This window comes from Hemibagrus wyckioides, linkage group LG20 (assembly GCF_019097595.1).
Source record: "Hemibagrus wyckioides isolate EC202008001 linkage group LG20, SWU_Hwy_1.0, whole genome shotgun sequence".
In the NCBI taxonomy this organism is placed as follows: domain Eukaryota; kingdom Metazoa; phylum Chordata; class Actinopteri; order Siluriformes; family Bagridae; genus Hemibagrus; species Hemibagrus wyckioides.
The window spans coordinates 11,566,738-11,619,180 of NC_080729.1; the positions used below are offsets into that span (position 1 = coordinate 11,566,738).

The 52,443-nt window shown below is 37.2% G+C and overlaps 3 protein-coding genes across 4 annotated transcripts; 2 read left to right on the plus strand and 1 right to left on the minus strand.

The window, feature by feature from the left end:
* Positions 1-10,487: 10,487 nt before the first annotated feature.
* On the minus strand, positions 10,488-21,551 carry LOC131342052 (guanylate-binding protein 1-like). Its single transcript, XM_058372773.1, has 11 exons — positions 21,417-21,551; positions 18,176-18,362; positions 16,544-16,671; positions 16,021-16,130; positions 15,739-15,932; positions 14,834-15,076; positions 14,443-14,720; positions 14,044-14,256; positions 13,838-13,940; positions 13,403-13,596; positions 10,488-11,624 (listed from the first exon to the last, which is right to left on the minus strand). The coding sequence occupies exons 2-11, from the start codon at positions 18,360-18,362 to the stop codon at positions 11,403-11,405; spliced, it is 1,872 nt and encodes a 623-aa protein (XP_058228756.1). The 5' UTR covers positions 21,417-21,551; the 3' UTR covers positions 10,488-11,402.
* An 18-nt stretch (positions 21,552-21,569) lies between these two features.
* Positions 21,570-29,817, plus strand: LOC131342051 (guanylate-binding protein 1-like). The gene is made up of 11 exons (XM_058372772.1): positions 21,570-21,900; positions 23,708-23,912; positions 24,793-24,920; positions 25,409-25,518; positions 25,637-25,860; positions 26,259-26,501; positions 26,624-26,772; positions 26,860-26,991; positions 27,831-28,043; positions 28,189-28,291; positions 28,576-29,817. Exons 2-11 carry the CDS (start codon positions 23,729-23,731, stop codon positions 28,989-28,991), a joined length of 1,902 nt encoding a protein of 633 aa, XP_058228755.1. The 5' UTR covers positions 21,570-21,900; positions 23,708-23,728; the 3' UTR covers positions 28,992-29,817.
* A 2,241-nt stretch (positions 29,818-32,058) lies between these two features.
* LOC131371126 (guanylate-binding protein 1-like) lies at positions 32,059-43,936 on the plus strand. Of its 2 annotated transcripts, XM_058418911.1 has the most exons (11): positions 32,059-32,307; positions 35,102-35,306; positions 35,515-35,642; positions 36,159-36,268; positions 37,109-37,320; positions 37,598-37,840; positions 37,961-38,109; positions 39,488-39,619; positions 40,084-40,296; positions 40,842-40,944; positions 43,182-43,936. In XM_058418911.1, exons 2-11 carry the CDS (start codon positions 35,123-35,125, stop codon positions 43,601-43,603), a joined length of 1,896 nt encoding a protein of 631 aa, XP_058274894.1. In that variant the 5' UTR covers positions 32,059-32,307; positions 35,102-35,122; the 3' UTR covers positions 43,604-43,936. The 2 variants fall into 2 exon arrangements, with proteins under 2 accessions (XP_058274894.1, XP_058274895.1); XM_058418912.1 differs by lacking the exon at positions 32,059-32,307 and having other exon boundaries at positions 34,995-35,306.
* The last annotated feature ends 8,507 nt before the right edge of the window (positions 43,937-52,443 follow it).

Sequence of the window (52,443 nt, forward strand, 5' to 3'; positions counted from 1 at the left end):
CATTAACACTGCAGCAGTGTTAAATAAAAACAAACCACATGCAACTGATCAAGCAGTTTATCAATGAAACCACATTAAATGTAGATATCATAGTGATCTATCTCCATAACTATATTGTATCTCCATAACTATATTGTTTTGTGATTTGTAAAACCAAGGAATGTCTCAGTGTATCAGTCTATGATGTTAATAAAGCCAGGTGGATGTGATATTCCATCACAACACCCTCTTTGGGGCTTTTCACACTTGAAATAGTTCTAAAAAACTGAGGAAAAGAAATTCTGTGTGTTGTGTAAACTACCGTTTACACAACACACAAGGTTTCTGTGACTGTACAAAGCGTGTGATATGGGGCACAGGCTGTTCAGTTTCTGATTTTGTGTCCATTGCTAAGCATCTAACCATAACATTGTAACGCTGCATCATTTCACACTATACATATTTGGCACCGCAATGTGGGTTTAACAGCACACAAGCCATGTTAAGACTGCTTCAGAGCGTAATCCTGTAAAAAATGGTGCTAACCTTACTTCTAAATTGCCAGTGAGAAATGTTCCTCTACTTGGGGTTAAAAGCAGGGTTTAGAATGCTAACAACCTGGGGTTAAGTGCAATATGAAAAGCCTTTTTGCAATCAGGCCACTATTGCTTTTTGTGAGAAGTGCTTCACAGGTGCTCTGAGTGATTGGACCGAACTGTTAGACCAAACGATTTACCTTGTTCTAGCTCTTCATGCTTTGAAATAACAATAATATGAGCAATAAGTACAGCCACACTCCAGGGTTTGGGAGGTGGAGGTGGTATATTTGGAGTGTATCATCCATATCAGTTAAGCTTACCTCAAAGTCAATGTCTATGGCTTGCTGTGTGACCTCAATGGGCCCCTGCCGCTTGATGAATAATTTAACATGCAGATGCAAAACCGTGCATCTAAGTGCTCCATTAATTTAGCTGAGAGTGAGGTTCCTGGGGCTGAACAAATTCTCCTCCATTAACTGTCAGTTTGTGGAGTTTTGAGGTTAGGTGCAGAATGTGTGATGGTCCATTCTCCCATAAATCTCATTCTAGATGCCCCAGGGCTACTGTCTACATGCTAATTCAATATTGTGGACACTTGTGGAACCTCTGATACTGTGAGATCTAGCCACCTGTCCCACTATGGAGTTTTTCAGAGGCATGTCTCGATTTCATGTGATTTTCCATATTAGTCCAGCTCAACCGTCTGACTGTCTTTTTGTGACCACGATGTGTCAAGCTAAATATTACGTAAAATTGTGTGTTATTAATTATTAATCTCATTCCATTAAAGTTACACAGTCATTAGAGGAGACAGTATCTTGTTTGAGAACATTGCTTAGTGAGTTTTTATAGACAAAATTATTAATTAAGTATAATTAATGCAAGATGAATACACTATACATCAAATACAGAATACATTATAAGCATAGAGGATGAATGCTTGGTCAGATTAGGCTTCAACCTGGCAGCACATTTTATTAGTTGTTGTTTTAAAAAAATTTTTTTTTTACAAATCGAAGCTGTATATTAAATAAATAGGGCATTAAAAATAGTTACGTTTATATCTCATTTTCAAATTATAATTCCATGAGTTTGATTTACTGTCTTAATTAGGTAGTTTGCATAATTATCAGCAGATGGTAGTTTTAAAAATACACTTAAAAATAATAAATAATGTAATTTATTTATTAAATAAGAAATAAAATCATTTATTTTAAATTTATTGCCAAATAATAAAAAGGGAAGGCATATTATTAAATAAAACAAACAAAAGATTATTACTGTAATCATTTACAACTAGGATTATACTAGCATTATGCTGCAATAAACTAAAATCCCATTAGATTTATTTCATCTTCACATTTTTATATCATTGTATTTCTCTTTTTATTTTTTTTACATTTATTTGCCCATTGCTTTGCTGTCTTTAATCTGCCCTTGTATCCCCCTTTTCAGGTTTAAAAGCAAGTGCTTTGTTGTGTTTAGTGGTCTTTATATGCTATTGAAAACACCTGTCTTCTCAAGATAATGAAACGTTCTTCTCAAGATAATTAACAAACAACAACAAACAAACAAAAAAACAAAAAAACGACTTATGACCAAGTGCCTAGTGGAAGTGAAAGTGTCTCTGATCAACACATTTTCTTGGATTTATTTCACCAACCATGAATATAGCCCTTTTGTGAAAAAAATAGTGATAATATTAAACCTTCTGACAACTGTGACAAAACCTGTCACCAGTTTGAGTATTCTACACTGAAATAGGAGGGTGGGATGCTGCAACTTCCCACTGTACTAAACAGACAAATATATGATAGAGACTATAGAGTCTGTGACTGAGATTTATAAGTTGTGCACCTAGGAATGAACATTTTGTTAACTCATTATTCACAGCATTTGAGCTGTGAATATGACACAAATACACGTGTAAATCACCTACTAAAATAGCAAATAACACATGGTGCCATTCTGCTTGTTAGGCCCTGTCACATCAGTGACCAGATCAGTTGGTGATGCAGATAGTGTTTGAAAAAAGTCAGCTTGAGTGGCTCTTTAAAGAGGAAAATGTGTTACAACAGACAGTAGAAATTGGATATTTTTGTAGTAGATCCTCTAAAATATTTTAGAAAGCCTGATGTTTTGTGATTTCTTAATAGTGTTGGGTTGATCACAGATACAAGCTTTGACATGCTGGAGCCAGAATCCTCAACTTTTTTATGGAGTTAGTTTAGTTTAAATAAGATTAGATTAGGTTAGATTAGATTCAACTTTAATGTCATTGTGCAAAGTACATGTACAAAGCCAATAAAAAATCATCTAATCAAAAGTGAATAGTGGTATACAGTATTTCCAATAAATTAAGAATAGATATACAGTTATGGCGGTGATATTTACAATTTATAATTGTAAAGATTTATGTACAGGGTTTAAGTAGTTATTATAAATAGGTTATAAAAGTCTAAAATAATTATGTCATAATAGTATAAAATAAAAGACTTTTTTTTTTTGTCTTTACATGATAGAGACTGAGGGCAATAGCAGAAGAAGTGACCTTTATATGGATGTTTCAGTAAACAAATGTGGCTTAATTTACTATAAGTTAGTAAATTGCCCATTGCTCCTGTACCACACAGTAGCACATAGAAGCATTTGGCATGAGTTACATAATTATGGCACTTTACAAGCTCCTGAAAGGTATGCAGGCAAATTTTATTTGCACCAGGAATGCTAAAAGGGTAGAATTAGGTAGATAGCATATTACTTTATTGTGCTTTAGAGTGAAAAACTATATTAATAGTTTTGGTTTTGGACTTTAGTTGGACTGGAGTTTAGGGTTACTCTTGGCTAGCACATTTCATTTTTATCATGAACAGTTTGTGACTGAATTCACCAATCATTCTAGCAAACAGATTAAACAGGCATCCAAATTCATCACCTGAAATAAGGTCAATATTATGTTCATAGTTTTGACCATAGTTTTGACCAAGTCCATATGAAAGGTGCATGAAGCCCTATGGAACATAGATCATTTTAGCCAAGTTGGTTTATTCCCAGAAACCCTCATAATTTGATATTCAGACCACATGACTTAAGGGTAGATCAGTAAAAGTGAAAGAATATAGCTATAGCCTGAATACATGACCATGTTCACTGCCATTACTTAGGCAAATATCAAGAAACAAATTCATTCAAAGCTACCATAATGATCCAAAGTGTTAATTAAGCAAATAACAACACAAAACAATCCTACAGTGTATGAACTGCATGTGTGGGTGTAATCCCTGCAATTTGTACAGAACATAATCTTATGCGTAAAAAAAAAACTCAGAAGAGACAACAAAAAACTAAAGGCTATTTTAATTTAGCTAGTAGTATTGAGTTATAGTTTTCTCTTTCTGTGAGTAGTATTGGAAACACTTATGCTTATAGGGCTGTATCTGACAAGACCTAAAGCTATGTCAATATTTACATACTGGAACAGTATTCAGATATTTGCTATGCAGATATTTATTTTCTGGGCATCATGCAATTGCCTTATATGGTTAGAGTTATGTCAAGAACAAATAGTTATATTATATATATATATATTATATATATATATATATATATATATATATATATATATCTGTCACAATGTCTATCAATGTTTTAGGCTACTTTATTTCAAGACATTCAATATGTGTATAGTTTATGAGCTATATAATCAATTGCCATGAACGCTGACACACTTACACACTAGATTTTTCTAATTATTCTTGTATTGTATGGTAAATGCAGAACAGTAGACTAAACTGAGCACACTCTTTAAAAATGACTAATAAGTAAAAAAGCACAACATTTTGAAATGCAAATTAATTGGTTAATTAAGTGGGTTTTTTTTCTCATTTGAACTAATTAAATAGCATGGTTCTGCCTATTAGCTGTGGACAATGAGGTAAGCAAGTGAAGTGTTTTACATAGTGACTGAAATTCACCTTACACAGCCACATCCATTGTCCAAACAAATTCATGCAAAATTGCTAATGATTCAGCATTCTCAGTTCAGCAGATAACACAATGTACTGCTTATAATTCTATAAATGATTCGCTTATACAAACTGACACTAAACATTTAAACAGCATTTCTGATGAACTATATATATTATTTAATTTGGAAAACCATTAAAGACAAAGTTTTTGATCATGTGTTTAATTTGTCATAACAACTGTTGTTGTTCACTTGCTACCAGACTGCTATGACTGTTCTTAAAATATATAAATTATATGGTAATTTTTCATAATTGCTGTATTTCTTATAACAAATAAGCAACAAGAAGAAAAAAGCAACTTCTGTGGGAATGTACAGCTCTCAGAATTCAGAAAACTACAAGAGAAGCACTTTCACTTGCAAATAAGTACTAATTAGCTGTGAAAGCAATCATAGAAAAAGGCAGGCTGTAAGTGCAGTGTGATTATAGTGCCGGCTACACAACAACATACTTATTCTAAGAACCAGAGAATACTCAAAATGAGTGCAAATATCAACAAACATGTTTTTTCACTACTACTTCTCTCAGGTACGTGCAGCTTCTTCCGTGTATTTGTATCCATATTGAATTTTTACACATTACATATCATTGTACAGAATGTGAGCTAGTAAAATCTATTTGTGGTTTTATTTAGTTTTACAAACTACAGGTTTGCTTGGCACAGCTCCTGATTTTGCTCGAGACTTCTTCTACGTTGACATTGATAAGACATGGCTAGAGGCTCAGAGCTACTGTAGAGAAAAGCATACTGACTTGGCTACCGTAGACGACATGGCAGGGATGAGGACACTGATTGACCAAGTGAATCCTTACTACTTAGGTGATGTGTGGATTGGACTGAGGAGGGGGGCAGAGACTCGTTGGGGTTGGTCTTATGGGTATGACACTATTCAGTACAGTATGCTTAACACCACGCCAAACACATTCTTTACAAATGGATCTTGTGGGGCAATCAATCAAGATGGATACTGGTATTCCCTTAGCTGCTTTTCTCTACAAAATTTTATCTGCTATGACGGTGAGTTAAAGTCAAAATATGTGGGTTGTTTTAAAAATGACTATAACTCTTGCAATATAAGTTTTGCATAACAAAGTTGAACAATATTAGGCAGGTGTTCATAATGTTATGTCTGAACAGTGTATACCAGCTTGTAATGCATGATAGGGTTTTTATATGCCTCAACAATTACTTATGACTTATGTAATGTAAATGTACAGTACACAAGATTTTGTTCGTTTTGACAAATAAATGTCAGTAAACATGTTTGTTTGTGTTGCAAAATATTCTTTTAAACCAAAAAATACTTGTGGTGTACATATGTGTGTGTATGAATATGAATTGAGTACAGATTGGAATTTTCATGATTATTTACTTAATGGTTTTTGCTGTTTGATTTGAATAATTGTGTGTGTGTGTGTGTGTGTGTGTGTGCAGCATACGATGGCACAATATATTCCATGTCTAACAAAATGATTTGGAAAGAGGCTCAGGATTACTGCAGATGGATGTACACTGACTTGGTAGACATCCAAAATGAAGCTGAACAGCAAACAGTTCTTAGCTACGTCTCCACAGACTACATGTGGATTGGGCTGTTTAGTGATGACTGGAAATGGTCAGACGAGGCCACTTCCTTTTTCCGATACTGGGGAGCAGGAAAACCACTTAGCCTGTTTAACATCTCAGATTGTGTTGTCATGCAGATGAAAGATGATGGGAAGTGGGATAATTCACTCTGTGATAGAAAGTTGCCATTTGTCTGTTACAAAGGTCAGTGGTGTGTTTTGTTGTTAGAAGTGTTTGTTAAGCTGAAGGTGAATTTTCTGTGTATTTGGATATAAATAAAATACTGAATTTAGCCGTCTATGGTCAGTATAAATTTTCGGCATGTACTAGTATCCAATATGATATAATCTAATACTTTACCTTAGTACTAATAATTCAGTATTTTCATGACTTTACAGTTACTACACCAAAGAAAAAACAAGTAGTGAAAATTAAAGTGAGATCCCAAGGAATCGGAAATTTGAACGACCCGTCCATGAAGGCAAAAATTTTAAAGAAGGTGAGGTTTTATATTTATTCTATTCTGGTTTCCTTGTCAATAATAATAAAAATTTAGCCTAAACAATGCAGTGCTGTAGTACAATGATTGAAGTTTGCAGTAAATGTCTTCAAACATGTGCAGGAGAATGATTTACAGTAAGATTTTACTAGTTTATACTGTAGTTTGTTCAAAGTTTTTGAGTTACCCAGCAGTTATTATGCAAATAAGTTTTTAAAAAGCTAGATGATGTTTCGTAATACATAAGACTTGATTGTATTTTCCTTTTAGATTGAAGAAATGCTGGCAAGTAAGAGAATGTTAAATTACACCATTAGCTGGAGAGAGAAGCATAGCATCGTCTTTCACCCAGAATCTGATAAAATACAGCAGAAGAACATGCCTGATGAGCTGTAGATTCTTCCAACCTGCTTCAGATTCGTTTTTTTTTTTTGACTAATGAAAGTCTTGCTTAAAATTATTATTTATTTTTCCTTCCTTGTTTATAGCTTAAAGTTTCCTGTCTGAGTGAATTAGTTTTGTGCTGAATTAACTGAAAAACATCAACCTTTTGGATGTCTAATCATTTTATTTGAATTATAGAATTAGTAGATTCTGTCCATTCTGTAGATAAGGGGATTTGTCTGAGCAAAGTAGAGTACACGAAATCTGTATTTGATGATTTTCTACTTTAATGTTTTTTGAAAATGACTCTCATTAACATCATTATTTCCTGGTAGACTGATTTATTTATTTAATATACTGCATATTGCTACATGCTAATGTACCTTTTTAGCTATGTCCTTTAAGCAAAAAGCTAAAAGTGCAAAGTGGTTTAGGTTAGTGGTTTATTTTATTTATTACACAATAATAAATTCATGAAAATGAAGTGTCTTGTGTGTGTGTAAATACTCCATTTAACAAAGTACACAGAAATATATGAAAATCTTATTAATATTAAGAGGAAAAACTATGAACATTCAAACCAGAACTTAAAAACAATCAAAAAAGGATCGTTTTGTAACTGGTATGAGTTATAAGTGATTTAACGATTTTATGAACCATGAGCCAAAGTAAACCAGACTTCTAGCAAACCAAAACAAATTGTTCATAAAAAATAAGGTATGTAAATGTATCAACAGCAGCAATTTGCCCTAATTTACCTGAACACCAGAGGAATGCTGTCCCTGTTTTACAACACACTACTGATTGGATCGAAGGAAAACTCCTGGTCATATCTTTCAGCATGGAAAGGATATCTCCAGGTGGAAATGTGGTAAAATAATAATAATAATCATCATAATCATAATCATAATAATAATTCAGTTTAAAGTGAGACTCTCCTAAAGCCAATCTATTTGACTCCAAATTACCAGATTGACCCGACTAGCTCAACCCCACACTTCAGTTTCAAAGCTCAGTCTCATATTTCTTATCACACATGATGACATCAGCTTAACTCCTCAAGTCGAAACGTTCCACCTATTTTTCTTTTGGGACTTTCCAAGACATTATTACATTCTAATTTTACATTTCCCATTCAGCTTTAACATAAAACATATATAAAATGGACGTCTAATCCCTATTATTATGTTTTGGTTTTTGGAGTGTGAAACATTTTCATGTTGGGAAGACATCATGGGTATGTCAGAATCACCATCCCTATTCCATGTTAATTATTCCGAGCTTATAGCTAATTTATGCATTTTGAATGATGTTTTAGCTTTAACCTGGGGTGAACTATTTTCTCCCAGACTTCAGCTGCAGGTGTCCCACGGAACTAACACTGCTCTGAGCAGTAACCTGACCTTGACTCTAACTTCAACTTTAGAGGAGTTACAATGAATGCTACTGTGCAGACTCCATCTGTTTCTGATAAGACCTGCAATACTAAGGATGTTGCTGTTAATTCATTAGCTACTATTCATGCTTTACAGACACATGTGTAGTGTGTCCTTCTTGCCTTGTTAAATTCTTAACAGAAACCAATAACAGAAACGGCGTTCAAAACTTCTCATGGGATGATCTCAGTCTTTTACAATGACACAAATTCATATACAGTAGGCCTAAAAAAATGATCATACACAATCACTGTGGAAGAATGGGAACATGCTTGTCTTTTGCTCAATTAGGTGTAGAATACTGCAATGCAAATGGATGCTTAGTGCATATATACTCCAGTTAATTTGCATAAGACTAATCCAAACATACCAGATAATTGCATAAAATGTAAAGAGGAAATTCTCTTTCACTGTATGTGGGAATGTAGAACGTTGCAGGCATCCTGGAAGGAGGTTCTTCAAGTGATCTGTGAAATGGCTTGAGGACATATTCCTTTGGATCCTAAATTGTGTCTATTGCATATATATTGTATATTCTGTAAGGCCTGCAAGCAAACAGAAGCTGATAGATTTCAGTTTAATACAAGCTAATCATGTTATTGCTTTAGCATGGAAAAGAATTCAAAGACCCGCTCTTTCACAATAGTTCAAAGAGATGTCTGATACACTATATTGCCAAAAGTATTCGCTCACCTGCCTTGACTCGCATATGAACTTAAGTGACATCCCATTCCTAATCCATAGGGTTCAATATGACGTCAGTCCACCCTTTGCAGCTATAACAGCTTCAATTCTTCTGGGAAGGCTGTCCACAAGGTTTAGGAGTGTGTTTATGGGAATTTTTGACCATTCTTCCAGAAGCGCATTTGTGAGGTCACACACTGATGTTGGACAAGAAGGCCTGGCTCTCAGTCTCCACTGTAATTCATCCCAAAGGTGTTCTATTGGGTTGAGGTCAGGACTCTGTGCAGGCCAGTCAAGTTCATCCACACCAGACTCTGTCATCCACGTCTTTATGAACCTTGCTTTGTGCACTGGTGCACAGTCATGTTGGAAGAGGAAGGGGCCAGCTCCAAACTGTTCCCACAAAGTTGGGAGCATGGAATTGTCCAAAATGTCTTGGTATGCTGAAGCATTCAGAGTTCCTTTCACTGGAACTAAGGGGCCAAGCCCAGCTCCTGAAAAACAACCCCACACCATAATCCCCCCTCCACCAAACATTACACTTGGCACAATGCGGTCAGACAAGTACCGTTCTCCTGGCAACCGCCAAACCCAGACTCGTCCATCAGATTGCCAGATGGAGAAGCGTGATTCATCACTCCAGAGAACGTGTCTCCACTGCTCTAGAGTCCAGAGGCAGCGTGCTTTACACCACTGCATCCGACGCTTTGCATTGCACTTGGTGATGTATGGCTTGGATGCAGCTGCTCGGCCATGGAAACCCATTCCATGAAGCTCTCTGCGCACTGTTCTTGAGCTAATCTGAAGGCCACATGAAGTTTGGAGGTCTGTAGCGATTGACTCTGCAGAAAGTTGGCGACCCCTTCGCACTATGCGCCTCAGCATCCGCTGACCCCGCTCCGTCAGTTTACGTGGCCTACCACTTCGTGGCTGAGTTGCTGTCGTTCCCAAACACTTCCACGTTCTTATAATACAGCTGACAGTTGACTGTGGAATATTTAGGAGCGAGGAAATTTCACGACTGGATTTGTTGCACAGGTGGCATCCTATCACAGTTCCACGCTGGAATTCACTGAGCTCCTGAGAGCGACCCATTCTTTCACCAATGTTTGTAAAAACAGTCTGCATGCCTAGGTGCTTGATTTTATACACCTGTGGCCATGGAAGTGATTGGAACACCTGATTCTGATTATTTGGATGGGTGAGCGAATACTTTTGGCAATATAGTGTAACTTGCTCAACTTATTAAAAGACAGAATGATTCAGTCAGTGTTGTGGGTCCTTCAAGCAGGGCATTGTCCCTCTTAAAAGGATTAATTCCCAGGTTTTTAATACATAAGATCCCTGGAATAGATTAGACTGAAAAAAGACTTATACATATAGCTGAAGTTTATTTTTAAACAAGCACAACATGACAACAATCACAAACAATGAAAAAAGTATTTTGGGGTTATGATTTCCCCCACCTATAACATTGTTGATAATATACTATATTATGTAATGTACTGATAGTATAATGTAACTTACTGTAATATATGAAAACATGGTAACACCAGTAAAGGGGGTTAAGTATTTACTTAATGTACCATAAAAGGACATTTGAAGCATTATGTTAAGGTTAAATATCAATAAACTATCAAATGATGGCTATAATGGAGCCTTTAATTTGATAAACACTAAAAATTCATTTTCGAAACTATATAATAATATAGTGATATAGTGATAATAGAGAAGCGGCACAGGATTTAGGTTCTGAATAGCAAATGTATAGAATTAACAAGATATTAGGGGAAAAAAATAACGTATACAATCGCTAATTCAACCTAAATATTAACATTATCACACAAAATATTGCAGATTGCAGTCTAATAAAATGCAAGTTACTTCTTCTTCTTCTTCTTATTATTATTATTATTGTCAGTCTTCATCAACATAGTTTTCATCAAAATACTGTTAGAAGCAACTACATAACTTGGAATAGCTGTAAAACGTAAAGAAAAGTAAAGAATTTAAAAGAATAATTAAAAAGCAAAAAGCATTATGCATCATATATCTCTGTAATCAAATTTTCCTATTACCTTAGTCATGGTGCCTCAGCCCAAATCCTCATTTACAACTACGTCCTTTCTATATTTCATTGTAAGAGGGTAATACCACTTTTGAGTTTGATGTTCCAACGTGCAATGGGTTTCTAGATTTTTTTATTGTAAAGTTTAAACATTTAAAGCAAATAATAAGAAATGTTTGCTACAACTCCAAATTTTAAGGATTTTATATCAAAATAAATCAAAAATATCGAGAGAGGTATGATGCAGCAAAACCGGCAGCTTTAGGGATGATGCCAGGCAGGAACAGACTTGCTGCCATTCCTACACCATCCACTACCTTACTGAGTGTAGAGCGCTTTGACTCGTCCTCTGTCTTCATCTCTCCTTTCAGATTGTGAATCTCTCTACTCATCTGATCTGCTTGGTCTTTAAAACCTTCGTCCAACAGAGCCTTTTGTTCCTGCAACACACACACACACACGCACACACACATACAAACATTAGACATGTGGCCTCTAAATTCAGTTCAACCTTAGGTTCACTATATAAGAGCGTACTATTTTGTTTGAAACAAAATGCTCCTGAAAGCAACAAGAGACCCTCAGGATATAACTGAAACCTATAGCTGAACATTCCTGCTCATCATTTTCCATGTGACTCAAAGGCATGCAACTGTTGCAGTGATTTAGGAAGCCAAAGTGTAATTAAAATCAGTGTATTATTTATCTGGATGCATTTTAATTGATGATGTTCTATTATAATCTATTATCCTAACTTTATATTTCTATAACCTAGTGACCCAGTTCCATTGGCAGCCATACATGTCCATGCCATAACAGCCTGAACCAGACTGAACATTTGTCAAAAGATATGGTAAATCATGAGCCTTTCCCTTCCATCTTCATACAAGAAGTTAATCTTGGATTCTTTTTTAAAGGCTTTTATAGTTGTTTTCTAGCAAAATGTATTCTGGTCATTCTGTTCTTGAGAGTTACCTGTGGTTTGCATCTTGAGGTAACCCTCTGTATTTACGTTCATTATCTCCTGATAGTAGACTTTTACAATGATATTCCTAATTCCTCAAGAGTGTTCTTGATGAACCAAATGAACCAAATTGTTGATTTGGCCACTCCTAAAGTTTCTGCTATCTCACCGTTTATCTCCTCGATTTGTCATAAAATGATAAAGAAACAGCTCACAACCCATAAAACATTCCATTTAAAGTCATCAAAGGGTTAGGGCAGATGTTTCCTGTTTACAGCAACTCTATCTCCCTTTTGCCTGGGAAACTCACTTTAGCTAATCTGCAAGGATGACCAACCTCCAGGATGGCCCCTGGATGGTCTCTCTAGGAAGATAATGGAACAAAACCTTATCCAAACATCTGGTTAAAAATCCCAAGAAGCACTGTCCTTTCCAACACATCAAATCTGAGAATTTGAGAAAATGTCTAATCCCCTCTTTTTTAGAAGGTTCAGGAAACTCAATGACTTGGGCAGGGCATTAGATTTCCATCTACCTGGATCACCACTCATCAAATTCGGTGGTATTTTCAATTTTAAATTTTGGCTAATCCCGCTTAGATCTAGCCAAGCCTCGACCACTGCAAGACACGGATGTAGGAGTCTCAAAGACCTTGTCCACAATCCCTGAACAAGATGGTCAACTGAGGACAAGATTCAACTGATTCTAAAGCAGGACCTTCAACCAGATGCCACACTACATCTAGATGTTTAGAATAATCTGTGCTGAACTGTGCCACATTTACTCGGTCATCTCTATAGATGTCATGACAAGGCTGTAGTCACTTCACAAACCAAAAAGTCATCATTAGAGTATAATTATAATGCTTCCCTATGAACCTTTTTTGGTGCCCTGTTTGGAATGATTATTAAAAAAAAAAAAATCTTTCTAATTTTTAATTTGCTCACCTTACACACCTTACAGGAATGATCTGGGAAGTAATTTCTGGCTAAATATGAGAATTATTCCTGAAGATTTTCATGACGACAACTTAAAGACACCTTTCTTACCATTCACTATAACACTGTTCAACAGCTTACCTGTGTGTGACAGGTGATAACACTTACACATTGCACTACAACAACCATTAACATAATTATATTCTAAATTTACAAGGTTCTTCATATTCATATTTCGTCTGTAATGCTTTGTATTGATGTACACAAAAAATTGTATAAATAAACATTGGATTCCAATAGTATTGTCACTTCGTACTTTAAGCTTAGCCTCCAGCACTCGTTCATTATCCTCCCTTGCTCTCTCCCTCTCTTGCTCCATGCGTTCTAACAGCTGGGTCATGTGCTGCTCATAGGTCCTCTTTTGGTCCTGGAACGCCTGCTCCTGAAGATGCTTCATCTCCTCTAAAGATTTATTCTTCTGCTCTAGAAGCTCCTTATGCAAACGCTCCACTGAGAAACACACATACACAATATATTTTTTATTTTTAATTCAATTCAATTTATTTTGTATAGCGCCTTTTACAATGAACATTGTCTCAAAGCAGATACATATACATAATATATACATATACACACATAAACAAATGTATACATGTGGACACACACACACACACACACACACACAGACAATGGCCCTATTTATAATCTCATTGGCCCCTGTAGCAGCCTGCTGCTTTATATATACACATACCTTCCTTATTTTGTTCTGCTTCAGTGAGGCACTGATCAGCTAAAAGAACGGTCTGTCCAAACAGGTCCTTCTCCTTCAGATACTCACTCAACACTTCCTCACTCTGTAAAATCAGACACACACACACACACACACACACACACACACATTTATGTAGAAAAGAAAGAAGAAAAAGAGAAAGAAAGAAGTGTTTTAAGCAGTCATACCATCATCTGTTTGTGTGTGCGTGCTTTGTATTCATTTGTGAAGCTCTGGAGTTTATCACGGTACTTTCCGTATCCTCCAGGGCACATAAATGAGCCGTCAGAAATAGCCTCGTCCAGAGGAGAAAATATCTGGGTCAGCTCCCGCTTACAAACGTTCAAACACTCCTCTTGATTCTGAACACACAGATCCTGAAACAATGTCTGGATCTCTTCCTTGGATTGGGGAGTGACAGAGAATGAGAGAGAGAGAGAGAGAGAGAGAGAGAGAGAAAGAGAGATTGTCTGTGATAGTAAACTAATATGAATGCTAGATGGTTAGACAGAAAATGATTTTATAATTTTAGAAACTGATTTTATTTCTCTGTGTGTATGTGTGTTTGTTTAGTGTGTGCAGGTTACCATGAGCTTCAGCTGTGATTTTTGCTCAGTGTCATTGAAGGAAGTGCTGATGAAGGCATTGATCGCTGCCGTCTCTGCTTTTCTATGGATGTCAGATAGCTCAGATGGGTTAAGTGGAAAGCACAATAACTCAAAAACTTTACTCTGGTAGACCTGCAAGGCCTGTTCCACTGCCCGCTCATTCTGTATCTGAGCCAAAGTCATCACCGCATTCTCCAGACAAGGAACCTCGCCATTACGAATTGCCCCCACATACACCTCCGCCAGACTTGCCAGAGCTGACAAAACAAACAAAACATCATTTAAGAAAGCAATATTTACCATGTTTAACAAAGATTCTGATTTTTTTTTACACTCATCATGAGTGCTGCTGTAACAGGTGAACACTGACCACTGCCAATGAGAGTCCGCCCCCCTGTTAAGGTTTTTGGTTTGGCATTGCTAAACACATAGTTGCAGAACTCATCAGCACGCTGCAAAAACTGTGGATTAAGATCTCTCTCAGACAGCTCCTCCATTCTTGACAGGTCATCATCTCCAGCTGGCCTTGGAAATACAAAACACCGCCGTTCTGCGAAAAATTGACGCAAACAGCGCCTGGGCATGTTGAACTTCTCAATTTTAGGGGAATTACCTAAAAATTAAAAAAAGGAACAAAAAAAGGAGTTTTCAAATGTATGGGCTGTAAATGTATACATTTTAGTCTTCACAATATAGTTTTTTCCCAAAAAAGAGCACTTTGGTGGCTTGTTTCTTGTTCTTAAAAATAAAATAAAAATAGTCACTTGGTACAAATTGAGATATAGCCCAATTCAAAAAAATGTAAAGCTGCTGTTACAAGAAAGAATTACACTCGTGGCTAAAAATAGCAACCTGCAAGTCTCAAATGATCACAGCAATTTGTACTATAACATTTAAAATTTGGGAGCACTGGTGGCTCAATAGTTAAGGGTCTGGGTTAAGGCTCATAAAGTTGGGGGTACAAGCCCCAGGCTGCACACACATCTAGCCATCACAATTTGGTCCTTGTCAAACTTGCTCAAATTCTTATGCTTGCCTATTTTTCCTGCTTCTAACACATCAACTTTGAGGACAGAATGTTCACTTGCTGCCTAATATATCCCACCCACTAACAGGTGCCATGATGAGGAGATCATCAGTGTTATTCACTTCACCTGTCACAATCAATCAATGCCTGATATATATATATATATATATTACATGAAATTGTTTATAAATTTACTTTAAAATGGCCAGGAATATTTAGAATTCACATTAATCCACATTATTGCTCACCCAGTTTAAGCTCCAAAGCACTTTCCAGATATTCATCAGCTGTGATGGCTTTGCCGTCCCTCTCCAACTTCAGCGTGAAGTCTCGCACAGACCAGATGAAAGAAGGGAAAACTCGCATGAACTCTGCTGAGTCATCATGGTCACCACCTGCCTGTGCTTTCACTCGGATATGCTCAGTGAGTTCTGTCACATAGCTGCACAGAGTATTGTTCAAGAAAATAGCACTATTATGTGTATCTTGTGTTTGTGTACTGTACGTGTGTGTTATTCAGTAAAGGATACTGCAGCTTCTCCAGTGCATTGTTGTCTATGACCCCAAGGCTGTTGTAGACCAGAGTGCTGCTGAGTAGGAGAGCCAGGCAGAAGATCCACGTGTCATGCTTCTCATCGCCCTGAAAAGCCATTTACATATATTTGGTGTTCTTAAATGGTCTGACACAGATTGTCACATTCTTAAAATTTGGACTATCCTTTTTCCTCGATAATTTATACAAGAAACCATTAAAAACTCCTCATTTTGGCCCATCTTCAAGTAACCTTATTGTATTAAACGCCCCTCCCACACACACAAACAAAGGATATATAAATTCTACAAACTCCTATAAAAATGTGTGCTGTGATCAATGGCCAATCAGCAGAGGTTAACATTAATGACTCTTCTTTGGCATTAATTTACACAAACTCAGGAGCCGGATATGAAAGGTTTTCTTTTAATAATTTACAGAATTTTCATGAATACTAAATGTTTTGTGTAAATGCTGATGCAAACAATGATACTGTGCTGCTATGCAGACATTGTCCATACCTTGTGCACATCCCCAAGTCCCTCAGTGTCCAGCAGCACCAGAGTGTGTCCATCTTTGATGGGGTGTGGAACGCACCACATCCAGATGCCTTTAGTTTTTGACTCTATGGTGCTGCCCAGAGCAAAGCCTGAAACATCCACAAAAAAACAGAAGTAGATTATGTTGAATACTCTCCTGTAATATTATTCATTAAGTCTAAATATAATAGTAACACTTTATTTGGATAGAATGCTTTAGACACAATCCAACTGGGAAACCATAATCTAGACTGCCATAACCCATACTATCAAATGATTCTAAACAATGTGCCCTGGGAGTTTAGCTATTTTTCAACATGTAAAAGAATGAACTAAAATCAATAAAATCAATAAAAAATGAATCAATAAAAAACTTATTATTAGCTGGACTAGTCCACACAATAGTTAATAGAATTTAAAAGTCAGACATGCTTTGATGATGAGACAGGTCAGAGAAGAATGACTTGAACAGTTGCAGCTGACAGAAACACTATGGTAGCTCAGATCAGTGTTTACAGATATGAATCTCAGAAAGCACAGCACATTAAAGTTTCAGGCAGATGGGCTACAACAACAGGTTTCAGTCCAGGTTACAGTTTAACGACAGCTGGTTTCAGTCCGGGTTACAGTGGATGGAATATAATAATATAAGAAAAACAGAAAGTGAAATAATGCATTATATACATAAGTAGAAATATAAACTGTTTAAATGAATGTACAGTTTTCAGATTCTATATATGAATGAGTCGGTTGAGATGGACAGTGTATAGTTATGAATGTTTTAATTGTTCAGGCTGAATATAGCTTGTGGGAAAAAACTGTTCTTGTGGTCGTGCCCTGTATAACAGTTCGAAGAGGAAGTGGGATGGGTATGAGGGGTCCAAAGTGATTTTCTTAGTCCTTTTTCTCACTCTGGAGGTGTAAAGATCAGCCCCTTTTCCCACTCTGTTAGTTAATGTGCTCTAATGTTTAAACTTCAAAATAGTACAAAAATATAATTTATTTTCACACATACTAAACTATAACAGAATGAAAGATAAATTAATAACCTGACTATTACATTTTTGCCAGTGATTGTCTGCAACAAGGAACATCAAGCAGCAACTCACAGCTGCTATGTGACTCTAAAGTGCCATGTCAGGTTAAATTTTTTTAATTCTATTGGCAGATTTCTAGAAAAATTAAAACTACCTAAAATCGCCAACATTATTCGCCAGGAAAAGACCATTTAAAACCTGACATCGATCCAAAAATCCTAGAAATAGGTTTAATAATCTTTTTTTAATAATAAACATTCTGGCTAAATCTGACCATGTTCAAGACATTTCCTATGCCGTGGTGCATTTTTTGCATTGTGCCTTTATTGACAAAATATTGCCAATATACACTATATGACCGTATGTTTGTGAACATCTGACCATCACTTTACAGATTTAGTCCCTGCTTTGCTGTTATTATGTACTCCACTCTTCTGAGAAGACTTTCGACAAGATTTTGACATGTGACTGTGGGGTCACAAGAGCATTACTGATGTAAATGTAGTATTGGGCAGTGTTAAATTAACCTAGAATGCTAGATGTGTTATTACATATTCTTTCCCATATTGATTCTTACCTGTTTGTTCTCCTGCTAGGCGGTTCATGAGGTAAGACTTCCCCGTACGGTAGAGCCCCACTACAGACACTACAACAACTGGCTGAGTGATCCCATCCAGTATCTCTTTAGCTTCCTTCATAACGCACAGATGTCCTTTAGCATCACTGCTAATCAAACACACTGGTGCCTCCATGGCTTTGAACATCTGGTCATCACCAAAACACAAAAAAACACAATTAAATAATGTTAATTCCAATACAACACCAAGGCAAAGCCACTGTTCACACTACATTAATTTAATATTAATAGAAATAGCAATATTTATGCACTAGAGAGAAATATTACTTCAACAGTAATATTTTTTCATACTTTTTTAAACATTTAAAGCACATTAGATTGTGCCACAGGGCAAGGTAAAGTGTGTAAGTGGCTGTGGGAACATTGACATTAATGCAATATAAGGTCAGTTAAATGCCCTGCTGGTGTACACTTAAAGGCCAAAACATGCAAAACACAAAAAAGTGTGTGATCATGAGAAAGGCACACAAACAATCTCCTTTGATTGACCGAAAGTTCTCTGATTTCTGAACAGTGCCTGGCCTGTCGCACTAGATAAGGTGTTTATATTTTATTATTTATATTTGTATATAAACATAAAAAAACTCTCCAGCTTGTAAAAAATAAACATTCTATAAAAAATGTATTAATTAATTTAAAAAAAAATCAAAAACTAACACAAATCTAAAAAATGTAAAAATGCTGATATTCTTGTTTAAGTGAGGCTTCAATCCCAAAATCAACCATAACAGATACGAATACAACGTTTCCATTGTGTCTAAGAGTATGACTCCAAAATTTATGACTGATTTAGTTTTCATTCAAATCAGTATAGTTTTACAATTTCAAGTCTTGTCTACGAATCAAAAGAAGCAACAATCGACTGCCAAAATGACAACAGCGTGGTCACAGGCATTACCATACAAGTTCCCAAATTTTTTCCTTTCGAGGGAAAACTTCTTTGTGTAAAGAAGGCTCTGTCTGTATGCTTTCCCTGATAGCTCTGCTGACAGGGGTTCTAACCATGGTATGCTTTGACCTAGTCCGGCATTTTTTTCCTTCTCTGTTTCTCTACTTCTGTAAAGCTGCTTTGAGACAATGTGCATTGTTAAAAGCGCTATAGAAATTTGTGGCTCCTCATTCGCTCACCAGAGTCTGGCTTGTGGACCTAATTTCCCCTCTGGACAGTGCTCCTTGGGAGATTCCTGTCAGGAGGAAACTACTCTCTCAGGTGCAGGGGGCAATTCTCTATCCCCACCCCAAGTTTAGAACCTCTTGGTCTTGCTCCTGAGAGGGACCAGCTCCTAGACTCTGGTCTCCCAACTGAGATCGGTGAGACTTTGTTGGACTTTTGCCTCTGGTGTAATCAACAATAGTCAGAATCTAGTTCAATGCCCTTTTAGTACAGTGCTAGAGTTGCTGCAGACATGCCTCTTTGAGGGCCTATCAACATCTTATATTGATGTACCTGGCAACATTTGCTGCGAGTCATGTGCCTATTCAGTGCCAAAAAAAGCAAAGCAAAAAAAACAAACAAACAAAAAAAAAAACAGTAGTTTTTGAAATTCTGATTTTCTAAATTTATTTATTTTATTTATTTACTTATTGGAGCTATTATTTGGAGTTGAGGTATTGATATTGTAAAATGAAACATATTTTATCAATATTGCATAAATCGGGTGTTAACTAATTCATAAATTAATTCAAAGAATCTTTAATAAGTCTTACAACATCCCCTTATAACAATAATTTTTTCTTTTATAAAGGCATCTGATAAGGCCACATACAAGGGCAAGTCAGTCAGATCATCTGTGAAGGCACATGGGAACTGCACTGTAACACTGAGCAAACTATCAATGAGGCCACAACATTTAACCACACAAATGAGGCAAGAGATCTTATTCATGATCACTTTGCAAAACACACAAGGTCAGCCCAGAGGATACCCAGATAGCAACAGAGTTTGGGCCGAGTCTGGCTTACGTTCGGCACTTCTGGCTTGCTTATTCTTAGTCTTATTCACACCCAAACACTGTTCACAAATATCTGTGAAAGCTTTCGACTTTTGCAAAAAAGGGGGATTATGCCACTGTAGCCACAGGTAAGTGGATCACAGTATCCAGGTCAATTTAAGAAAATGGTCATTACTGCAAAGAATACTTGGATGAAGATGAAATCTTGCCAAGGCGACAATGATATACAATATTTCAAGTATTGTGAAGCCTGCTCTGAATGCAGCTGCCACACCCAAAAACATTCAACTCGGTTTCCAATCCACAGACATGTGGTCTTTCAATTCTGACTTTCTGAGTATGATTATGCATCATCACACACTGACGGTCCAGACTCAGGTACATCACTGACGTTTGAGAAAAAAAAAAAACTGTTAGGGTCAGGATTAAATAATGTGACATACTTACACTACTGAAACAAGCATTGAGGAAAGGAGAACAGAAAAGACGAAGCAAAAAATTAAACAATGAGTACTTTAGGAAAGAATAAACAGATGAAAAAGAAAAAAATGAGAACAAAATTCATTTATTTATTTTTCAGTAAGCCTTTTTGGCTGGCAACTGTATTTGATACTTTGGCCTAACTGTTACAACTTACCCCAGCATGTTTCACAACCTACCACAGGAGGTTTTGACAAAGAAACACTGTCTATTTGACATTTTGGTGCCATTTTCTGTGAACAAATACTTTCTTTTTTCTTTTCTTTTGTAATATTCGCATAAAATGGGCAACTACTAATATAACAACCTGCAATAGACATGTCTAGATTTTTTCCCCTGTGCTCCTAATTGCACTTTACTGTGCTGTAATTTGTACTGAACACAATATACTACGCTAAGTCGGATATCTTCAAAAAGAGACAGAGAGTATAATCTAAGTAGAATCTACTAAAAAAGAATGCACTTTTTAGACGGTCCCTTACTGACAAACGACTATAAATGTGTACATTGTAGTTGGTTCTCTGTCCATTTAAAAATATATGTTTTATTTCATTTTTTTTAAGAAAAGATACGTGTTCAATATGCAGGGAATGGCTGATATAAAACCGAGGACAAAATGATATACTGCGCTTTTAACAATGGACATTGTATCAAAGCAGCTTTACAGAACATGCGGGTTTACAGAACTGTAAAAAAAATATACAGCCGATTTTCAATGCTTAGAATAACAGATCAGTGAAAGCGCTTACCTTGGCAGAGAGAACAGCTTAATGATTAGATGATAATAAAATGCAGCGGTTTTTACTTCTGCTCTGAAGTGAAAGCACATGCGAGTTAACACGAAACAAACTCAAGTTTCCTGAACATGATCATTAGATCCCGCCCTACAAGTGAGAGTGAAATTGAAAGTGCAGATGTAGTTAGTATGCATGAAACTGTAAACCATAATTTGCACGCATGATATAAACATTTAACGTTCAAAAAGAGGACAACAATTTTACACGGATCATACCTAGACCCCAAAGTCATCAGAGAAACGCTTCTTGTTTTGCTCATTAATGCATAACGGCAGACAATTACACCTGTTCTGACACCGTGGTTTCTCGGAAAGCCCTGTGTTATAAGAAGAGCTCAGTTGGATCACTCCATATAAAGCTTCTCAGCTTAGTCTCTCTGTCAGTTTGGTGTAGCCAGTGCTCTAGAGTCAGCTTCAAAATCCAGTCATAGCATTAGGTAAGTATTTGGTTGGTTTCAAAATATATTGATCTTTACAACATGATTTTATTATTTATCTTGACATTTCTGTAAACCCCAATAAACATTTAACAAATATTTGTCATGTAACCTGAATCAGTGGTAAAATATCTTTCACTCAATATACCTCATATATTTCATTTAATCTACTCTTACGGTAGTAGTAATGTAAACGCAAATTGCTTTGTTGACGCTTTGAAAATAAAGGCGAGAAAGAATATAATAGAATGTCAAATACCAGATTAACCAGTATCTATTTAAGGCGACAGAGAATCCGGAAGAGTTTTTCTTTTAGCCCTTACCTGGGCACCATTTTGTGCTTGTGTGCACGCAGCGCAAAGCTTTTAAATAAAGTCATAGTGTGTGATATTTTTTAATATGTCACAGTGAAAAAGATGACAGTGTATCCTCCTCATGGGTATTACTTGAAAAGTCTGCCTTGCTATACCATACTGCATCTCTCCTCACTTTTAGAAGGACTGAAATAGAACACTAGTTATATACATACATTATATGGCCAAATTTTTCTGGACACCTGAACATGACACCAACATATGGGCCCTCCAAAATCTGTTGCCACATTGTTGGAAGCACAGAATTGTATATACAAACACTGATCAAGCATAACATTATGAGCACTGACAGGTGACGTGAATAACACTGATTGTCTCATCATCTTAGCACCTGTTAGTGAGTGGGATATATTAGGCAGAAAGTGAACATTTTGGCATCAAAGTTGATGTGTTAGAAGCAGAAAAAATGGGCAAGAGTAAGGATTTGAGCGAGTTTGACAAGGGCCAAATTGTGATGGCTAGATGACTCGATCAGGGCGTCTCCAAAACTGCAGCTCTTGTGGGGTGTTCCCTGTACCCTGCAGTGGTCAGAATCTATCAAAAGTGTCCTGTAAGTATCCTTTGAGTCCTGTATGTCAGGGGTGTCTAATCTTATCTGGAAAGGTCCGGGGTGGGTGCAGCTTCTGCTTGGTTGGAATAAAAACCTGCACCCACACCAGCCCTTTCTGTATAAGATTGGACACCCGTGCTGTAAGTTAAGTCCCATGGAGGGCCCCACCTTGCAACTTACAGGACTTAAAGGATCTGCTGCTAATATCATGGTGCCAGATATCACATCACGTCTTCAGGGATCTAGCGGAGTCCATGGGTCAGGGCTGTTTTGGAAGCAAATGGGGGATCAAAACACTATAAGGCAGGTGGTCATAATGTTATGCCTGATGTGTGTATATTATAATGTCTTTGTATGATGTAGCTTTATAATTTTAATTCCCTGGACTCAAAGGGCCTGAACCTCTTATTAGCTTAATAATGCTCCAGCACAAAAAGCAAGATCCGTTAAGACATGGCTTTCCAAGATTAGGGAATAAATCAAGTGGTCTGCACAGAGCCCTGTCCTCAAACCAAATGACCACCTTTGTGACTGTGCCCCAGGTTGACCTGTCTAATGCTCTTCTGGCTTTAGTGGAATAACTTTCCAGGACACTCGAGGCTGTTATAACACAAAAAAGGAAACAACTCACTTTTAAACCCATGGTTTTGGAATGGGATGCTCAAAAATCTTACAGATATGATGGGCAGATGTCCAAAAACATTTGATCATATAGTGTATCTGTGGCTTTATGAACTTCAGGGTTCTTTGGACCTTTTTAGATTTTGATGATATTTGCATGGTTGTTCATGTGCTAAAGAAACCTGTCCAGGTCATTTTCATTGTATTGGTCAGAAAGCATATCAACTTTATTTAATTAAAGTTGTTTATTTTCAACATGTAGACTGCAGAGCTGGAGAGCACCATGTGCAGTCCCATGCAAGAGCCTATTTGTTTGGTGGAAAACGTAAATGGTTCACTGTGTGTGAATGACAGTGCCATTGAGTACCTGTCCAGAAATAATCAGCCAGTGGTGGTAGTGTCTGTGGTGGGACTCTATCGCACAGGAAAATCTTACCTCATGAATCGCCTGGCAGGAAAAGAAACTGGTGAGTTTGTTTTTAATGGCATTTTTACATACTGATTAGATTTGATCCTTTTTCTTCTCAAATACATCCTAGAGATGCTTGCTAGGATGCAACCTCAGTGATTTTTCCAGGGTTTCTGGGTGTGTTGGATCTCAGACAACTGCACCCAGGTGACCCAATCGGGAGTGTTTAGACCCTGCTTCCCAGCAGCATTAGTCCACAGGCCTGCCCTCTTAGTCCAGAAAGCCTTGTGGCTCTTTCTGTGGCATCAGTAATAAAGTTTATGGCCTTTATTTTTTCCAAGCTAACAAAAGCTAGCTGGATTAAGACTTTCCAAAGTACCTGTAAAGTGTGGCCTGCAAAGCCCCAGTAGGTGACCTCTATTAGCTCATTGTGTTTTCCAGCTCTGGTTCTTGCATCTTGGTGCTTAGAGTGATTCCTTTCATATGCTTTATCCGTGCACTCTTCCCAGGTCACTGTCAGTTCTACCGTGATCACCAGTCTAAATTAGTGTATTAAAGTAAATAAGTACTGTTGTTTTACTTTCAATAAATAGGAAGAAAACAGTACTTCAACAGCAATATTGCCCCGGGAATATTGCCCTAGTTTGATCAATTGAGCAAGTTATTACATGTAGGACCAGCTAATGTCTTTGAGAAATGACCAGACAGTAAACTATTACTAACACCAGATTTGGGGGATTTAGCAAAAATTTACAATAGCACATGTATAGTAATATTGTTGGAAATTTGCTACAAGTGAATGAATCTAATATATACATACATATATATATATATACATATATATATGTATATACATATATATATATATACATATATATATATATATATATATATATATATATAAACTGATCAATGATGACTACTGTGGATGTTTTCAGGCTTTGCTCTGGGTAGCACCATTGAGTCGAAGACTAAAGGTATTTGGATGTGGTGTGTGCCACATCCCTATAGAACAGGACATACTCTGGTGCTGCTTGATACTGAAGGACTGGGGGACATTGACAAGGTGATAATACCATCTCCTTGGATACATAATACATGCAATTTCATTGCAAATGTGCACATTATATGTTTGTATCTTTACCAAATTACAAGAAAGCCCAATACACTTAGCATCAAGAAACTGCCCTCATCTTGTATTTAGAAAGCATTAATTAATGGCAAAAGCACTGACAGTATGAGCTACAAACAATATGGCTTGCACTACATTTAGTGCCAGAAATGACGTCTGTCATAAAATAAAACTAACAATAAAGTTAGATAAGCAATGACCAAAAGAATTTATGGCAGCAGTAAAAAAATTAAAATTAGATTTCCGCATGTAATTTGTGAAGATTTGCATGATAGCAGTAAAGGTTGTATTCTTATGTGTACTTTTATCCCTCTTAAGACCTTTAAGTCTTAATGATGTACATAGACATAGATATGGGCATATAATAGTAGTTCACTTCTGATTAAACATAGCTGAGGTTTATAATATTTGTGTTGTTTTAGGGAGACTCTAAAAATGACGCCTGGATCTTCTGCCTGGCTGTTCTTCTCAGCAGCACTCTGGTCTACAACAGCCGTGGAACTATCGACAACACAGCAGTAGAGCAACTACAGTATCCTTCCTTGTAATACACAACTACACAAACATACAGTATATGGACATATTCATATATAGTCAGTACTAAAAATAGATATTTTCTCATTAAGCCATGATTCCTTAACATGCTGCAGCTATGTCACTGAGCTTGCAGAGCAGATTAAGATCAAATCACCTGCATCCAAAGCAGCTGAGGCTGAGGAGGAGGAGGAAGAAGAAGTGGAAGAATCTCAGTTTGTGAAATTTTTTCCTAACTTTATTTGGACAGTGCGTGATTTTACACTGGAGCTGGTGATTGAAAAAAAGGGTCGTGTGACCGAGGATGAGTACCTGGATTTTGCCCTGCAGCTGAAGAAAGGTATAAATGATATTGTATTAAGTAATGTGTATTAGTGCACATTCCTGCACATATTCACCTCAAATATCAGAATGAAGAAAAAGTGTAATCTCTGTTACTTTGTGCCACAGTTGGTATTTCAGAAACTACTGCTTTGTTTATTAGACAGAGTTCAGAGAAAAATATCAGAGGAAAATTGTTTTGAGCTGCCAGGAAGGATATAGTGAGTCATATAGTTACTATTTATAACAGTAGAAAGCAGAAAATAGTGCGTCTGTGCCTATGATAGCTTCAGCTCTTCCTAATAAAGTGAACAGTTTTACTTTTAAATGTAACCCTTACTTTGGATGTGAAAAACCTGTCGTAAACGTTTTTTTGCTGCAGGTGTTAACGTGAACATTTTATTTTCTGCACTGCAGGTGTTAGTAAGAAGGACACAAACTACAACCTTCCAAGGCAGTGCATTCGAAACTATTTTCCAAGCCGCAAGTGCTTTGTTTTCCCATTTCCTGCCTCCCAGGACAAAATGGTTTATCTCGAGAGCCTAGATGAGAGTGAAATTTTCCCCAAGTTTCTGCATGTTACACAAAGTTTCTGTGAGCACATCTTTTCTACAAGCAAAGTTAAAACAGTTAAAGGAGGATACAAAGTCACAGGGAGGAGTGAGTGCTTTTTTTTAATCTCCAATAATATTCTTAATCTGTATAAAACTTTTAAATGTGTTTCAATACATATAGATCTGTTAATCTCTGTGCTGTGACTGTGTGTGTGCTTGTGTTGACAGTGTTTGGTCACCTAGTGCAGACATATGTGCAGACGATCTCTAGTGGAAAAATCCCCTGTCTGGAGAATGCTGTGGTTGCTATGGCAATGATTGAAAATGAGGCAGCTGTGCAGGAGGGACTTAAGCTGTACGAGGTTGAGATGGAACAGGTACCACACACACACACACACACACACACACACACACACAAACAAACACACACAATAAATCTAATCTTAATTCAATTGTTAATTTAGGTGAAGAGATTGTTTCCTGTCAGTTTCCGTGAAATTTCTGCTGCACACAAGAAAATCAGCAGTATGGCGAACACTGAGTTTTTAAAGCGCTCCTTTAAAGATGAAGAAGGGAAATATTGTAGGAAACTGATGGTAAGTTTTGGATGTACATACACACACACAAAACTAGTCAATCCGTTGCTTGGTTTACTCCAGTTTCCTTAAATACCAAAAACATGATGAGCAGTAGATTGGCTATGCTAAATGACCACTAGATAGGAAAAAATGCATGTGTGTATGGTGCACTTGTTGCTAGGCTATAGGCTTTGGATCCATGACATCCATAATCAAGATAAAGCTGATGAAAGAATAAAACTCATGAAATACTTCCAGAGAAAGAGCAATATGCTATAGTTACTTGTATTTTTTTCACTCACTCACTCACTCACTCACTCACTCACTCACTCACTCACTCACTCACTCACTCAATCACTCACTCACTCAATCAGGATGAAGTGCTTTATCCCAGTCTGGGTCATAATGGACTTGGAGCCTATCCCTGGAACACTGGGAATGAAGTAATAATAGGATGCCATATAATTACAGGAAAAATGCACACACTAATTCACTCTCAGGGTCAATTAATCTTTGTTTTTAGGAGGTAAGAGGAAATGGAAAATACATTAAAAGAAACTCCACCAGCTTTTCCATATGAATAAATTGTGTAATACACAGTTTTACTATTTTGCACTTATTCTTATGATTTGTTTAATAAAAACACTGGAAAAGCTGGAAAATGCATTTGGTGTTATCAGGATTCTTGATTATTTTTTAAACAACAAAACCACAATCGTATATTTAATATATGCACAGCACCTGCAGGAGTTTTGTTTTGGTGCTTTTTTGAATGCGTTTTGTAAGAAAAATAAAATGATGAGGGCGTTGAAGATTTTAATGAAGTTTCTTATAGTACGTTATTATTGTATTTTCAGGAGGCGGTAGATAAGCACTATGCTGAACTAACTATTCAGAACTTGGAGGCATCAGAACAGAAATGCCAGCAGATTCTGTATGATCTAAACAGGGAGATGAGAGAGCTTGTGCAGAAGGGAGACTTTGCAAAGCCTGGAGGATATAAACTCTACTGCACATACAGAAACAACATTATCATCCATTACCACAGCCAGCCAAACAAGGGAATCCAGGTACTGATATACAGATATACAGTGTTGCAGAAACACACAACAATGCTAGCTAAAACAATCTCAAAATCAACAAAAGTTGGTATTATAGTGCCTTAGAAAAACAGGCCTTCACTACAATATGCTTGTGTATGTTTTCTGTATGAAGGCTGAGGAGGTGTTGCAGAGGTTTTTGAATGAGAAAAGTGTGGAGGCAAAATTAATTCTCCAAACTGATGAACAACTGACCGAATTTGACAAGAAGATTCAAGGTAGGTTGAGCATAACCATATCATTGATAGTGTGATACATTACAAAACAGTTTGACTGTTATAGGAGTAAAATTCAGTTACTGTACCTATTCTGGCCTCCTAAAATATAAATTTCTTTACATGCATAATATCATGTTAGTACAATTTGTTTGAACATTTTAAACCAAACTTAGTACTAGTTCTAATACTTAAGGAGAACACTGTAGACTGTGAAATATCCTTTTCTATACTTTCACTTCTTTACTCTGTCCTTTTCCCCCTTGACCCTTGGTGATGATGTACAGAGGAACGAGAACAAGCGGCTCTGTTAGAGCAGCAATGTAAAGTAGAACAAGAGAAAAAGTTGGAGACGGAGCGGCTGATGCAGGAGGAAAAAGAAAGCCATCAGCAGCGACTACAGCAGCTGGAGAAAAAGTATGAGGAGGAGAAGCATCAGCAACAGCAGGAGCTGGACCAAGCACTGGAGAGCAAAGTGACCGAACAGAAAAAGCTCATACAGAAAGGGTTTGATGAGAAAGCCCAGCTGATGAGCCTGGAGATTGAGCAACTTAAAAAAGAAAAAGATGAAATGTCTCACAGTTTTTTTAAGGATTATGTTGTTCCTGGTATGGATGTTGCTAAAAAATTGTTGGACACTTACCTCCAGTATAGAGCAATGAAGCAAGGATTAGCCAAGAAAATCAGGTCTGTCTTTCTGTAAATAGAGAACACTAACTAAAATTAAGCAACAGTTACATACTGTAATATATTGGACAGTAATGTTACACAGAATATTTACTAACAGATACCTAAATACATACATTTTCACTTATATATTTTAGGTATACTGATATACTCAAGGTTCAAGGGAGATTTGTTGTCATTTCAGAACATGTGGTACATGAAAGGGATAAAATCTAAATATTGAGGTCCCTAAATATGCAATATACAAAATATACAATATATTAAAACTATACAATAGAAACTATACATATACAAAATAGAACTTAGAGACACTGACCAGCTAAACATTCTAAACTCAATCACAATTTAGACTAGAATAACAGTAAAAAAACAACAACAAAAAAACATGTAAAACATTTACTTACTAAAAGTATGTAAATAAGAAAAGTGTAAACTCCTTTGTTATGGTGCACATGAGAAGTCATAGTGTAAGGGTATATTGTAATATATTTTATGATGTATATGCTACAAAAATAACATATCACTGCTTTTGAACTAAAATGATGTTGAAGAAAAAGAAAATAATATGCACTACAAAACTGTTTTTGTTTACAAGTGGACAGAATGATTTCCTTTTACCTTTATCTATTTATTGAAGAGTAGATGTTTTGCACTGGATTTTATGGTTCATCTCAATCTTACATATTAGCTGGAAGGGAAATATTAAAACGGGGAATCCTTAATGTTTTCACATAAAACATCACTGCACTTTAACTCCTACTTCCAAAGCTGGGATATGCGAAGAGGAGAATTCCACTGTTATGTAATGGATATGTGGCAATAATAAAGGCTTTTTCTTCTAACTCAGTCTTGCATTCTATTGACCATGTGAAGTAGGGGCAAGGAGTTCTGTTTATAAATATTATGAACTTTGTTAAAACAATAATATACACTCACAGAACACATGTATGTCTACACATTCACCCAGTCAGTTCACAGCCTTCTCAGTAGCACATTCCATTCCATATCTACGAACTCTTATATGATCCTGAATTCCAAATGTCAGAGGTGTTTATTTTTAGACTCTTAGATCTATCTAAATCCATCCCAAACCTTTATGACACAATCAGTTTTGATCAAGGCTGCCATATGTTTCTGCTTTCGGTGACTTACTGAATAGAGATTAAGGAATGGATTAATCAACTGACTAATTAGATGCCTCATCTGTCATTAGAAATGTTATTCTCAAAGCCAATTTTCTATCAAGTTTTAATAACAATAAAATTTTACAAACTTCATGGAAGTTTGTCCTGAGACTCCTAGGATGCACAATACGTCGAAAACCAATTTCAGTTCCACATCTTCCTGAATGTGAACCAAAAACTGAAAGGTCATAGTGAGATAAACGTACTGTTTGAAGTACAGATGTGGAAGAATAACTCATAATATTTCTATCCAGTGTCACCCAATGTTCCCTTTTCTTTATGTTTCCTCTCAAGATGACTTCCTCATGTCATCTCATTGAGTTAGTTCCTTTTTGAGATAAAATGATGACGGGATTACTCTCTGTACAGACTACAGAAAGGATTATTATTATTAGGAGAGATGTATGGTGGGGACACATGTGAAAGTGAAAATAATCACACGTCTTCTGGTTTAATAATAAATAACTGATAAAAGTGTGCTGTACATAGTTCAGATAAAACATATCATGTATTAGGCGACTATGAACAGAGGTCAAGTTAAATGATTTCCTGTCTTTGTGCACAAACCTGCTGTGGCTGAGGTGGTGGAAATCACTACCAAGCATTTAGTGTGCTGAGAAATATTCCATTAACGATTTGGCCAATTTTTACAAAGTCCATCCTTTTTGACAGGCTGAAAAGTAATTGGACAATTGACTGACAAAAGGTTTTGTGGCCAGGTGTGGCCTGTTTTCTATTATTTTGTGACAAACTAAGGAGATAAAATGTCTGAAGTGTTAAATGTGAATTCCCCGCTGTTTATGGGAACACACAATATGTGATTCAAAGTGGTGGCAGTTAAGGGAGGCCATCATCAGGCTGAAAAAACAAAAAAGACATATCAGAGAGAGACACCTAAAGTGGCCCAATCAAAAAACTTGCTACATTCTTAAGAAGAAGAAATGCACTGGTGAACTCAGCAACACAAAAAGACCTGAAAGTCCATGGAAGAGATGTAAAGTAGTCTATTGCCTATTGGAGCCAATTTTGGGTACACTGCATATGAGGGACACACCCTGAATAGGATGACAGTCCATCGTACATCATCATGGACTAACTTATTCACACACTCACTCGACTATATTTACCTACATAGCCATATGTAGTATATGTATTACATACTTATATTTATAGCCAATCCACTTCCTGGCATATGCTTGCATATAAACCCAAAAGAAACCCACATGGACATGGGAAAAACATCCACAAATATTTCAAATAATCAATAAAAAATCTGCTACAGATAGGGCAAATAATCATTTTCTTTTTATTCTTTTTAAGCATTTTTCTTTCCAAAGCTTGAAGACATTTTCCTACATTGTTCTGCAGTCCACCATTTGGAAGTTAACTGTGCATAACTGCAAGTGTGTTCATTTTATAGTAAACATAATAGTTAATATATATTGTAGAGTGTTAGAAATTATAGATATAAATTATATATTTAATGCATGTCTTATGTTTGTATAGAGTTGATCTAAGTCTTAAATGAAATCTTTGTGAACGTAGATGCAAGACATTTTTTTTTTTCAGTTCCAGCCTGCAGACTGCAGAGAGGGTTATAAATAACAGAGTAGAAAACATCAGTCCTTAAGGTCGTGAAGTAAACAGCATGAAACTGTTGACTTTGGACACATGTGAAAGAGAAAGTAGAGCAAATTGAAGCTTTCTCTTCATATAAGGTGAACTAAACAGAGGATGCTGCACCGTTAGTCATTCTGAAACTGACTAGCATGATATGATTTCTCGGAATGTCCTGACCTCCATGAACTCCCCCATGTGATCTCATGTGCCTATGATCATAGTTTATAAATCTTGCTGCCAACCGTGTAGTCTAGCAACATCTGCTGAGGACATCCTGTGTTCACTGTTACTGTGGATGGAAGCAGACGAAAGTGAAAGTAACACGCACACTGCGGGATTACCTTTATCTTTATCTTTATCTTTATTTGCTTTTTGCAGATTACACAGTATGATTTCTCAGAAATATCCTGACTTTCACAAACTAACCCACGTGATCTCGCTCGGACCTGATCATAGCTTATAAATCATGGTGCCTGCAGTTCGACATCAGTTTTGCATCTCTTTAGCAATTGAAGGTTGACCTATAAGGTGAGTTTCTGGTTGGTTGGTTTCCTTACTTAATGTGTTACCCTGCAGATTCTCTCTATTGGGTATTGTTGTAACACTTATTTTGCTTCAGTGCCTGTAATCTACTGAATATTAGAGTTAGAGTTCGCAAATTTGTGTTGCTTATATGAAAGCAACCATATTTCTTACTAGAAATGGCAGCAATTCAGATCTCTGCAAGAATATGACCTACTATGTGAGATAATGTCTTCAGAGCCCATAAGGGGATATGGTGGTTAGAAAAAAAAAGTTCAATGTTTTTGTATTTTAAGAAAGTTTTGCAAAGCTGCTGTTTGCAGTCGTTAAATAATAATAATAATAATAATAATAATAATAATAATAATAATAATTATTATTATTATTATTATTATTATTATTATTATTATTATTATTATTATTAATATTAATATTAATATTAATATTAATATTAATATTAATATTAATATTATTATTATTATTATTGTTGTTGTTGTTGTTGTTGTTATTATTATTACTAAATTTAATAACCAATAGTTTCAATGTTTTTAATCAAGTAAGTCTCTGACAATTATATAATCATTTTTAAAGAATATAATACATCAAAGGTTTTTAGAGGTTTTCTAGTGGTAGAAGTGCAAATACTTTTTTACATAAATTTTACAATAAAATTAACTGATCATAATTGTGAGCATAGAGTAGCTCACTGTGAACTTATCCGAAATTTGAAATTCTAATTTTATTTCAGTATTAAAATAAAGTTAAATATTAATACACTATATTGCCAAACATTTTGGGATGTCTGCCTTTACATGCACATGAATGTAATATGGAGTTGCCCCGGCCTTTGCAGCTTTAACAGCTTCAGCTCTTCTAGAAAGGCTTTCCACAAGGTTTAGGAGTGTGTTAATGGGAATTTTTGACTATTTCTATAGAAGTGCATTTGTGAGGTCAGGCACTGATGTTGTACGAGAAGGCCTGGCTTGCAATCTCCGCTCTAATTCATCTCAGAGGTGTTCTATCAGGTTGAGGTCAGGACTCCCAAACTACCAAACTCCCTCATCCATGTCTTTATGAACCTTGCTTTGTGCACTGGTGTGCAATCATGTTGGAACAGGAAGTGGCCATCCCAAAACTGTTCCCACAAAGTTGGGAGCATGAAATTGTCTAACATTGCTTGGTATGCTGAAGCATTGAGAGTTCTTTTCACTGGAACTAAGGGGCCAAGCCCTACCCCTGGAAAAAACTACACCTGAATTCAATGATTTGGAGAGGTGTCCCAAAACCTCTGGTAATATAGTGTATATGGGTGTTAAGGGCTTCCTTTATAAATGAACCATCTATTATGTTTAAAAACTTCGAGCTTGTATTAGACAGAGGAAGCAACAACAGGGGCCACCCATGTGATATGCTTTGAAAAGAGGTTTGTTGAAATAAAAGAACAATCCAGAACAATGTTTCTTTCTCTGACTGACCATAACTCAAATCCACTTTCTGTTTGATTCAGGATTGTGTGTAAATGTCTGTGTAAATTGGTTACACACAGAACAAGGACCTAAAAGCAAAAGCTGGTACAGGAGCACAATTAAGTTGTTTAATTGAAGACATTCACAGAAACTTTTTAAGGTTTCTCAGTAAGATTCTTTGTTTTATCAATTGCAATGAATAAAAGCAACAAGAACCAACAGTTCAAAGGAAAAAAAATCTTAGTCACAATTCTCAGAAGATAACAGAACTCATAAAAATTTCAATAAATCAAAAAAGGCACAGACGTAAAGGAAAGCAAGGCAGGAACGTGCATATAACAAAGACCAAGGCAATGATTGAGCAAACAGGAAGGGTGACTTCCAAAATAGAAAGTCCTCAGAGTCACCATCTGGTTGCCAAAAGGCAGAATACAATCCACAGCCTGATATGGAGTGTAAGCTTGGAGAGCCCAGAAACTGTGTAGGGCACATTTCACCAGAACTTCCATTGGCTCCTTACAGACAACAGAAAGTTTTTTGCTCTCTGTGGTCTCAGCATTACTTGATGATCTTTTCTATTTGGGGAAACATTCCAATAATTTGAAAGCATTTGGTCCTTGTTTGACAACTGGTTAGGGTACTTGGGCCAGTTAACAAGTAAAACCTTTTTATTGCATCATCCTTTATGCATTCACACATAACTGTTTATACGTTTATAAAATGTTTATGCATGTTTATAACTGTTTCATGTCCATGATGACAACATTGTAGTCTATATGTTAGAGTAGCAGCATCTAACGATGAACTGTCACTATAGAAATAAGAATGTATTTCAACAAGCATATACATGTAACCCTGTGATTTAACTTGCAGCCACCTCTACTATCAAGAATTCAGTCACACTGTGGCATAAGTAGAATATATGAGGTAGAATACAACTGTAGATTCCTCAGAGTTACACTGTCTAAATGCAGAACTAGTCAGTGAGTTATAGTAGTGAACAGATTAGCAGTGTAGAAAACCTGCAGGGACAAACCTGACCCTGCACACATCAGGTCCTAGCTTCAAACAAGGCAGCATTAATGGGGATAGCAGGCCCAGGAGTGTAGCCATTCACTGGTCTGCTTGGCTCCACTGAATAGGGTTAATTTTCCATGGATTCTTGGGGTAATTTAGTATTTTACAGGTGCTCCTCTGTGACTTTGTTACTGTTTGGATCGGCCATGTCATCGTGTTTCTCATGCCTCTGATTTAGGGATCTAATCCATGCTTGCATGCTAACTGACTGTTTTGTGCACTTGCAATAAAAAGACTATTTAATTTTCAACATCTAGACTGCAGAGGCGGAGATCATCATGTGCATCCCAATGCCTGGGCCTATTTGTTTGGTGGAAAATGTGAATGGTTCACTGCATGTAAGTGATGCAGCCATAGAGTATCTGTCCAGGAATAACCAGCCTGTGGTGGTGGTGTCTGTGGTAGGACTCTATCGCACAGGAAAGTCTTACCTCATGAACCGACTGGCAGGAAAACAAACTGGTGAGTTTTGGTGAGGGCTTGGCGATTTTTCACTTTTCCAGATTTCTTCCTTATGGAATTTGAAAATGGCTGAGCCAGTAGAAGTGTATGCACCAAAGTAGCTTCATAAGCAATATGTGAACACTTCTGTCAGTCCAACATGTCTAGAATACCAAACTTTATTTAAATCTAATATAACAGTAAGGATGACTGCTGTGGATGTTTTCAGGCTTTGCTCTGGGTAGCACCATTGAGTCCAAAACTAAAGGTATTTGGATGTGGTGTGTGCCACATCCCAGTAGAACAGGACATACTCTGGTGCTGCTGGACACTGAGGGACTTGGGGATGTTGACAAGGTAAGGACTCTATAGCAACAGAGTATATCATTGTAAATGTGCATTTATTGCATATTATCAAATTAGAATATATGCTTTTTTTTTTTTACTGATAATAAGTTCCTACTTTAAAGCAAGACCTGCCCATGGTGTTGGGACATATGCATTCTATAGAGGATTTAATTAAAAAGTATATATTTTAGAATCATAATAATAAAATAATAAAAATAATAAATAATAATTTATTATAATAATTATATTATAATATTATAATATTATATATAATATTATATATAATATAATATATAATATATTTATTATAATATTATAATAATAATAATAAAATAATAATTTAATTTTTAAAAGTAACAATTAATATTTAATAAAATGTTTGTAATCATTTTCCTGAAATTGATGAGCTGTGCAATTAAGAATATCTTTAAAACAATTTTTTTTGTCTAAACATACTATATAAGGATCATATAATATTACACATTTCTAAATATACTATAGTCTACATTGTTTATATTGTCTTAGGGAGACTCTAAAAATGATGCCTGGATCTTCTGTCTGGCTGTTCTTCTGAGCAGCACTCTGGTCTACAACAGCCGTGGAACCATCGACAACACAGCAGTGGAAAAACTACAGTATCCTTCCTTGTAAAATACAATTAATAAAACAAATACAGAAATAGTCCATTAGACAATGCTAAAAAGCCACAGATACAGTCATGGAAAAAAGGAAGTACACCGTCATTCAATTCTATTTTTTTTATTAGGATTAGGCAAAATTGTGTGGTCTTCACCAACTTCTAAATACATATAACCTCAGAAAAAACCCACAACAGATTTCAGTATGTATAATATTACCCAAAAGTATACCATATAATTCAGTAACATGTAAAACCACCTTTAGCAACAGTAAATTTAAGTACACAATTTCAGTAGGAGTTTCTGTTTGGAGCAGGTGGGGTTAAGGGCCTTGCTCAAGGACTCAACTGTGGCACTGTTGGGGCTTGAACCCTGATATTCTGATCAACAACCCAGAGCCTTTACCACTTGAGCTACCATCGCCTACTTGTGCTGAAAATTTACATTTAATGGCATTTAGCAGATGCCCTTATCCAGAGCGACATGCAAAAGGGCTTTGAAGTCTCTGACAATGCATAAATCAACACTGGTTCACTAGTAAACACTGTTGGGAGGAAATATAGCACTTTTTTTGGTTTATATTTTGTATAAAAAGACTACATATTAAAATCTATTGTGTTTTTTCATTATTATTTGTTTATTTATAGAAATGGGAAGAAACCAGGAGCCGCCCAAAGAACAACAACAACAACAACATTTTTTCATTTATAAAGGTTGCTGAGAACCACACAGTTGTTATATTGGTCCTGATAGATGAAAAAAATACAGAATTGAAAAAGGTTTCTTTTCCCCAAGACTGTATTTCTCATTAAGTCATGATTCCTTAACATGTTGCAGCTATGTCACTGAGCTTGCAGAGCAGATTAAGATCAAATCACCTGCATCCACCTCAGATGAGGCTGAGGAGGAGGAGGAAGACACTCAGTTTGTGCAGTTTTTTCCTAACTTTATCTGGACTGTGCGTGATTTTTCATTACAGCTGGTGCTTGAGAATAAGGGTCAAGTGACCGAGGATGAGTACCTGGATTTTGCCCTGCAGCTGAAGAAAGGTATAAATGACATTAGTGATTGAGATCCAAGATATTGAAAGAACATGTGCAAGAACTCTCTTTCTAATAGCGTACAGGAAATCACTATATAACAAAATATTTACTTTTAAACAATTACTGCAATGCTTATTCCAAATAGTAGGACAATAGAATTGCAATGTCACAGATTATTGTTTAGCCACCTGTGTATTTTGTTGCATTTGGAAGTCAAACTGTATTGTTCTGTAACATTTCCACTGGGATGTGTGAATAGATCAAAATTATTTTTACAATGCAGGTCTTAGTAAGAAGGACACCAACTATAACCTTCCAAGGCAGTGTATCCGGAACTATTTTCCAACCCGCAAGTGCTTTGTTTTCCCATTTCCTGCCTCCCAGGAGAAAATGGTTATGATTGAGAGCCTGGATGAGAGTGAAATTTTCCCCAAATTTCTGAATGTTACACAGAGTTTCTGTGACTATGTCTTTTCTACAAGCAGAGATAAAACAGTTAAAGGAGGATATAAAGTCACAGGGAGGAGTAAGCACTACATTTTTTCCAGTAATATTATTTATCTGTATTAACATTTTCAATTGTATTTCAATACATATAGATCTGTTCATCTCTGTGCTGTGACTGTGTGTGTGCTTGTGTTGACAGTGTTTGGTCACCTAGTGCAGACGTATGTGCAGACGATCTCTAGTGGAAAAGTCCCTTGTCTGGAGAATGCTGTGGTTGCTATGGCAACGATTGAAAACGAGGCAGCTGTGCAGGAGGGGTTCAAGCTGTACAAGAGTGAGATGGAACAGGTAACACCCACACACACACATACACACACACACTGTGTGCATTGGGTGCATTAGTGAAGCAACAAGCTTGAAGTTTGTGGGATGAACAGACCATCTTCTTTATCATGAACTTCTGGCACTATACTATGCGTTAGCAGTATTGTTTGAAACTGCCTATTGTGATATAGTGAGATGTATGTAGCACATTAAAAACAGTGAAAACTTCATGGTGGACCAAGGCCAAAATAACAAAATGAGGTTAGGGACTAACTGACCTACACAGAAAAAAGAAACAAACAAAAGACAATAATCTTACCCAAACTTACTTACCCCAAAATACAAAGACAAAACCCACTTCCAACATAAATGGCAATCACACCCCTACTACAAGTGAATGCAAACAATATATCAATATTTACAACACATACAAGGTGATTAAGTACAGACAAGGCAGACAAATCAAAACACATGGGACTGACCAAACTCATAGTAGGTAAAGTTCGAAAACCAAAACTGTCATCACCAAAACACAAAACAAGCACAACCACAACCACAAGCAAGTGAGCATCAGTTATCAAACTGGTACCAGGAAGGCCTTGACTGGACTGGACTAACCTGAAGGACTAAACCACAAATACCTGCAAGAAAGAATACATATTTTTAACGTAATTTATTAAAAATACTGGGGACGAGTACACTATATTGCCAAAATTTTCGGGACACCCCTCCAAATTATTGAATTCAGGTGTTGTTTTTCAGGGGTTGGGACAATTTCATGCTCCCAACTTTGTGGGAACAGTTTTGAGATGGCCCCTTCCTGTTCCAACATGACTGCACACCAGTGCACAAAACAAGGTCCATATACAAAGTTGGGAGAATAAAATTGTCCAAAATGTCTTGGTATGCAGAAGCATTAAGAGTTTCTTTCACTAAAACTAAGGGGCCAAGCCCAACCCCTGAAAAACAACACCAGAATTCAATGATTTGGAGGGGTGTCCCAAAACCTTTTATCAATATATAGTGTACAAATAAAAATAATAACTGCATGAGCACTATTTACAAATAGCAGTCCCACATCCATCTATATATTAATTATTGAATCTGTGTGAGTTGGGTAGCTGTGGACATAGTGGAATGGTTCATATTTTAATATTTCATATTTCATGTTTAGGTCATGTCCACTCTGGTTTTGAATCCGATTTAAATACCAAACAGATATAGGTGCAGTTACAGATCACACACACACACACACACACAGCTTTGACATAAGTAGTTGTTCAACTGAAATCTCCTGAATGTTATAGGAATATATAAAATTGTGTGTGTGGGTTTCTGTGTGATACTAGCATTAAGATATGAATTATGACTCTAATCCAAAGCATATCCAATGTTAATCCAGGTGAAGAGAACATTTCCTCTCAGTTTTAATGAAATTTCTGATAAACACCAGAGGATCAGCAACATGGCCTGCAGTGAGTTTATGAAACGCTCCTTTAAAGATGAAAAAGGGGAATACTTCAAGAAACTGATGGTGCGTTTTGAACACACACACACACACACACTCCCACACATACACCACACAGACGCACACACTCTTCAGTGTCAATCCTGAGCTCAGTTTTCTCCAATTGCCTCCATATAAATTTATCTACCAAAACATGATGGATTGTCTATTCTGAGGTTCCCCTAGATATAAAAGAATGTTGAATATGTGTGTGCCCTGTGATGGATTAGTGTCCCATCCATGGTTTTATTTATTATTATTTGTGTGCAGTGTTCCCAGGATAGACTCTGAATCCAAGATGACCCTGACCAAGATAAAGTGCTAACTGAATATGAAAAAATTAAAAATATCAGAACACTTAGGAAAAAATATATGTTTATATTATATGTACTACTCTGTAGGTGTGAAAATGACTTTTAGTAGTTTATCTATGTTTATTTTATTACCTAGGTTTATATATTTTGTTCATGTACATGCAATGGTATTTTCAGGAGGAAATAGATAAGCACTATGCTGAGCTAACTGTTCAGAACATGGAGGCATCAGAAGAGAAATGCCACCAAATTCTGACTGATCTGTATGAGGAGGTGAATGTGCGTGTACAGCAGGGGGAGTATGCAAAGCCTGGAGGATATGAGCTCTATTGCAGACATAGAGACAAGATCATTGTTGAGTACCACAGCAAGCCCAACAAGGGAAACCAGGTAAGAAACATTTACACACACACACACACACACACACACACACACACACACACACACACGTAAAGTTTTATATATAAATACACGTGTGTATGTGTATATGTACACATGCAGTTGTCTAATCAGCCAATTATGCAATAGCACAATGCATAAAATTTTGCTGATACAGGTCTAAAGCTTCAGTTAATATGATTTCTGTTATTTTAACAATGGCAACTCTGGCAAGATATCATGAGCACAGATTTACGGCAACTCGACAGATTCTAATCTTTATCTGTCCAGTTAGTGTGAGCCTGTGCCCATGACACTCTCAGATTCCTGTACTTGGCTGACAGTAACCAAATGAGATGGACGTAATCCATCCACCTTAAGGTTTGATGAAAAACCCAAAATCAGAAGGCTCCAGTTCTTCACTAATACATGGTTCCATTACTGTGGGTGTGTGTTCTCTCTCTCTCTCTCTCTCTCTCTCTCTCTCTCTCTCCCCCCCACCCCCCCTCCCCTCCTCTCTCTGTGGTGTTCATGTATGTGTGTTTTCTTTTGTGAAGGCTGAAGAGGTGTTGCAGAGGTTTATGAATTGGAAAAGTGCAGAGGCAAAATTAATTCTCCAGACTGATGAACAACTGACTGAAAGTGAGAAACAGATTCAAGGTAAGCTGGGCATAGCTGATATATTCAAATATTATGTGAACATTGTGTTCACACAACGGGAATAAAACATGGGAAAGAAACTGTATTGATATTATCCAAATAAATAAATGTAGCTTAGTGGCAAAGGCTTTGGACTACTGATCAGAAGGTTGTGAGTTTGAATCCCAGGTCCACCAAGCTGCCACTGCTGGGCCCCTTAGCAAGCCTCAGTTTCTCAGTTGTATACAAATGAGATAAAATGTAAGTTGGATGTCTGCCAAATGCTGTAAATGTAAATAAAGGGATACTGGGGGGAAAAAACTCTAACCATAAATACATCTGGTGGAAACATGTCTACTTACAGCTGCAGGGTCTATAGCAAGAACTCCTTGTTTGAATACTGTAAAAGACCCCCCAGAGTACATATCTTGGAGGTGAAATTAGAAAGTCTTTTTGGGCAGAAAAGAATGGAAGGAGGTGCTCACTAGATAAAATGAAGCCAGATATCTAGCTGGTAACTGGTAAAAAGCAATAACTTTGGTTTGTAAGAAAATTATTGTGAGGGAGCAAATTGATTACTCAAGCAACAGAAATGACTCAGTGGATGAAGATTTTCTGAGTTACTGTTAAACAGTGACATCAAACCTTAAATACTTGAGCCAGAATATACTGAAGAAGAACTGTACCAGCAAGGAGGAGGTTCACAGATAAGTAGCTCAAAATGACATTGAGACAAATAATGAATGTTAGCAACAAAAAAAAGGACTACAATGTTATTTAGTAATGTTACATAATTGTGTTAGCAACTTTACAAGCCATGACAGTAGACTTAATAGCAGTGGTGGGCTGTCAGGATCTGAATCACTGACTTGCATTTTAATATATTTAATATATTTTTCCATGAATGTGTATTAAATTATTCCCAACAGTCTATTCTCTACATTTCATAGCTTTTCTCTTGGTTGCGCTGCTTCCAGTAGTGTATATTTATGATAAGAGTATTTATCCAATCATATTTCAGCCAGTGGCTGACATCATGTGTTGCCAGAGTGAAAGAAATCTGCCTTAAGGCCTTCAGAATCAATAGTGCAGGCGTCTGTAGCTTAAAATAAGTGGCAATGAAATTGTTACCTTAACCAATCAGATTTCGAGTTGGCGTCACTGGGGCCATCTAGCAGGCATACGATTGCGTCAGCAATTTCCCGTCCTTTGATTGGATATTTGGAGTAGTCAGAGGCAGTGAACCGGACATATACAGTGTTTCTATATTCGCTGCGTCTCATTTCGGATGCTGCGTCCTCCGGAGATACGGCATCAAGAATGTCTTTTTTGAGAAACGTAACTGTAATAAAATTGACTATTCCTTTTGAGGTGTGAAATACTGTAGAGTAATTTCTTTTTTACTTTGTTATTTAACGGTTGATTAGTATCTATTGCCGTGGCGTCCAGGGGCGATTCTAGAATTTTCATTTAAGGCGGGATCAGCCCCCAGTGAGGGTATAATAGTAAAAAAATAAATAAAATATAATAGAATAAAGGTTTGACTAACAGGGTAGGATGGAAAACTTATTGCAGCATTCCACTGTATTGCATAGATGTGTCTAACGTACTGAACAAGCCAAATACGAGTCTTCCAGATCACACACACTTGTCCTCTGATCCTCGTTCCGTGACGCCGTTGTCTGCGGATTGAAGAACACACTGAAAGCCGAAGTCTGCCGCTGTTTTCAAATAAAATTTAAAGGGGACTGAGGCGATCACGAATTTGTGTACAGTTTATGGAGAATCACAGAATTTTAGGAGGGCTGAGTAGAAAATGGCCTAGCGATGCCTATGGTGGAATCATAATGATGGTATAGAGGAGGATTATTTCAGGAAGGACACCAGTGAAGGCCTAGGTGTGAAAAGCACGGTCTGCCTCTGCTTAATAGTAGGTGCAAGTGTGAGGACAAGTATTGCTTTTCCTTTTCCTGTCAGAGGTAAATAACAGATTTGTACATTGCATGATGGCTTTTGTGTTCTCACTTCAAAGATGTGTGAAAACAGAAAACTGATACATAAAAATGAATCTAATTAAAAATGTCTAAACTGTCCAATCCAATAGCCTACAAGAGAATACAACAAATTACGAATGCCTATTAATAAAATATATTAATAAAATTAATAAAAACATTAAGTACTAACACTGTAGGTCAAGTTTTTTATACTTTCTCTTCTTTACTTTATTTCCTCCTTTGACCCTTGGTGATGATGCACAGAGGAAAAAGAACAAGCAGCTCTCTTAGAGCAGCAGTGTAAAGTAGAAAAGGAAAAACAGAAGGAGATGGAGAAACTAATACAGGAGGAAAAAGTGAACCATCAGCAACGGGTACAGCAGATGGAGAAGAAGTTTGAGGAGGAGAAGAGTCAGCAACAGGAGGAGATGAGAAGAGCATTGGAGAGCAAACTGGCTGAACAGAAAGAACTCATACAGAAAGGGTTTGATGAAAAAGCCCAGCTGATGGGCCTGGAGATTGAGCAATTTAAAAAAGAAAAGGACAAGGAAAAAGAATCTAGCTCCATTTTTAAGGATTATGTCATGCCAATTATAGACACTGCAAAAGATGTATTTTCCTCAGTCCTTCAGTATAAACTCACGAGTAAAAGGATTCTTTTAAATGCCAGAGAAAAAAAGTGTTGAAATGAGTGAAAGAATATGAAATATTTTTTGATATATATTAAAAGCCAGCTCACGAAATCTGATAACTACCAGGTTCTTGTGTGAGGTGATATACTTTAATTTGTTATCATATATTATCAATTCCAAGAAGCTTAATGATTTAAGTCTTCTACAGTCTTGCTTTTCTATCATAACTGTACTATAACTATAAATCTTAATGTCATGTGGTGCACTTTTTAAACTGATATTGAACTTTATTATACCACAAGGCTGTTGAAAGCTTGATTCTAATTAAATAAACTGTGTTGATATTATTGATTAATAATAGAATATGGACAGGTAGATATTTCATGTTTCAATATTTCATTATTATAAAATTATTTTCCGTGTTTTAATAATGGAATGGAATGAATGAAAAAAAAAATAATGGATAAAAAGTATAATCTTTGAATAGAATTTTTTAAAATGTACAAATATACTGACTGTATAGTCACCCACAACACATTCCAAATAATGTATAGTAATTCAAACATTTAAAATGTGTAGAATAAATGAACAATAAAGACATTAACACAGAAATACACTTTACAAATGTACTATACTGCACAACTAAACACAAAGAAACACAGAGCACATTTCAAAAGGACTGGACCAGAACCATTTGACTGTTGACTGTAAAATTCATTTAGTTTGTCTGAAATATTTGTACTAACAATTAAAGTACAGTATCTCACAAAAGTGAGTACACCCCTCAAATTTTTGTAAATATTGTATTATATCTTTTCATGTGACAACACTGAAAAAATGACACTCTGCTCCAATGTAAAGTAGTGAGTGTACAGCCTGTATAACAGTGTAAATGTGCTGTCCCCTCAAAATAACTCAACACACAGCCATTAATGTCTAAACCTTTGGCAACAAAAGTGAGTACACAAGTGGAAATGTCCAAATTGGGCCCAAAGTGTCAATATTTTGTGTGGCCACCATTATTTTCCAGCACTGCCTTAACCCTCTTGGGCATGGAGTTCACCAGAGCTTCACAGGTTGCCACTGGAGTCCACTTCCACTCCTCCATGATGATGACAACACAGAGCTGGTAGATGTTAGCTCCCCAACCTTAGGGTTTATGTCTGGAGACATGCTTGGCCAGTCCATCACCTTTACCCTCAGCTTCTTTAGCAAGGCAGTGGTCATCTTGGAGGTGTGTTTGGGGTCGTTATCATGTTGGAATACTGCCCTGCGGCCCAGTCTCCGAAGGGAGGGGATCATGCTCTGCTTCAGTATGTCACAGTACATGTTGGCATTCATGGTTCCCTCGATGAACTGTAGCTCCCCAGTGCCGGCAGCACTCATGCAGGGTCAGACCATGACACTCCCACCATCATGCTTGACTGTAGGCAAGACACACTTGTCTTTGTACTCCTCACCTGGTTGTCGCCACACACTCTTGACACCATCTGAACCAAATAAGTTTATCTTGGTCTCATCGGACCACAGGACATGGTTCCAGTAATCCATGTCCTTAGTCTGCTTGTCATCAGCAAACTGTATGTGGGCTTTTTTGTGCATCATCTTTAGTAGAGGCTTCCTTCTGGGACGACAGCCATGCAGACCAATTTGATGCAGTGTGTGGCGTATGGTCTGAGCACTGACAGGCTGACGCCCCACCCCTTCAACCTCTGCAGCAATGCTGGCAGCACTCATATGTCTATTTCCCAAAGACAACCTCCGGATATGACGCTGAGCATGTGCACTCAACTTCTTTGGTCGACTACGGTGAGGCCTGTTCTGAGTGGAACCTGTCCTGTAAAACCACTGTATGGTCTTGCCCACTGTGCTGAGGCTCAGTTTCAGGGTCTTGGCAATCTTCTTATAGTCTAGGCCATTTTTATGTAGAGCAACAATTCTTTGTTTCAGATCCTCAGAGAGTTCTTTGCCATGAGGTGCCATGTTGAACTTCCAGTGACCAGTATGAGAGAGTGTGAGAGCGATAACACCAAATTTAACACATTGCTGCTCCCCATTCACACCTGAGACCTTATAACACTAACGAGTCACATGACACCGGGGAGGGTAAATGGCTAATTGGGTCCAATTTGGACATTTCCACTTAGGGGTGTACTCACTTTTGTTGCCAGAAGCTTTCTGATAAGCAAATGCTGCTGCGGCTATTGCCCGATAGCAAGGTGGCATGCCTTTTTCCACATTATCTAGGGCAGTACTAAAATACGCAATTGGTTGGTTTTTTGCTCCATGCTGCTGGTACATGAATACATCTGATGCAAACCCCTTTTCTCTTGGCTACATACCACTGCAAGGGCTTGCTGTAATTTGGAGTTGCCAGCGCCAGTGCTGATGCCATAGTGCTCTTTAGCAATTCAAATGCTGTCTGGCCCTCCACCGTCCAGGTTAACGGGGCATTAGATTTAGTTTGGATTGCACTTTTTATCATATCTCTGAGTGGTTGTACTTTTATTGAGAAATCACATATCCACGGTCGACTAAACCCTGCCTTGCCCAGAAATGACAACATTTGTTGCATGGTTTGCAGTTGTGGTGTGGATAGCTTCTACATGGGTAGGTGGTATTTTCCACATGGTCCCCTCCAGAACTCGTCCAAGATTTTCTACCTTTTACTGACAGAATTGTAGTTTTTCTTTGCTTATTTTATGTCCATTTGTGAGTGTTTGCAATACTGCTACTGAGTCTTCTACATACTGTGCTTTTGTTTGTTTGGCATGCAGGGAGCACTACTGAAGACCTTTTTGACTCTGTTGGGGCCTCAGCCATCTTCTATGGAGTGGTCTGCTGGTGCAGCAGCATCTCTACTGCACACAGGAAGAGACTGGATAAGTTAATCAGGAAGGCCAGCTCAGTTCTGGGGATGCCCCTGGACACAATACAGGAGATGAGAGAAAGGAGGATGGAAGCTAAGCTATCGTCCTTGCTGGAAAATGACACTCACCCTATGTATGATACAGTTACATCTCTGAGCAGCTCCTTCAGTGACAGACTGTTACATCCCAAATGTTTGAAGGAGCAATACAGAAGGTCTTTTCTCCCTACTGATATTAGACTTTACAATCAGAGCTGCTTTCAGTGAACCAGTCGCCATAATACACACTGTTCATATAGATTTTTTTTTATACTGATTTTTATACTGTGTTCCATCTGTGAAATAACCTGTCATCATAATACACACTGTTGTATGTGATATTTTTAAACTGTGAAATTACAATAATTAAAATTCTGTGCAATACAACAGTGCAATAACAACAATTTAAGATGAACAATAACTTCTTATCTTGTCTTTGTTGGGTTACAGATCAAAATGTCATCCACAAATGTCAAGACCTTGCTCATGAGTTGCAAATGTGCCAGCATTCATGCAAACAATGGTTGCACTGGAACACTGAAAAATGCTGAGCACAAGTCTGTTACTGTCTTGAACATACACTATATTGCCAAAAGTATTCGCTCACCTGCCTTGACTCACATATGAACTTAAGTGACATCCCATTCCTAATCCATAGGGTTCAATATGACGTCGGTCCACCCTTTGCAGCTATAACAGCTTCAACTCTTCTGGGAAGGCTGTCCACAAGGTTTAGGAGTGTGTTTATGGGAATTTTTGACCATTCTTCCAGAAGCGCATTTGTGAGGTCACACACTGATGTTGGACGAGAAGGCCTGGCTCTCAGTCTCCGCTCTAATTCATCCCAAAGGTGTTCTATCGGGTTGAGGTCAGGACTCTTGGCACAATGCAGTCAGACAAGTACCGTTCTCCTGGCAACCGCCAAACCCAGACTCGTCCATCAGATTGCCAGATGGAGAAGCGCGATTCGTCACTCCAGAGAACGCGTCTCCACTGCTCTAGAGTCCAGTGGCGGCGTGCTTTACACCACTGCATCCGACGCTTTGCATTGCACTTGGTGATGTATGGCTTGGATGCAGCTGCTCAGCCATGGAAACCCATTCCATGAAGCTCTCTGCGCACTGTTCTTGAGCTAATCTGAAGGCCACATGAAGTTTGGAGGTCTGTAGCGATTGACTCTGCAGAAAGTTGGCGACCTCTTCGCACTATGCGCCTCAGCATCCGCTGACCCCGCTCCATCAGTTTACGTGGCCTACCACTTCGTGGCTGAGTTGCTGTCGTTCCCAAACACTTCCACGTTCTTATAATACAGCTGACAGTTGACTGTGGAATATTTAGGAGCGAGGAAATTTCACGACTGGATTTGTTGCACAGGTGGCATCCTATCACAGTTCCACGCTGGAATTCACTGAGCTCCTGAGAGCGACCCATTCTTTCACAAATGTTTGTAAAAACAGTCTGCATGCCTAGGTGCTTGATTTTATACACCTGTGGCCATGGAAGTGATTGGAACACCTGATTCTGATTATTTGGATGGGTGAGCGAATACTTTTGGCAATATAGTGTATCTGGAATATTAGATAATAGTGTGTAGGGAAACCTCAGGAGTTTCCACCGCCACTAGTTGATTTACTGGTCTCAAATCATGGACCAGCCGCCATTTGTCCGAGTTGAGCTTCCTGATCGGAAAAATTGGAGTGCTGCACTGGCTCCGAGATGGAATCAACACTCCTGCTTCCACTAGTCCTTCTATTGTACGTTTTATTTCTTCTATAGCTTGCTGTGACAGTGGGTACTGTCGTTGATATGGCAGGTGAATGTTTGGTTTCAATCGAATCTTTACTACTCCTGATGATTTTACTAATTCTACATCTGCTGAATGTTTTGTCCATAACTGCTCTGGAACTCTTGCTAAAGCTTCCTCTTTCTGCAGCGCATCTGCACCTCTACTTCTACTCTAAACTGGACTTTTGTTTGTTGGCTGACCATTACATGGGCTGCTATTGCACAGGACACATTGTTCTTCATCTCGTCCTATCACCACCTACTGGTGAACTATCACCTCTGGTAATGTGACCCATACTCCTGTAGGTCCACAATGTATTTTTGCTCCTAGTTTACACAACACATATCTTCCCAGGAGATTTGCTGGTGTGTCTGGTAAATAAAATAATGGAGCTGTACTGTAATTCCTTCCACTGTCATCCATTGGCTCAATAAACTGCAAAAGAGCTCTTTCAGCTGTCTCTCTCACTTTTTTCATCCTCATCCTCCTATTCATACATTGCTGTCCAATTCCTAGCATCTCTACTGCTTTCCACTCCTCTTTCTCAGTTATATCCATTTCCCTTCTTTCTTGTCCTTCTTTCTCAAACCACTGAATAATCTCTAATTTCCTCTTTGTCTTTTCGCTGTTTTATTTTATATTTTTGCTTCTCCCCTGCACTCCTGGATTTCATTTTCATGCACTTCATCACATCAAATGTTCCCTCTGCAGGCCACTTCAACTCTCCCCTTGTCTGATCATGCCAATTCCTCATGTATTTCTTTATGTCTTTCCATCCATGTGTTTTGCCATTACATCTCCAGCAGGTGTGAGAAATCTCGTTCCTGTCTCCATTATGTGTTTTAGTGTGTTTAAGACTTCTTATCACTAAATCTTGGACTGGGGTTTCTGTTTACTATGGACCACTTTGGATGGGTGTGTTTATCCACCTTACTGGTTTCACTGTGTACTTCTTAACTGCACTCATACTTAGCAGTATATATATATCAATATATATATTTTACTATACTATATCAGTATAATAGAATATCACAATATAATATAATCCAACAATAATGCTAATAATATTGCAAGGTATTATAATATAATACTGTACCACAACACAAATGCACTACAATGTTATAATGCTTTAACACTAGTCGTTACTGTGATCAATCAGTTTATCACCACAGCCTGAAGTGACCATTAGGAAATGGCTAACATGGAAGGAAAGGGAAGAAAGTTTTCTTAGAACATTTAAGCTTAGTGATATATGTGCAGTAAATTCCACAAAAGGTCAATTAATTAGGACTATTAAAATTCACTGAAACAGGAAAATTATAGCAAGTTGTAACCAGGAAGAATCAGTGTCAATTAAAAAAAAAAAAAAATCAGGTAATTATTTGGTAATCAACAGTTAATCTTAGGCACACATGAGTGAAGCGCACGTGTGAACGGTGTGTGTGTGTGCACAATAACCTGGGGTGTAATTTCCACTGGGGCCAGGGGCGACATGCCCCCCCCCACTTTTCAAATTCATTTGTTATGGTTTATTAACCGCACGTCATCATTGCCATGGAGGAGCAGGACCGAGTAGGACACGGAGAGTCTGCCTGTATCGATGCACACATCCTCGTCCAGGAACATCGTGTGCACACTCTAAAAACCACCAGGAATGTAAACATTTTATTTTGTTTATTAACCAAGGTTAGTTGTTTATGCATGAAAGACAATTAATTAAGTAATGATAAACATTTTCATACAGTTACATATTAATTTTGCTGCTGTCTATCTGCAATTGATATTACAAAATAGTTATTCAACACACAGTTCATAAAAGCTTTTGCTTTTTCTATTCTAAACACCTGTGGTTTGGTTGATGGTCTCTGACAAATGTCCTGTGCAACAAGTGATTTATTTTCAGGTACAGCAGTTAGTTGGAAATAAAAGTTAAAGTTTAACAGTAGAAATTGAGTTTCTCATTATTTAAATTTTATTCACACACAAAACATTAATGGTGAACATTTTTGACTATAGAAAATGATTCTTTCAAGTCTTGGTGATCAGCCCCTTTTAAACAATAGAGAAAGTAAGATATATATATTTTATATACATAGTTTAGTAGCCTACTATTCTTTATGGCAGAATTTAGCGTTATAATCAACTTAATTATTTCCTGGGTTTTGTATCACCTATAGTCTCTAAATGTATGTAAATGCTGGAAATGGGATTCAAATCAAAAACATTTTCCTCCAGGGTTAAAGGGACGATGAACAGAGCCATGTACCGTCAAATCTTGAGTGAGAACCTCCTTCCCTCAGCCAGGGCATTGAAAATGGGTCGTGGATGGATATTCCAGCCTGACAATGACCCAAAACACGCGGCCAAGGCAACAAAGGACTGGTTCAAAAAGAAGCACATTAAGGTCCTGTAGTGGCCTAGCCAGTCTCCAGACCTTAATCCCATAGAAAATCTGTGGAGGGAGCTGAAGGGTCAGCCACAAATCCTTAATGACTTGGAGAGGATCTGCAGAGAGGAGTGGGCCCAAATTCCTTTAGATGTGAGATGTGTGCAAACCTGGTGGCCAACTACAAGAAATGTCTGACGTCTGTGATTGTCAACAAGGGTTTGCCACCAAGTACTAAGTCATGTTTTGCAAAGGGGTCAAATACTTATTTCACTCAATAAAATGCAAATCAATGTATAACTTTTTTGAAATGTGTTTTTCTGGATTTTTGTTGTTTTTGTGTCTTTCACTGTTAAAGATAAACCTACCATTAAAATTACAGACTGATCATTTCTTTGTCAGTGGACAAACGTACAAAATCAGCAGGGGATCAAATTTTTTCCCTCACTGTATATATATATATGTGTGTGTCACAGGCTCGTCTACTCGTCTACCTCAACCGCACCCCAGCACTCACTATCACCGGATTTTTAATCAGCACCATCTGCAATCTATTCCACTAGTTTATTTAAAGTGCTCACTCACCGAGGGCAGCGGCGAGTATTAAGTATTAATACTTGGATTCTCTCTCTGCCTCCGAGTCTGGTTGTGACAATAACCTGAGTTGTTACAAACATAAAAAGGAATATATATACATACACACATACACACACATATATAAATAAAACAACACACATAATAAAACAAAATCAAATCAAATTAATTAATTAATTAAAGAAAAAAAGGGGGGGGCAATAATAATTATCTAAAACAATCAACATAGTCAACGAAAGGGTGCCACATCTTAAAGAAGTTTTTTTTCTGATCCTCTCAATAAGTGCCTAATCTTTTCAACATAGAGACAAGACTTCATTTCTCTGATCCACTGAATATGTGTGGGTGGGAGGGGATCCTACTGTTAATGGATTGGCTCTACGTGCCAACAGAGAAGAAAAGTCAAGGGTTTTGAGCACTGATACTGACAGATATTTCTCCTTTGGAGCAACTCCATATAATGCCACTAGAGGTTCTGGCTCTAATCTGTGTTGAAGAGTCACCAAAAGGGTGATAAATATCGATCGCCAGTAACACAAATTTTATACAGTGCCTTCAGCACACTGACACCTATTGCCCAAGGAGCTAGTACCAGGAAACATTTGGGCTAATTTAACTTTGGATATATGAGCTCTGTGTACTACTTTGAACTGAATGAGAGAGTGCCGAGCACACATAGATGATGAATGAACCTGCCTAAGAATAAAGTTTCAAGTGTCATCCAAAAGTGGTCCACCAAGGTCCTCCTCTCAAGCTCTCTTAACGTTATCTAAGGAGGAAGATGCCTGATTATTCATTAAATTGTAAATAATGGAAATTGAGCCCTTATCTAGTATAGTATAACTTCTCTTACTTGCAAGACTAAAGAAATCAGATTTAATAAGAAAAAAGGATTTTATCCCCTTTTCAGACCCTAAACTACTCCTAAAAGACCCATCCTGCATTGAAGGCAAGAAGAGGTGATTACAGGCAACAGGGCTAAAAAGAGAAGGATCCTTAAAACCAAATGATTTCCTAAACTGGGTCCATATCCTCAGTGAGGACTTGGCACTCAACAGAAGTATAAGAACTTAACTGCAATTTGGTTGCTAAAAGTGCTGGAAAGGAAATTTGCTTATGGGCATGTATTTCCATGTCCACCCAGGGTGGTTTATTAGGTATAAGCTGATAACGCTACCAATACAGTGTATTTCATATGTTAACTGCCCAGTAGTAAAACT

What these genes read in the sequence shown, in the direction of transcription:
- LOC131371126 (XM_058418911.1), top strand. Translation starts at nt 35,123, where the DNA reads ATGTGCATCCCAATGCCTGGGCCTATTTGTTTGGTGGAAAATGTGAAT. An exon ending in ACAAGAGTGAGATGGAACAG is followed by an intron (nt 38,110 to 39,487) that starts GTAACACCCACA and finishes ATGTTAATCCAG; the next exon opens with GTGAAGAGAACATTTCCTCT. An exon ending in AATACTTCAAGAAACTGATG is followed by an intron (nt 39,620 to 40,083) that starts GTGCGTTTTGAA and finishes TGGTATTTTCAG; the next exon opens with GAGGAAATAGATAAGCACTA.
- LOC131342051 (XM_058372772.1), top strand. Translation starts at nt 23,729, where the DNA reads ATGTGCAGTCCCATGCAAGAGCCTATTTGTTTGGTGGAAAACGTAAAT. An exon ending in TGCCCTGCAGCTGAAGAAAG is followed by an intron (nt 25,861 to 26,258) that starts GTATAAATGATA and finishes TCTGCACTGCAG; the next exon opens with GTGTTAGTAAGAAGGACACA. An exon ending in ATACAAAGTCACAGGGAGGA is followed by an intron (nt 26,502 to 26,623) that starts GTGAGTGCTTTT and finishes TTGTGTTGACAG; the next exon opens with TGTTTGGTCACCTAGTGCAG.
- LOC131342052 (XM_058372773.1), bottom strand. Translation starts at nt 18,362, where the DNA reads ATGTTCAAAGCCATGGAGGCACCAGTGTGTTTGATTAGCAGTGATGCT. An exon ending in GACTTGGGGATGTGCACAAG is followed by an intron (nt 16,131 to 16,543) that starts GTATGGACAATG and finishes ATGGCTTTTCAG; the next exon opens with GGCGATGAGAAGCATGACAC. An exon ending in TGCTTTGGAGCTTAAACTGG is followed by an intron (nt 15,077 to 15,738) that starts GTGAGCAATAAT and finishes TTTAATTTTTAG; the next exon opens with GTAATTCCCCTAAAATTGAG.